General features: G+C 36.2%; 1 protein-coding gene across 1 annotated transcript; it reads left to right on the forward strand.

Moving 5' to 3' along the window:
• Positions 1–22,202: 22,202 nt before the first annotated feature.
• On the forward strand, positions 22,203–51,356 carry LOC131031034 (outer envelope pore protein 16-3, chloroplastic/mitochondrial). The gene is made up of 3 exons (XM_057962044.2): positions 22,203–22,416; positions 22,487–22,831; positions 50,987–51,356. Exons 2-3 carry the CDS (start codon positions 22,501–22,503, stop codon positions 51,139–51,141), a joined length of 486 nt encoding a protein of 161 aa, XP_057818027.1. The 5' UTR covers positions 22,203–22,416; positions 22,487–22,500; the 3' UTR covers positions 51,142–51,356.
• Positions 51,357–72,089: the final 20,733 nt, after the last annotated feature.

Raw genomic sequence — 72,089 nt, forward strand, 5'->3', positions numbered from 1 at the left:
TTTGCCCCTCGGTGATTATTTGGGAAATATGGAAAGAGAGGAACAAACAGATATTTCAGGATAAATCAGAATCTTTGGACAGGGTTTTTAACAAAATTAACATTTCTATTGAGGAAATTGTAGGTGCAGTTGCTTCAAAGTTCTCTTCTGACAAGGTGGTTTTCTCAAAACAAGATACCTGCATTCATAATTATTGGTTAAAGATCAAATTCTGGCTTGTTCATGGGCCTTCTTGGGTTGATCTGAATCCCTCCTCCAATAGCAAAGTAAAATGGGAATTGCCCCAGACAGGGTGATTTAAGGCCAATTTTGATGGAGCCTCCAAAGACAATCCAAGATTCTTAGGGGTAGGGGTTGTTATTAGGGATTGACATGGGAGTATTATGATGTTGGGTGCTCAAAAACTTGAGCAGGGTACTAATAATGAAGTGGAAGTCCAAGTAGCATTATTGGCGGTTAAGTGGGGATTAAAGTTTAGAGTTAAAAATTTGCACTTGGAAGGGGATTCACAAATCATCATTAATGCAATCATTAAAGGAGAAACAAATACATGGTTTTTAAATAAATGTATCTCCAAAATCAGAAATGATTTAAATTTATTCAATAATTACAAGATTACACATGTGAGAAGGACTGGAAATGAGGTGGCAGATGTGTTGTCCAAATGGGAAACGTCATTTGATGAAGTGCACAAAACCCACTTGGAAGATTTTTTAAATCTGCAGGAGGCCGATGTGGCAGGTGATGTACAAGGGCATAATTAATTCTACTCATTTGGTGGTAAGAAAGGAATGTGAGGACGAGACGAGCATTCGTTTGTTTATAGGGCCTTGGGGCCATTTTTGGGTAGTATTGGATGTAGGTTTTTGTGAGGAGGTGACAAGTACAGAGGCCACTTTTACTCTGTACACCTTTCGACAACAGTTGGCATTTGTTGGCGATATCTTGAAAAAGCGGTTGAAATGCATCTTCAAACATGGTGAGGATGCGTTTATTCAAATTATGACTTGTTCGGGGAAAGTTTCCTCAAGACCATGCACAAGTACATGACTAATGTTGATGTGGTGACCATGGTCCTGGTGTGGGGTTTGGAATTGGGAGAGAGGAAAGAAGTTTTAGTTGAAGTCATGAGACAATGCGTGGAGGATGACCAGTTGGGTGTCTTGATGGAACTCTTGGTGATGACAATGTCGGGGGCTAGATTTGATGCTAGAGAAGGGTTGGACATTGACGGTATTCATGATTTGCATGAATTGGTCCCCTACATATGGTGGATCTTTAGGTTGGACAAATATGAGAGGCGAATAGAGGCAACCATTTCCTAGAACTCTCTCAAGTTGTTTCTAAGAGAGAAGGAGATGGAAGCTCGTTGCCCTACGACAAGTAATTCTGCAAGGGGTGGAGATGTGAAACCAAAAGTGAAAGGGAAAGGCAAGAAGAAGGTCTCGGGGAAGCGAAGGACCAAGGTGGTCACGATGGCATATGAGTGTGATGGTACATACATGGGTAGTGGTGGTGGTGGTGGTAGTGCTGGTGAAGGGCAGAGTCGCTTTGCCCTAAATGTGCCCTAGTTTTTTCTGTAGGGTGTGATTGTTGTTGATGGTTTTTTGTGGTCTCCTCTCATATTTTTTACATTTCCATGTATAATTTTGTATATATGTTGTAGTTGTTTTCTTTCTATTAGTTGTAATTAGCGCATGTAATGAAGTCCTCTAAAGGTGTGGTGCTTGCTGGGTTTCGAGGCCTATGGTTTCAGGTCTGTAATGGCGGTTTGGGGTCCCTTTTTGTTCTTCTTTGTTCATATTTTGTAATCTTGGCAATTTTTGTGAGAATGCCAAAAATCTCAGTAGTTTAGTGGCATTGTAATGATAGAAGTGTAGGGGGTGTTGGTTGTTGGTTGTTGGTGTCTGATTTATCAAAAATTTTGGTTATTAACAATGTAAACCTTTATTTCAATATATTAATAAATCAAATACTATTACCAATAAAAAAAAGGTATTAATGATGAACTTAGATCTTACAAGAAGGCACTCTCTTATGAAGAAAGTGAGTCTTGGATGCATGCCATGTAGGAGGAGATGATAACTTTGGATAGTTGTGATACTTGAGATTTTGTTAGTTTTCTCAAATGAATAAAGCTCATTGGATGCAATTGGGTATTTAAGAATAAATTTGGAGTAGATAATTGATTTGAGAGGTACAAGGCCAGATTGGTGGCCAAGGGCTACTCCTAGAGAGAGGGAGTTGATTTCGATGAAATATTCTCTCGTACTGCTAAACTAACTTCTATTAGATTCCTATTATCTATTATTGTAGCCTATGATTTTGTGATAAAGAAAATGTATGTTCAAACTACCTTTTTGCATGAGGATCTTGAAGAAGATATTTATTTGTGACAACCTGATGGTTTTGTTGAGAAAGGAAAAGAAAACTTAGTTTGCAAGTTAAAATGATCATTGTATGGCTTGAAACAATCACCCAAGATGTGGTACCAGAAGTTTGATGCTTTTTCATTAAAGTTAGGTTATATTAGAAGCGAACAAGATCATTGTGTTTATATTAAATTTATTGATGACTAGTTACTAATTATTGTGTTCTATGTTGATGACATGTTGTTTATTGGTAATAGCAAGGTGATGAATAAAGAGCACAAAACTCAAATTTTTGGCACAATTGATATGAAGGATTTGGGGGCTACTAGATATATTCTTGGGATGGAAATCAGCAGGGATCAAGTTCACAAAAATATTTAGTTAAGTTATTGTAAGTATGCTGATACCATTTACAAAGATTTAAAATACAAGATTGTAAGCCAGTAAGTATTTCATTTTTGGTTGGTACTAAGTTGAGTTTAGACGTGTCTTAATTTTGATGATGATATTGAAGAGATGTCTAATGTTTATTATGCTAGTGACATCGATAGTTTAATGTATGCAATGGTTTGTACTAGATTAGATATAGCCCAAGCAGTGGGAGTTCTAAGCAAATTTATGTCTAAGCCTAGGTAAAAAACATTATACTTTTGTTAAAAGGGTATTAAAGTACTTGCGAGGTACTTCTAATTATTGTTTGGTTAATCGTGGTAATGATGATGTGTATAAGTCATTGGACATAAATGGTTTTGTTGATGCAAATTGGACAGCTGACTTGGATAGTCGAAGGTCCACTAGTGATTATGTGTTTACTTTGTTTGGAGGTGCAGTGAGTTGGATGAGTAAAAGACAACCTACAGTTGCATTGTCCACCATTGGAGAAGAGTATATCGTTGCTACACATGCCTCCAAGGAGGCGGTTTAATTATAGAGACTTGGTAATGGTATTATTGGTTTTGATTGCAAGATAGTGGAGATAGGATGTGACAGTCAAAGTGTCATATGTTTGGCCAAAAATCCTATGGATCATGCTCATACTAAACATGTTGATTGTTAGTATCACTTTGTGAAAGAGATGGTTGAGAGTGGACATGTCTTGATTGAAAAAGTTGACACTTTGGATAATGTTGCAGATTCTCTTACGAAGGAAGTAACCATGGATAATTTATCTTGGTGTAACAAGGCCATGGGCCTTGATCATCGCACTTGATTTGTATTATGTATCTCGATGGGGTAATTTACAATGTATGATGTCAAGTGGGAGAATGATAGGATTTAGGTTCCATCAACCTTGTAAATCCTTTAATTTATTATTTTCCTGTTGTTATTTGTAATTTACCCATAAGAGGTTAAATTGTTTAACCAATGGTGGTGAAAGAGATCATGTAAAGGCAAAGTTACTTTTACCATTTGTCCTATAGGAAAATGATAAAATAACTAAATGTCCCCTCTTAAAATATTTTATTTTGGAGGTGCTTGGACACTGTTAGGAATTGTAAGATAATATATGATGGTTATGACAATCATTATTGCTATGAAACATCTATGACAATATTTATAACAAAATCCTTACACAGGTGCACATGCACGAGAGATGCCTTATGGTAGTTGTAAGAGCATCTATAAGAGGCTATTTTGGGAGGTGGGTGAAAGTTTTTATAGTGATTTTGCTACATGTTGTTTTTGATACCATAGTGGTATTCATCCTCACAAACTCCTATAAATCAGTGCCTTGAGCTAGTGTTCTTCTTTTAGTCTTGTTCAGTTTGCAAGGTAACAGTGTGTTGTTGGGTTTTATAGAGGTCTATAGAGAAGTGAACTACTATTGTATTCTTCATTGGATTAGTAATACACTTGCCTCTCTTTTTGTGGAGTTTTTTTGAAAGGGTTTCTCCACATAAATCTGGTGTTTCATGTTCAATGGTTTTCTTGTTCTTATTTTGATTCTATAATCACTGTGTTAATGGTTAATCTTTAATTTCATATTTGCAATAAGTTTGAGTTTAAGTTCATATTGCAAGATTTTTTCACCTTGTTTTACAACAATTAATTTGAGAATAAAAAATGTTTATGTGGTACTAAACAGGTTAACTACACAATATAAAATTATTATGCTAAATAAGAACCTATATATGGAATGAAATTGCTTATGCTAAATAAGAAATATTATCTTTGGAATAAAATTGCTCTTGTTGAGTAACACAAAGTACCTACAAAATAACTAACAATTAATACTTGATGTTTTTATTTATATTTCTGCACACACATAATGACAATAAATGCAAAATTTTTGCAAGAAACATAACTTGAATAATAATGTGTATCTAATCATGCAATAAATAGATAATGCTTATCTCTACTCCTACATGTTATTCCTCTCCAACTGAGCGATCAATTCTCTAGAGACTAGAATTCTACTTCAAACTATTACATCTCACATTATTGATAAAGAAGGAAACAACACAACTCCATTTCTAATTTTAGGCACCCATATATGCAAAGGGGAAATATATGTATATAAAACTAAAATTGTATTTTATGTCTTCAAACTCTTTAAAAGAATAACAATGCTTAATTTTTTTTTGTATGATATTATTGATAAATAAAATAATAACTATTTTTAATATCTAGCAACCTTTAGATCCTAAAATGCAATAGCTTACCAAGGCATGTACATGCTACTTGAGGTTAAGTACACTAATTAGTTAAACAAATAAATTCATCGTCAATCAATTGAAGCATGCACAAGGAGAATACCTTTTAGTCGTGAATCCCATTAGAAATCCATCAAAAAGGAATTTTAGTGTTGTAAATTATATCCTTATACAATTTTCACACTCATGTGAGGCTTACTCTGGTAGTTTTCTCCTCATGCCCTTGATTTGTGATCGGTTGTGCTCATTCCATGGCCAAATTCAAAAGTTCAACATAATTCTATGCTCACTAACCCAATTTTAGGCTAGAATGACAGGAACATGGTGTTAGGCACCATAGACCTACTAGACTATGGTGTTAGGCAGCATAAATCTTCTAGACTATGACACTAGGCGCCATAGTCATGCCATTTTGGGTCCAAATTTGAACCCCTAATGGTCGAAAAGTTGTTGAGCGAGAAAGTGCTCCCAATGTTGACCTTCTTAAAAAATTTCAACACATTTTGTGAAATTGTGTATAAATAAAACTTTCACCCCCTCATTCGAATATCTCTTAATTATTTCTCTACAATTTTTCAATTCACATTTCAATTGAGCAAAGCAATTAAGCATCTTTAAGGCAATGGACGAAAGATTTGAAGTCAAGCATTCAATTTAGTATTTACGATCAAGTTTATGTGTTTCCTCCATTAATGAAGGCATGCATGAACTCCTATTAAGAAACATAAACCTTTCATGAGGCTTCAAGGCAAGAAGATCATGACAAAGGTATCATTTGTCAATTTTGCATTTCCTCAAGGTTTTCAGCTTCTACCCTACCAAGGGTAAGCTCTCTTTTCTAACCAACATTGTTGTATGTGGAGATTAATTCATACCCAAGGTTTGACTTAGACAAACCCCTATATAGCCCAACATTTTCCCCCTCTTTCATGTGTGTAGGTTCCAAATTTGATAATAGAGAGTTGTAGATTCATAGAGTGTAAACAAAGACACACAATTCGAGACTCCAAACAAGCGGAAACCCCTAGTCTATAGAGCTTTGCTTTAGTCATCGACACTTTTTTGCGAAATTTTAGGAGAATGATCTACAAAGTACATTGATCCAAAAACCGAACATTAAAATTGATAAAGACACCTATGGTCTAGGGTGCCTCACTCCATATATCAACACTTTCGGGTCTAGATTTTAGATGTGGCTTCCTTTTTGGATCCCATACCTAGATTTGGTCTTAAATATTACATTACAATTCTATATCTTTCTATTTATGTCAATTCTTGTCAACTTCCTAACACTTTACCTAGTTCTTATATCATTTCTTGTCTTAATCATATTAATAAAAAAGAGACCAATCAATCACAAGTGCCCAACTCTCCTAAGGGACTGAAGTTGGGCCTAATTAATTATTCTCCAATTAAATGTATGATGGGATTGGGACTGATTTCTCGTTTGCATGTTTAGACTAGCGAAACCTCATTTCCTCACCATTTCATTTTGGTGAACTTGACATTACTTGCATAATTTCTTATTTGGTTTACGTCTAAGTTTACTTGCATAATTTCTAATAGTAAAAGTGAATTCTTATTTTGATAAATTGGACAAAAGGTATGGCTAATCGAAAAAAGATAGTAAATGTAAGTTTAAGAATTGAATGATAGATACAAATAGAAAATTGAAAAAAATGCCCTAACACTTTTGTGAAGGGCTTGGAAAGAGACTTTTGACACCTATAAGAACTTGAAAAATTACATCCATGAACAAAAGCTATAGCCTTAAAAATTCACCCCCAACATTGTAGGGTTGTTGGGACATGACACAATTATAGTAGGTAGTGACACCACTCAAATAAGTAGTGATGGTGAGGTGGTCAGTTGATGTAGGAGTGGTGGCTACTAGGCACAAGGCCCATTTTTTGTAGTGCTTGTTAAATGTTAGCCCTAATTGGCTAAAGGGGACTAGGTGCCAACCCCACTTGTGCCAAGAATTGAGATATAACTTTTTTAATAATATTTAAAACATAATTTTTTATAAAAAATTGCACTAGAGGCCCATGATAGTTGCAATGACTATGTACAACAATTGTACAAGCATACAATCTAACAAAATCATATGATGACCATACAATTGTATACAATTCCATATGAATTCCAATGGTACCCCCCCAAAACCTCTATATGTGACAATCTAAACACCTTATCGAGTTTACAAAAAATAAGATTGAATTAACCATTTGCAACACATGATGCTTTTACATTTTTTTTAAAATAGGCTTTTCCAAATGAATTTCTAATAGTAAAAGTGAATTCTTGTGTTTCTTTTACAATTTAAAAAATTGCTTCATTTTGGTATCTTGGACAAAAGTTATAGCTACTTGAAAAAATAAATGGGAGCTTTAGAATGAAAGAACATATACAAACAACGAAATTGGAAAAATGTCCCAACAGTTTTGTGAAGGGCTTGGAAATATCAATTCAACACGTGTAAGAACTTCAAAAATCACATTCATGGGCAAAACTTATAGATGCTTGGAAAACATCTATTTAAAGCCATTGTGGTTGGGTCATTACTCAACTCTAATGGGCAATGACATCACTCAAATAGGTTGCAACTAAGGGGTGGTTAGTGGATGGAGTGGTGACCTCTAGGCGATAGGCTTGTTGTTGTTAGTACCTACTAAGCTTTAGCCCCTTTGGGCTAAAGGGAATTAGGTGCTAACCCCACTTACACCCAGAGGATGAGATGTATATCAACATCACTTGATGCAATGTATATCAACATCACTTGATGCAAGGCTTTGCATAATTAAATAAATAAAAAATTAATAATAATAAAAAACTTATTTTTTTGAAGCAAATCATACCAAAGGCTTGTGCTAGTTGCAATGACTATGTACAATGAATTTATAAATATACATTTTGATAGAAAATATACGATAATCATACGAATCTATGAAATTCCACAAGACTTCAAATGGAACCCCCCAAAAACCTCTATATGTGACAATAATAAAACCTTATGAAGTTTTCTAATAGTCTATATGTTTTTGGACCTTTTGAATTTAACAATAGGGTTGTTTTTGTTTTAGGAAAAATTACATGAAAGCAGTTGATAAAAAATATCAAATAAGATAAGATTCTTGTAGATTCAAACCTTTAATACTATGTTGAAATCATCGAGGGGCTCACAAGCTCACATGACCTTTATAAAACTAAACAATCATTCTACAAAGAGATTGGACAAAAATATCAATACTTATACAAATGTGAAGGATTGTATATAGAAGCTTTTGTATATAAGACAACCATGAGGAAATAAGGTAGTTGAGCTAAATAACTACTCCACGTGTGTACATGACAAGTGTGGAAACATGTGTCATATACAGACACAAGACAAAAATAAAAAGTTTAAATAAGCTTAGGTAGCAAGATGTAAACAAGTCTACTAATTAGGTGGCTAAAAAGTAACTAGATATAAAAAGACTCTTTTCACACAATTAGCAAATCTACATGTCACCCCAAAATTCAATTACTAGTTATATGCCTATATACAAGATAGTGCATATTGTAGTGTCCACCCTTGATTTGGCTTATTTTGACTAGAGTTGACTTTTATATTATGCTTGATAAGACTTATCTAGACTATATTTTGATGATTTGGATGAGGATTACTCATGTGCTTCAGTGACTTATGATTGATGTTAGACACTATTGGACATATGTTATTTTGATTATCTATATGGATGTTGGTACTACCATGATTGATCATGTGATTTGATGATACATGTACTTGATGGATTTTATATGCTCACTATGTGATGGATTATTAATAGATTAGATTTATCATGGTTTTGATGATGATTATGATTATGCTAACCCTACTTCATGATTACATGTGATGAGATGTTTATGAGATGTGTTTGACTATTGTTTGACTATCTTCATGATAGAGACGATTCCACATCACTCATTGCGAGTGGGATGTGTCATCGTGATTCTCTATCACTTACCTGTTCTATATACATGTACATGTACATTTATATGTATATGTGGTATTGTCGTTTTGTGGTTGCAGGATTTTGCAGGTACCAGACATCGACTCCACCTGGCTTCACAGGTCTGAGCGTGTCTTTAGTTCCAATGGCTTATGTGGTTCAGAGATGGCAGGAGTTCCCCTCACATACTCTAGGTCTAAGTTGTTCACCATGAGTAGTCAGTGTCTTGGCATAATTCGCCATGTCAGTTAGTAAGCTTGGTCTTTTGGTTGTGAGTTTAGTTTATGCCGATTGATTTACTTGCTTATGTTAGAGTAATTATGTGGCTCTTGATGTGTAGTTCTATATTTGGTAATGTTCATTTTAGTGTATTTAATTTATAAGTTTTGAATATTTAATTATTTGATATTTATATTTATTTGATAATTAGCGTTTATCGATTTTATGATTATTTATTTGATAAGCCTTATTGTTGTTTAATATTTGTGATTTAATATTTAATGGTATTTGATTATTTAATTATTTATTTGACCTTCTATGGTTTGATATTTAATCGATATCTTATATTTATTTGGTTCTTTAATTTATTTTATTAGCTTTTGGTTTATTTGATTTTAATCCCCATTTGGATTATTTATAAATACAGCTTATATTTATTTAATAGTTTGACTTTTATTCCTAAAGTGGGGTGTATGAACACATTAAATTAAATAAAGAAATAAAACAATCCCACTTGGCTGGATAAGTATATTTTATTTACTTTACCTACCTTTCACTCTCATTGGTTAAATTCAAAATGGGTGAATAAATTATATTATATGGTGGGTTGGTAAAATATACTCCAATATGGAATATTTTGATTGGCTGAAATTGAGGCTAGGGTTTTGGGATTATTGTTGCTTTTTATTTTCTTTCCCGTGAAGTTTTTTGGGTTGGTTGTTACTCTCTCGAAAAAATTTCAGCAAGCTTCTTCCTTAGTTTTGGATTTCTTCTCTTGGATTTGGTTGGAGCTTGGATTAGATTTGGTTTGGCTTGTGGGAGCTCTTCTTTAGCTTCATTTCCTTTACTTCAAGTTACAGGTTGGAGTTCTTCACTTTGTATTTTGTTTTTCAATGGCTTCTCTGTGTATGCATTGTGTCTACATTGTTTTGGGTATTGGGTTGAAATAATATCTTATTCTAAAGTTTATTATTGCTGAAAGGAAATATTTGGGAGGAAACTTTATATTATTTGGGTTTTGTATAGTTGCTGGAATATATGTTTTTGGTTTCTTGTGTATGGCATTTCACGACTCTCTGAGAAATGGTTCTGAAGTTATTTGATGTAAATCTTGGTTTATAGGCTGAGTTATTTTATTGTGTTTATACCCAAGAATTCCTTATTTTTGGGCGTTTCTTTTCATATGTTTTTCGAGCCTTTTCATTAAGTCTGTATTTTATTATTTTACCCGAAAGTTATCTAAGTTTTCCATAAGTTTTGTGCAAAAGCATTGTTTCTGCAAAAGCGTTGTTCTGTATTACATTTGTGTTGTTCTGTATTGCATTTGCGTTGCTCTACACAGCATAAGCATTGTCTTAGGATGCATAAGCGTGAATCTGGAAACATAAGTGTTGTTTCAGAATGCATATGCGTGATTCTGGAATGCAAAAGCATTGTTTTGCGGGGCAAAAGCGCTAACCTGACTGTGTTTTGTATTTTCCTAGTTTTGGTCAGTTTTGAAGTATTTTCCCGAAATGATTTTTGTACCAGAGGCTTTATTTGAGGTCTGTTAGTATTTCCTAGTTTTGGGTTTGACCAATTTTGATGCATTTTGATAGTTTTGAGTATATTTGTTTCTCTATGCATTGTGAGTATTTTAGACTCTCTTCCATGTGGATAGGCCATGGATGATTGAGATGATTTCTATGTTGTTTTGGACCAACAAGTGAGTAGGCCTTGCTGTGATGTTATTCTTTATTTGATGGCAACATTTGATGGCTTGTTATGCCTTTGTTTATTTCTAGCCAAGAGGCTCATTTTGTTATATGTTTCATTAATTGTTATTAGATGTTAATTAAGAAAAGCCTCTTGTGATTTATTATTGGGCCATGTTAGGAGGAGTGGGCTTCCTTGTGATGACCGGGGTCACGAGAGATAGGCTTGCATGAGGTTCCTTGTAAGGATGCATGAAGTCTAGACCACCAGGGCACATTGGAGTTTTCCGTGACTTATAAATAAGTGATGACCTAATAATCGATAGGTTGGGTAGTTAGATTAATTAATAAGATTCTAAATTGATTTGTACCTCATGACTTAGTCCTAGGGAGGATGTTTTAGGATAAGCATGAGAAAGCCCTAAAGACGGTAAGCTAATCTCCCTCAGTCTCTCATAGGTTGAGATGGCTCCACATGTCCATCAGGCTAGTGCCTTGTGTTATTATGTTATTATGTTATGAGGATGGCATGTGATGACACTCCACTCCTACATGTGTTTCACCTTTATGATTTATGATTATGCTTATTGGATGCATTTATGTCTCGATGAGTTTTAGGCCTCTGGGAGTTCATTCTTGTTGTATTGTGTAAGTTCTTGCTTGAGAGTCCTTGCGTGGTTAGTCTCCTTGGTTATAGGTGCCAACTTAGGTTTAGAGTATGTGTTGGGACCTTGTGTCATCTCCTAGCACGGGGGGTGGTTCCTTTGGTTCCACATGGTCAGGAGGTTGGTTCTTTTTAGCCATTGGGATGTTCTCTTGGATTCTTCTCGCGTGGATATGGATTCTTCTTCATGATGTACTATGGATGTACCTTGTAGCATATTTATGTAATGGATAAGATGGAATGTATGTAATGTAATATTTTTGTATATAGTAGATGGAATATTTTCGTAGAAAGAGCTATGCTCATAATGTATTTAATGTACTTGTATTTGTAAATGAATTGTAGTTGGAGATTGGAATTTAGAGACATTGTATTTGTACTATAGTAGAAATTTTATGAATCATGGAAATAAAGAGGATTATAGTTGGAATAGAATGGAATTTCTTTATGGATTAGTTGTATTATTTCATGGAATGTTTAGAGGCTAGTTAGAATGTTAAATAATCTCGAAGGAGGAATATTCGTAGATTAATAAGCAAATATATTAGAAGATGTTAATTGGATCTAGTAAATAGGAATGATTCACATAGATGCATTGGTAGAAAGGAAATTATGCATATCATGAGGGTTAAGTAATGTTGTAGGTTGCATATCTCATGGTTAAAGAATTAAAATATGATGCATTAATGAAGGTGAAATATACCTATCGTGTATGTAGTATGTTATTGTGGAAATGAATTTATTAATGATGTTAAAGTACCCTAGAGAAAGATTATTGATGTTGTGTTATTTCCGCTTGCATTATTTGATGAAATGAGAAATGATGTATGTTCATATTGGTTAATTGGGTAATAAATGTAAATAGATGGAGATGTTATATGTTGCATTAATTGTTATAGAAGTTAATTAAGAAATAAATTATGTCCATTTGTATATTATTGTTTAGTTTATTTAGGGTATTTTGGCGGGCATTACAACTTGGTATCAGAGCCCATGTTCAACACTGGGTACTTTGGTTTCGATTAAGCCCATTGTGCATTTTAGCATTTGGCATGGGGTAGCCTAGCGGTTTTATCCCTGCTATTTATTTTCTTGTAATAGTTCCCTTAGATGTTTAGCTTATAGTTTCCTTTGCATTTGCTTAGATAAGATGCCTGTTAGGGGTAGAGATCATCGTCGTGTTGGTCGCATGGGTACTCGTAGGAACCCTCACCCCGAGGTTTCTAAAAAGTCACACCATGAGGAACAGGAGCAGGAGCAGCCTAGAGATGATCTGATTCCACAGTTGGTGAACGTGCTTCAGGAGCTTCGTGGTCGCCTAGGATTGAGATAGGAGGAGAACCAACATGAGGGATCTCGTCATTCGGAGCATCGGGAGAGAGAGTGTTTGCGTTCTCCTAGGAGGAGAATGGAGGTGGATCAGGAGGTGCTTGCAGCTAGTCACATCAGAGATCTGAATAGGACTTATCCTCCTACTTTTGATGGCTTAGGCAGTGGTGTGGAGGCAGAGACATGGTTATTTGAATTAGGTAGGTGTTTTGCTATGCACCAGTGTAGTAGTAACACCAAGGCGAGATGTGCGATTTTGCATCTTCGTGATTTTGCGATGACATGGTGGCACATGGAGGAACAAAATTTGAATTTGGACATAGCGACGATGTCTTGGGAGTTATTCTTGGAGCGGTTTCATGCTAGATTTCTTTCAGATCATTGGAGGTAGAGGAAGGCCGATGAGTTCCATGCTTTGAGACAACAGAGGATGACTGTGGAGTAGTATGAGTGCAAATTCTTCGAGCTTAGACAATATGTTGGATATGCAGATGATGAGCCGACATTGATTCAACTCTTTGTTAGAGGTCTTAATGATCGTCTTGGTGGAGAGGTTCGGATGCACAAACCTAAGACCTTAGAGGCAGCTATGGAGAAGGCGAGACTAGAAGAGGAGAATCTTTCATTAGCATTAGGAGGAGCGACTAAAGGATAGACAGTTAGTGCACCTTTACAAGATCTATAGTGAGAGGACCACAACAACAGTCTTTAGGATATGCTAGGAGTCATCCTTCTTCTTTCCGTAGTGGTCAGCAATTTAAGAAGAGATTTTCTCAGGGGCAAAGATTTGCTCGAGGTGCCAGATTTTAGGTTGATAGGAGTCACAATCGTCAACGTGACAGGAGACCTACTCCTTCTCAACCAGTACAGAGTTCACAACCAGTTTCTAGTAGAGGCAGTGTTCAACAGTCGAATATAGCACCAGGTAGCAGAGTGTTTGTCAAGAGAGATTGCTTCGCATGTGGACAGCCAGGTCACATTGTCGCTCATTGTCCTCAGCGTACTTCTCATATGTCAGGGCAGTAGAAGCTAGCTACTTCTAAGCCTACAGTTGGAGATGCAGGCAAGTCTCATTGCGTTTTTGCGACGGTTGATAACCGTCAGGATGATCATTAGGCCACCATTGTAGAGACATTAGGTGTGATAGGTGGTATCTCTTGTTTAGTGTTATTTGATTTTGGAGCGTCAAACTCTTTTATTTCTCCTTTTCTAGTAGATCGATGCGGGCTTGCTACAACAAAGCAAGACGACAGGTGGCAGGTAGAGTTAGCTTCGAGGTCCAAAGTGGTAGTGGATTCCCTTGTGCTCAATTGTCCTTTAGTTTTAGGAGATTTCCAGACCTTTGTGGATCTTCGTGTTATGTCTTTGGGATCTTATGATGTGGTTCTTGGTGTGGATTGGCTTGGATCTCACCAAGCACAGATATATTGTAGAGGTAAGAGAGTGCAGTGGAAGGATGATAGTGGGAAGAGTGTGGAGATTGTAGGTATTCAAAGACCTATCTCTCTTCGCATGATTTTTGCTATGCAGATGAAGAGGTGTGCGCGTAAGGGTTGCCAGTTGTTTGCGGTTAGAGTGAAGGATGTGGATGAGGGAGTTAGCTCAGAGGATTTATTGCAACAAAATCCCATTCTTCAGGAGTTTGCAGATGTTTTTCCTAGTGAGATTCCAGGTATGCCCCCTCGACGAGATATAGATTTCAGGATTGATTTGGTGCCAGGAGCTGAGCCTATTTCTAAAGCTCCCTATCAGATGACCACGCAGGAGTTGAATGAGTTGAGGGTTCAGTTGGAGGAGTTGTTGGGGAAGGGATTTATTCATCCCAGTGTGTCCCCTTGGGGTGCACCTGTGTTATTTGTGAAGAATAAGAACGGATCTCTTTGATTATGCATCGATTACAGACAACTTAATAAGGTGACGGTGAAGAACTGATATCCCTTGCCTCAAATAGATGATTTATTTGACCAGATTAAGGATGCTAAAATCTTCTCTAAGATTGACCTTAAGTTCGGGTGTCACCAGTTGAGGATTCAGGAGGCAGACATTCATCGCACAACTTTTCGCACTAGATATGGCCATTATGAGTTCACAGTGGTACCTTTTGGTCTCACGAATGCACCATCGGTTTTCATGAGCTTGATGAATGGTGTATTGAGGTTGTATTTGGATAGATTTGTATTAGTGTTTCTGGATGATATTTTGATTTATTCGAGATCAGTTGAGGAGCATGAGGATCATGTGAGGGAGGTTTTGCAGTGTCTTAGGGAGAATCAACTATACGCCAATTTGGTGAAGTGTGATTTCTTCTAGACAAAGGTGAGATATCTTGGTCATGTGATTTCTAGAGAGGGTACCGCAGTTGATCCCTCGAAGATTTAGGCGATTGTTGATTGGCCAACACCCACTAATGTGGGAGAGGTGCGTAGTTTCATGGGTTTAGAAGGATATTATCGCAGATATGTTCAGTATTTCTCCAGGATAGCTCATCCTATCACTTCTCTTCAGAGAAAAGGAAAAAAGTTTGTTTGGACAAAGCAATGTGAGATAGCATTTCAGATCCTTAAGGAGCGTTTGACCAGTGCACCTATTTTAGCAGTGCCAGACCCTTTGGGGAATTTTGTGGTGTGCACAGATGCTTCTTTGGAGGGTCTAGGAGCAGTGTTGATGCAGGATGGTCGTGTGATTGCATATGAGTCACGTAAACTTAAGAATCATGAGCAGAATTATCCCACCCATGATCTTGAGTTAGCGGTAGTGGTTCATGCTTTGATTAGATGGAGGCACTTCCTTCTTGGACATAGATTCGAGTTGCATAGTGATCATCGCAGTTTGCAGTATATCTTCACGCAGCCGAATTTGAATGCTAGGCAGAGGTGTTGGATGGAGTTCTTATGTGAGTACGATTTTGAGGTGAGATATATTCAGGGTAAGGAGAATGTGGTAGCAGATGCATTGAGTTGCAGGAGGCATGAGATTTCAGCAATGTCTCTTAGGTGGATTTGAGGAGTCGTATTCTTAGTGCCCTTCCTTTAGATGTATGGTATCAAGAGATTATTGTAGAGGTTGCCACAGGTAGAGCTCTCGAAGGCAGATATGCAGGTTACTCAGTAGAATCAGATGGACTTCTTAGACATTTGGGACGTATTTATGTTCCACCATCAGATGGTCTTCAAGATTTGATCATGTCTGAGGCACATCGTGCACCTTACTCGACACATCCAGGTATGAAGAAGATGCATGCGGATTTGAGACAGATATATCATTGGTCAGGTATGAGGAGAGATATTGCAGATTTTGTGGCATGTTGCCTAGAGTGTCAGGGAGTGAAGGCAGAGCATCAACATCCCGCAGGATTATTACAGTCACATTTGGTTCCAGGATGGAAATGGGATATTATATCTATGGATTTTATAGTTGGATTGCCCATGTCTTCATGCTGCCATGATGCTATTATGGTCACTGTAGACAGATTGACTAAAGTAGCACACTTTTCTCCGAACAGGTCTTCGTATACAGTAGTGACAGTAGCTCGAGTTTTCTTGGAGGGAGTTATGAGGTTGCATGGTATTCCTCGGTGGATCATACCAGATCATGATCCAGTGTTCACATCAGCATTTTGGACAACTCTTCAACATGATTTGGGTACGCAGTTGAACTTTAGTTCAGCTTATCACCCCCAAACAAATGGACAGACAGAGAGGGTGAACTAGGTTTTGGAGGATATGTTGAGGATGTACGTGATGGATCAGCAGTCTCGTTGGGAGGATTATCTCTATTTGGTTGAGTTTGCATAAAATAATGGTTACCATAGCTCTATTGGTATGTCTCCTTATCAGGTGTTATATGGTAGACCATGTCGCACACCCTTGAGTTGGGACCGTTTAGAGGATAGAGTGCGTCTCGGATCAAAGATGTTGCATGATATGGAGGAGCAGGTGGCTCGCATTAGAGAGCATTTGTTGGCCGCTCGAGATAGACAGAAGAAATATACAGATGCCCATCGAGTGGACATGCAGTTTTCTATTGGTGACAGGGTATTTCTGAGAGTTCGCCCGCGAAAGAGTCCGATCCATTACGGAAAAGGCTCTAAGTTGGCACCTCGATTTGTTGGACCTTTTGAGATTTTGGATCAGATTGGTCCTGTGGCTTATCGCGTTGCCTTGCCACTTAGCTTGTCCCACATCCATGATGTCTTTCATGTTTCAGTTTTGAGGTTATATCATCCTGATATTTCACACGTGTTGGATTGGAATGCTTCACAGGTCAAGGACAGGCAACTTTCTATGGAACCCATGCGCATTCTTCAGCACAGAGAGATGTCCCTCAGAGGTTGGAGCGTAGAGAAGGTAAGGGTCCAGTGGGATCTGATTGATGATTCTTCAACTACTTGGGAGGACGCAGTACGGATGAGACAGCTATATCCCTATTTGTTCTCAGGCTTCTAGGAGTAAGCCTAGGCAAAGGGGGGGAGGATGTAGTGTCCACCCTTGATTTGGCTTATTTTGACTAGAGTTGACTTTTATATTATGCTTGATAGACTTATCTAGACTATATTTTGATGATTTGGATGAGGATTACTCATGTGCTTCAATGACTTATGATTGATGTTAGACACTATTGGGCATATGCTATTTTGATTATCTATATGGATGTTGGTACTATCATGATTGATCATGTGATTTAATAATACATGTACTTGATGGATTTTATATGCTCACTATGTGATGGATTATTGATAGATTAGATTTATCATGGTTTTGATGATGATTATGATTATGCTAACCCTACTTCATGATTGCATATGATGAGATGTTTATGAGCTATGTTTGACTATTGTTTGACTGTCTTCGTGATAGAGACATTTCCACATCACTCATTGCGAGCGGGATGTGTCGTCGCGATTCTCTATCACTTGCCTGTTCTATATATATGTATATGTATATGTGGTATTGTCGTTTTGTGGCTGCAGGATTTTGCAGGTACCAGACATTGACTCCACCTGGCTTCACAAGTCTGAGCGTGTCTTTAGTTCCAATGACTTATGTGGTTCGAAGATGGCATGAGTTCTCCTCACATACTCTAGGTCTAAGTTGTTCACCGTGAGTAGTCAACGTCTTGACATAATTCGCCATGTCAGTTAGTAAGCTTGGTCTTTTGGTTGTGAGTTCAGTTTATGCTGGTTGATTTACTTGCTTATGTTAGAGTAATTATGTGGCTCTTGCTGTGTAGTTCTATATTTGGTAATGTTCATTTTAGTGTATTTAATTTATAAGTTTTGAATATTTAATTATTTGATATTTATATTTATTTGATAATTAACGTTTATCGATTTTATGATTATTTATTTGATAAGCCTTATTGTTGTTTAATATTTATTTAATATTTGTGATTTAATCTTTAACGGTATTTGATTATTTAATTATTTATTTGACCTTCTATGGTTTGATATCTAATCGATATCTTATATTTATTTGGTTCTTTAATTTATTTTATTAGCTTTTGGTTTATTTGATTTTAATCCCCATTTGGATTATTTATTTACAGCTTATATTTATTTAATAGTTTGACTTTTATTCCTAAAGTGGGGTGTATGAACACATTAAATTAAACAAAGAAATAAAACAATCCCACTTGGCTGGATAAGTATTTTTTATTTACTTTACCTACCCTTCACTCTCATTGGTTAAATTCAAAATGGGTGAATAAATTATATTATATGGTGGGTTGGTAAATATACTCCAATATGAAATATTTTGATTGGCCGAAATTGAGGCTAGGGTTTTGGGATTATTGTTGCTTTTTATTTTCTTTCCCGTGAAGTTTTTCGGGTTGGTTGTTGCTCTTCTTTGGAAAAAAATTCAGCAAGCTTCTTGCTTGGTTTTGGATTTCTTTTCTCTTGGATTTGGCTGGAGCTTGGATTGGATTTGGTTTGGCTTGTGGGAGCTCTTCTTCAACTTCATTTCCTTTACTTCAAGTTGCAGGTTGAAGTTCTTCACTTTGTATTTTGTTTTTTAATGGCTTCTTTGTGTATGCATTGTGTCTGCATTGTTTTGGGTATTGGGTTGAAATAATATCTTATTCTAAAGTTTATTATTGCAAAAAGGAAATATTTGGGAGGAAACTTTATATTATTTGGGTTTTGTATAGTTGCTGGAATTTATGTTTTTGGTTTCCCATGTATGACATTTCACGACTCTGTGAGAAATGGTTCTGAAGTTATTTGATGTAAATCTTGGTTTATAGGCTGAGTTATTTTATTGTGTTTATACCCAAGAATTCCTTGTTTCTGGACGTTTATTTTCATATATTTTTCGAGCCTTTTCGTTAAGTCTGTATTTTATTATTTTTCTCGAAACTTATATGATTTTTTCGTAAGTTTTGTGCAAAAGCGTTATGTCTGCAAAAACATTATTCTGTATTGCATTTGCGTTGTTTTGTATTGTATTTGCACTGCTCTGTGAAACATAAGCGCTGTCTTAGGATGCATAAGCGTGAATCTGGAAACATAAGCGTTGTTTCAGAATGCATATGGACAATTCTGGAATGCAAAAGCGCTGTCTTGTGTTGCATTTGCGTTGTTCTGTGTGGCATAAGCGCTATCCTGCGGGGCAAAAGCGCTAACCTGACTGTGTTTCATATTTTCCCAATTTTAGTCAGTTTTGAAGTATTTTCGCGTAATGATTTTTGTACCAGAGGCTTTATTTGAGGCCTGCTAGTATTTCCTAGTTTTGGGTTTGACCAGTTTTGATGCATTTTGATAGTTTTGAGTATATTTGTTTCTCTATGCATTGTGAGTATTTTAGACTCTCTTCCATGTGGATAGGCCATGGATGATTGAGATGATTTCTATGTTGTTTTGGACCAGCAAGTGAGTAGGCCTTGTTGTGATGTTATTCTTTATTTGATGGCAACATTTGATGGCTTGTTATGCCTTTGTTTATTTCTAGCCAAGAGGCTCATTTTGTTATATATTGCATTAATTGTTATTAGATGTTAATTAAGAAAAGCCTCTTGTGATTTATTGTTGGGCCATGTTAGGAGGAGTGGGCTTCCTTGTGATGACTGGGGTCACAAGAGATAGGATTGCATGAGGTTCCTTGTAAGGATGCATGAAGTCTAGACCACCAGGGCACATTGGAGTTTTCTGTGACTTGTAAATAAGTGATAACCTAATAATTGATGGGTTGGGTAGTTAGATTAATTAATAAGATGATAAATTATTTTGTGCCTCATGACTTAGTCATAGGGAGGATGTTTTAGGATAAGCATGAGAAGGCCGTGAAGATGGTAAGCCACTCTCCTTTAGTCTCTCATAGGTTGAGATGGCTCCACATGTCCATCAGGCTAGTGCCTTGTGTTATTATGTTATTATGTTATGAGGATGGCATGTGATAACACTCCACTCCTACATGTGTTTCCCCTTTATGATTTATGATTATGCTTATTGGATGCATTTATGTCTTGATGAGTTTTACGCCTCTGGGAGTTCATTCTTGTTGTATTGTGTAAGTTCTTGCTTGAGAGTCCTTGTGTGGTTAGTCTCCTTGGTTATAGGTGCCAGCTTAGGTTTAGAGTATGTGTTGGGACCTTGTGTCATCTCCTAGCACGGGGGGTGGTTCCTTTGGTTCCACATGGTCGGGAGGTTGGTGCTTTTTAGCCATTGGGATGTTCTCTTGGATTCTTCTCGCGTGGATATGGATTCTTCTTCATGATGTACTATGGATGTACCTTGTAGCAGATTTATGTAATGGATAAGATGAAATGTATGTAATGTAATATTTTTGTATATTTTAGATGAAATCTTTTAGTAGAAAGAGCTATGCTCATTATGTATTTAATGTACTTGTATTTGTAAATGAATTGTAGTTGGAGATTGGAATTTAGAGACATTGTATTTGTACTATAGTAGAAATGTGATTTTATGAATTATGGAAATAAAGAGGATTATAGTTGGAATAGAATGGAATTGCTTTATGGATTAGTTGTATTATTTCATGGAATGTTTAGAGGCTAGTTAGAATGTTAAATAATCTCGAAGGAGGAATATTCGTAGATTAGTAAGCGAATATATTAGAAGATGTTAATTGGATCTAGTAAATAGGAATGATTCACATAGATGCATTGGTAGAAAGGAAATTATGCATATCATGAGGGTCAAGTAATGTTGTAGGTTGCATATCTCATGGTTAAAGAATTAAAATATGATGCATTAATGAAGGTGAAATATACCTATCGTGCATGTAGTATGTTATTGTGGAAATGAATTTAGTAATGGTGTTAAAGTACCCTAGAGAAAAATTATTGATGTTGTGTTATTTCCGCTTGCGTTATTTGATGAAATGAGCAAAGATGTATGTTCATATTGGTTAATTGGGTAATAAATGTAAATAGATGGAGATGTTATATGTTGCATTAATTGTTATTAGATGTTTATTAAGAAAAAAATTATCTCCATTTGTATATTATTGTTTAGTTTCTTTAGGGTATTTTGGCGGGCATTACACATATGCCTCCCTCATGAGAAAAGTGAGGGCAATTATCTACATGTGATATCAATCTCGAATTACTAAATAATTCAACATAACCAATCCCTTGCAATATAAACTATGCACAGTGGCTTCAAGTACCATATAAACAAATAGTGTATCTATTACAAATATGTCTCAACATGCATATTATATAATAAGTGCAATTGCTAATTTATATTTACCTTCCTAGGGGAAATGTTACTTAGAAATTGAGCATGTTCTAATAATGATTATATCATTTATTGATTTAATGCGCTATATTTTTAATAGTATTGCACCAATAGTTGTGACTTTAAAGTTGTTAGTGTTTATGATGAGTAACCATAGTTGAATGAAATGCATTCGTTAGATCTAAAAAGCAACAAATCATTGGATGCCACATCAATGCACCAATAAAACATGATTTAATGCACTACTATCGATCTAATTTTGTTTTGCAACTTTTTTGGACACCTCAACAAAAACCATGTTGATGTGGCATCATATTTGATGATGTGGCCATAAAACCTTAGTTATAAGAAGGGGACTTGCAAGTAAGTTGCTGAAAAAAATCGTAAGGGATTGGGAATTTCCACATAAGATTTTGAGAAGCACAACATTAAGATATTTAACTACTCAATTGTCTCCCTTATATTTAAAATAGACTATATCTACAAGTTACATGCATCTCATAGAATTATCCTAAGCTTAGGTAAAATAATTTCCCTTACAATTAAATTGTTTAATTAGCCAAGCTAATAATGTGAGGTGGTGTTTTTACAACCTACGCATTTGCATTTGTCAGTTGCAGAGTATGATCGGCAATTGTGTATTACTAGAAAACCCTTGCAGGTATCAAAGCAACTGAAAGCCTGCTTCTTATTATTTTAATAAATCGATTCACTGGTCTGGCGAGATCACGGAGTTGTTCTCCGTGACACAAAAAGCAATTTTTTTGGGCGGAGAAAAGAAAGATAGGGTGTTACAGGTAAATTTACAACAACTTCGTGATTGCATTATTTGATCCGAGAGCAATGGCGATTGAAAATGTTTTGCAGGTGATTGGAAAGAAATGGATCAGAGAGATAGGACGTTCGATGATAAGGAGAAGAGTTTAGAGTTTAAGACGTTCGCAGGCACAATGAGCGGAGGGGTTGCCGGGAGCATCTGGGGTGCGGTGGTGGCGAGCTGGCACGATGTGCCCAAAGTGGAGCGCAACGTGGCCCTGCCCGGTCTCCAGCGCACCCTCCACCTCATGGGCAACTACGGCCTCACCTTCGCTGCCATTGGAGGGATCTTCGCCTTCTCCGACCATGTCGCCCAACGCTTCCGGGGCAAGCAGGATTTCTGGAACGGCGCCATTGGTGGCTTTGTTGCCGGCGCTTCCGTCTTGGGATTGAGAGGTATTCTTCACATTCTATCTAGTGTTTTTGGCAAATCTCCATGTCAATTGTTACACCATAAAAATTTAACTTAATGTTTTCATCAAGATCTTCTCAACCTGAATATTTATGTGCAAACTAATTGTCATAACAATTGAAGACATGGTAAGTTAGTTTTGGCACACCCCAGGTGCTTGCAATTTGTAAATTGTCATATCCCTACGCATTGTTAGATCCTCATTTCTTCAAGCCCCCGATTAAATTCCACTTTAGAATTAAATTGGAAAACACGCATTAGCTGATTTGTTTTAAATAATAGCGCACAGAAGAAATAAAGCAGAAGTTTTGAGGCCTTATAGGGTATTACTCTAACGGGTATTGTGAGAGGTCACTCAAATGCCTCTCCACAGGATAACTGTATAAATCATAAGCATTAACTTGCTGAATTGTGACGCCTGAATCGATTTAGAAAGGATGATCCAAATTACCACATGAATTTGTTAGAAGGTGTAGCCATTTTAACCAAACTGTCATCTGAGTTAGTGACTGTGCTTTTAACTACTCCGTTACATGCTTATACATACCCAATTGACGTTTACGTCAATCTGTATTAGTTATTGGCTTTCAATGATTTACACCGATATGGATCAGATACAACATTCATAGACAAGATGGCAGCTTCCCTGGAATCTCCACGAAACACTCATTAGTTTGTTCTTGCTGTTCAAGATGGTTTCTCCGGGCCTGTTATTTTGTCGTATGCTCATTTGCGCGTGCTTGCGCAGTTTTTTCCCTATTTCACAAATTGTGTTCTATGGCCTTATACGAACTGTAGGGCCCATGAAAAAGGCTCGAAGTTCACAACAATCCAAACTTCAGGCAAGCAGAAATTCTTGAATTATGGAGTAACTTGTTTAAAGCTCGGCTATGGTAGAGGCCCGTAGAAGTGCCAACACATTTATACACCATTAGGCTTAACTACAATGGCAGCAACGGGGTTGTAATGAAGTTGTGGATAACAAGAATCCCTTAACATAAATTTGATGGTCATTTACATGTCAAACATTCACTACACCTAATCTTATATACATCTATATAGAGACCTAATTAACTAGAATAGATATGTTAAATTTGATGGTCATTTATATGTCAAACATTCACTACACCTAATCTTATATACATCTATATAGAGACCTAATTAACTAGAATAGATATTTTAAAAATACGTATATCTAAAAGGTACCAAGAGGTATCAATCTAAAGGCGCCTATTTAATCTATGTTGCGAGTCCAATAGAGGCTCCTTGAGACTGATATCTCTTTGTGTCTTTTAGATATCTATACTAGTAAAAATTAAATGCTAATCTTGGACTAAGATAGTGTAGGGGTTGAGGGTAAATAGGTCAATCAACTTTGGTTTTCAAAGTAATAATTTTATTTATCCCACATATAACTGGTTTTCGCCTATAATGAAAAGTTATTCTTTGTGGTTGCTTAAGACAAGTCACCCAAAAAATTATTATCTCACATAAAAAAGGAACAAGTTTCCAAAGGTAAAGTAACCATGGATAAGTCGTTAAGGCCTTGGAAGTAGATCTAGTATCCAAAACAGCAGATTGAGAATTTCTACCAGTGCAGTAGCCATATTGTTCTTAAAGAAACATTAGCCAGAGTTGGTGGCTACAGGCCATCTGGAAAGTTTCTTCTTATCATATCGATACGAGCCATAGACATGCCATATTAACAATAATAAGTTGTCATGACTCCAACTATGACATAATAATATTCACTATTCTAAATAAATGAATTCAGAAAATTGTCTTAATCCATAAGACTTCACAATTTTCTAATCAACGCCTGTTAAGCATTCACTCCCTTAATCAGCAATCTGGTAACTAAACGTCTTCTAAGGAGAGGATAGGAACAAGTAAAGAACTGCAAGGAGACTTCAAGTTGATACCTTTTCACTTGATCGATCAAATGCTTCTCATGTAATCTGCGATTTGTTAAAAAAGATTGACTAAAGCAAATTAACAAAGGGTCTAAACAGCAATCCTTGGAAGAGGCACAGGACAATTATGAAAGGACACAGCCTTGGGGAAGGTTGTGTACATGGAAGAGGACATGACTCTTCATTGCAATTGAAGGGGTATATAAGGGAGGTCAATGTTGGCATCAAGGGTATCGAAGGAGAACAGGCAAGATCCAATCAGGCAATCAAAGAAGAGCAACCTTATATGTAATCTGTACTCATCTGAAAGGAAACAGTTAGTTCAAATCATCAGCAATCGTATACGACAATCTGGTATCCTAATCATCTTTGTGGTATGCAGCATGATAATGTTTTTATGCATAATTCCTCACATATTGATATATGCAATAATATATATGCAACATGATAATATATTTGTTACATAACCTCTCATATATTAGATATTGGCAATGATGTGTAATATCTAGATTCCTAGCCTATTGCTGCAATCAATCATGATAGGGTTAGTAAGGGAGTGCAAGGAGGGAGAGCAGAGACGAAACCTCCTTCTAAGTAGCCCACCCCATGCTGGATGTCCAAAGAGCCTGCCACTAGGGGCCAAGGGGAGCAAAGGGGAGCAAAGTCATGCTCCTGGGCGTAGATGAGATGTTGTGGGCGCCTTATTGCAGCTTCACCTCCAACCTATGCGATGATTGATTGTGGACACACTTATATGTGGGTTAATGAAGTGGCACAAACAGGAAAGGTAGAAACAGGCTCCCCCACTAAGTAGGCCACCCCATGTTGGGTGTCCAAAGTGCTTGCCACTTGGGGCCAAGGGGTGCAAAGTCATGCCCTTGGGCTTAGATGAGGGATGTTCTGGGTGCTCTATCGTGTTTCCTCAGTCAACCCTCCAATATGGTTGATTGCTATATTTATTTATGTTGCCTATTTATTAAGTTCAATATCTTTTGATGTTATTGTTGTCATGTGGGACCCTCAACCCTCCTCGACAACCTAACCTCTCTAGTGGTGCCTTTTATTAACAGTTCGAACTTTTGGTGTAGTGGTAGCTGGATTGTGTTAACAAAATTGGTGACTCTGCTAGGGAGGGTTCGACTCCCATTGGCAACAACTTACTTGCCTTGTGGTCGACTGTGTCCAGTACGGACCTCTCGGCTCGGGGGGCTGAATTGCTGTTATGTGGGACCCTCAATCCTCCTCAACACCCTAACCTCTCTAGTGGTGCTCTCACTAACAGTTCGAACTTTTGGTGTAGTGGTAGTTGGATTGTGTTAACAGTTATCGCAAATGACCATTAATCCAACTGATTGTGTATGCAAGTTTTTGTTGTTAAACCCTAACCCTAATAAAATAAATTGGTCATATGAGTTACATTTCCAATATCATCTAACATGATTGCAGGACCTAAACTAGGATTTATCTTGCTTAAAGCATTTTAGTTGGTAAAATTATAACTCTAATTATGTTACATTTCTTCTTTTAATGAGTCTTGTGATATTAGGGCAATCCCAAATAGGGGACATTACATAAGTTAACTGTGTTCCATGGGGATGCGTCCTTGGCCCTGAAACTGATGTCGTTGTCCTCCATGGCATTTTTGAGATGGTGGGAGGGCAGGTCCCCTGGCAGTCTCCAACCAAAACTTCAAAATGGCCTCGGGATGTTAGCAAAACCTGTGGAATGTTTGTGGGATGTTTGGCCATCCCTGGGACAGCCGGGAATGTCTGAGATGTCCTTTGACAGTCTTGGGGACTTCCAGACATCTTGAATGTGATTTTAAATCAGTGTTCCACGGGGACATGCTCCCCCCCAAAACAAACAAAAGCAAAAAAAACCCGCTTCCCCTGGAGGGGGATGTCTTTGAGACTTGGGGGAAATGCCCCCCACAGCACCACCACATCTGCCACCTCTACCGGGGACGCCACCGGGTCGCTTGCTATATCGCACACGCACATACTGATTGCAACCTTTAACTTCATGAAAAGTAGTTGGCCTTTCATGGGTCACTCACAGAGATGTTGTATTGCAGATTTTGCCTTGAAGATTTCAATTAACCTCTATTTTTATATCAGCACCACCCCCCATCACCGTTCCACCGGCGTCCCCTCACTGTCTTCAAATTTAGGCCCTTGGTCCCCCGGTCCCTGAAACTTGCCCCCACATCCTCATGCCCTCCGTCAAGAAACTGTGGAATTATGTTTTTTCCTCTTATTTTGAAAACATGTTTCTATTTTATAAATCATGATAAAATACAATGTTTGCTGATAAAATTGCTATTTTATGAATATTTATACCAGCTGCTTTTTTCCCAGTCATTTCGTCTGATTTTTTCCCTGTTATCTGTCTATTTTTGTCAATTTTTCAGAGCAGATTCATGATGCACCCAAACATAATGGTCCTTGTCTCCAACCTTGTGTGCCGTCCACAATACAAGCAAATGTTGTGTGTTTTTAAATTTAATTTTTAGTTGTTTTGTCTTTTATATGTTGCCATGATATTTCAAGCTAAGAGGGGATCCTGGATTTGTGCTTAGCAGGAAGTGTGTGTTGTTTCCTTGTGGATTATCTAGCTAAGCAGGTTTAGCAATTGCTATTTAGTTTTTGGTCACGTGAGCTAAGTTACAGGGTCTTGGTACTGGTTCAGGTTTGGGTTTGAGCAAAATTTTTTTTGGGGTTGGGTTCATTTTGGGTTTGTCCATTCAAAACTAATATAAAAATCAGAAATATATACATATTTGTAGCAGTAATTAACTTCAAAATACCAAACATAGCATCATATATTGTATAATAAAACAATCAGCCATCATTGATCAAGCATCATCATACAAGCCTTCAAAAATATCATCACCATCAATATTAGATGATGTAGGTACAGCTAAATTAGAAGAACCACAGTATCATTGGCACTGGCACTAGTGTTAGCACAAGCACAAGAACCAGCAAATACATAGTTAGATTGACCATATTATCAAAACATAATAATAGGCATTGCATACTAATTACATCATCCCCCCGAATAAAAAATGTCATCTTCTAGACAAGGAGGAAAACAAGTAAGCATCAAGTAACATTAAGGAGGATTGTTCAATTGATGACAATATTGTAGACTGGGACTTTAGGCAAACTTGGAATCATAGTTCACAAACTTGGACTTGGAGAGTACTTGGCAAATCAAATAAATTCTATGGGTGTCTAGGGGTAATGCCCCTAGTAGGGTTGAGGGGCAATGCCCCTTGTAAGGGTCTAGGCGTAGTGCCTCCAACGGGGTCAAACAGCAGCGCCCCTCACAGGGTTTGGGAGCAGCACCCCGAGTGGGGTTGAGGGGCAGCACCCCGAGTGAGGGTGTAGGTTCAGCACCTCTTGTGGGGTCCAAGGGTGGTGCCCTTGGTGCGTTTGTAAGCCCAAATTAATACCTTCAAAACCACACAAACCTTCATTGTGCACATCATTTTGTATTTACTCACAATAAGAGAAATGATTTTTTTTGTCCTTAAAATGCATTGGAATCCACATTTTAGGGTTTGGGGATCAAATTGCACTTTTTTTGGAAAAAATTTAAAAATGATCCAAATTCATCTTGGATTCATTAGGGTTTGCCTGGACGGACCTGCAGGGTTTGAACAGGACCATACCCAAATCCCTAGGCGATCGAATCCAGACCTCGAACTTGAGCCGTACTGGATTTGGACCCAGGCTCTATAGGGGCTGAACTGGTAACATAGCCCTTGAGGTGGCATTTTTTTAAAGTTAAATATAGTTGTCCACTGTCAAGGATTTGATTTTGTTTATAAGGGTGTATCATACATAGGCATGACAAAGTCAAAATAATGCTACAAATATTATATTCATGTATTCCCTAAAGATATATAGTAGTATAATATCACAACTACAACAGTAATGTTGTGTCAAATCTGACATTTAATCGGTGCTTTATATAAACAGTTATATAAATTTTTTATTGTTGCTATACTGCTATCACTGATGGATTAAGCCATGCAATTAATTTTAATATTGAATTTGATACATCACATTAATGTCTAAACTTTATGTCATTTGTAGTTAAAATTAGAAATTTTAGTGTCCTTATATATATATTGAAAGAAAAATTCACATACTGGACGTGAGATGATGGAGAGCACACTGGTCTCATCCCCCCTCCCCCATAGTTCCCTCGAAGAGCATATTCAGATGTAGTTGAAGCTCGAAGAGCTACCACCCACCTGTCCTATTCCCGAAACATGTACCTCGCAGTTCTGCTGTCCCTATCCCTGAAATGCCATGGAACATTGTAAATTAAGCTTTGGAAGTTTTTCTAGCAGTTCTTGTTATTTCTTGTTTTCTCTTTAAAAAAACTAGATTTCAGTTTATACCTTGGGGATTTACTTGTACCAACAATTTTAGAACTGAAACAACAGAATATGTAGTTTAAACTGCCTGTTGATTCAATATGTTTCATTTTTTTTTTGAGGTATATTGATCTAAGATTCAACTTGTATGATTCCCTATTACTAATACAGATTTATCACCATGCTTGGCTTCCGGTTTTGCAAAGTTCTTAACACAATAGTTTTCTAGCTGAACCTTTTTTGGAATAAGCAATCAAGGAAATTTTGATTTAACCAAATATTTTTTCTTCTCATAATACTCTTCAAGTTACAGTTTATGGGCAAGAAAACAGTTTCAACTGATGCCTGGTATATTTGATCATCCAACAAGATCTTTAAAGTTTATAAATTCAGCTTTTGCATTCTTGTTGTCAGAAAGAAATTAGAACAAACAATATGCATTAAGAATAACAATTTGAAATCACAACTACTCTAATCTGTGTAAGTTCCAATTGAGTGCTTAATGGATATGCTCAAGATGTTGTTGATATATTGGTGCACATTTCGTTAGCATCCTTAGCATTCTTTGGATGATGAAACTAACAGCATTACTTTGTATTGATGGTTGGTGATGAAGAGGATGGGCTGAGGATGTATTTATAGATTTTTCAGGATGATGAATGGATGGTCCAGATTTCATCTTGGAGCATGAGTCTGATTCATGATTCGAGTTAATGTGAAGAGGTGGCAAACATGGGGTGAGATTAAAACTATTTTAATTTGTGAATTTTAAGTTAACTCAATAGATTGCCTTTTTAGGAGTAGTTAACTGAGTGCATGAAGAAGTCGAGTGCTTGCATGAGGCAGTTAATTGATTTGATGAAGGAGTTGACTAATCACATAGGTAAGTGAAGTGATTGTATGAAGGAATGAAGGAATTGATTGATTGCATGAGGGAGTGAACTGGACAGATTGATGATGGACTGATTTGACTAATGAGATAACTAATTTTGATTTATTAGTTAATTAAATGAGATGGAATTTGAAGATTTAATCATTCATTTAATGGATAATTGGAGAATATGAGGTGGAATCTAGGAATCAGATCTAAGTTACCGGTTCAGGTTCGGATTCGGCAAAAAAAAAAAATCTTGGGTACGGGTATGGGTTCGTCCGTACACACACACACACACACACACACACATATATACACATATTATATATATGTCCAATATATACAATCCATACAAAAATAAAATATACAATGTGACTTTCCATACATAAATGATAAATGATAAATCCATAATTGCCAATGCCAATAAATATTCATATATCGCAAATGTAATCAATAAACTAATAACTAAAGTCTAATATCATATTCATAATTTGCAAAAATGATAATATTCAAGTTTCAAGTCTTTTTTAAAAAGTCATAAAGGGGCGAATTAGAGTTTTATTATAAAAAAACTATTTTAAAAAGTTTTTTTTATTGTTTTTTTGACCCGTGGGCCTCGTTTTTGGGAACCCACAGGCCTGGGTTCACGCGGGTCCTCCTGGGTTCACCCAGGTCCTCCCGGGTTCCTCCCGGGTCCTTCCCATGTGGCCGGGTTCCCTGTGGGTCCTGCGTCGACCCACAGGGAACCCGGCCACATGGGAAGGACCCGGGAGGAACCCAGGGAGAACCCGAGGAGAACCAGGACCGGGCAAGAACCAGGACCCGAACCCAGGCCAAAAGGGGAAGAACCGGTAACTTAGAATCGTTGCAGGACCCACAGGGAACCCGGCCACATGGGAAGGACCCATGAAGAACCCAGGGAGAACCCGAGGAGAACCAGGACTGGGCAAGAACTAGGACCCGAACCCAGGCCAAAAGGGGAAGAACCGGTAACTTAGAATCAGATACTAGACCAGCTGCTAAACCAACATCAACACCTGAAGCGTCATCCATGCCAACTACCACCACTGAAGAAACATTAACCAGAGTTTTGTCTCCACAATCAGCGAAATTGGAAAACTGAACACCATGAATGACTTCCATCCTTTGCTGCGACTATCCGAGGTGAAGCCTATCCAAGGAGGGTATTGTATGAGAATAGTCACCTCCAACACTACCTTCTTTTGAGCCACAAGCAAGTACTTAATCACCTTCCACAATTTAAGACAAAGTTTGCAGAACCTCCATTTGGTGCTGAGCAGCTAACAAATGTGGACAGGTTGAGGAGACATGCAAAAGCCACATCCACACCTTCGCTTGGGACTGACATTCATTTGTTCTCCACAAAGTCAACCAAATTTTAATATTTATTAAATTCTATATAAATTTCAATATTTTCAATTTAAATCAAATATAACATATTAAACAAAATTTGCATATTTGTGCATTATTTGAAATTAACCACAACATTCTTTTTTTGATTTTATTGTTGGGACTGAACCAGACCTAGTACCACCCACCTCTGCACATCAACTGATGGAATAGCTACTGGTATCTTCTTAAAAAAATCCAGCATTATGGAGTCACGCAACTCATTATCTTTCACACCGTCCAGTCTGAGAGTGCCTTTAACCAAATTTAGGGCAGTGGAAGAATTTACATTGGTTGTAGTCTGACACTTTCCCATGATGGTACGGGTCACGTCCTTACCTGCAACAAGTTTTTACCATTAGAGTGCACTTACACAGACACCATAGAAGAATTGCCCACCAGGCGTCCGCAGAAAGAGCCACTGAGTGCCACCAAATGCCAGCTACAAAACCAAGAAAAAATAGAATGCCACTGATCACCATCTAGAACATGGTAAATTTGTACCACATGTTTAGAAGGGCAACATGTGCAACAAAGGAAGTGGGAGGGCAGTTGGAAAAGCCAATAATGCAAAAACATTGTCATCCTGTATGGCAATAAAAGTGCAGGGTGCTATGATCAAACAAAATAAAAAATCCTAACAACAGTTGCCAGACTAAAAAAGCAACCAGGAGCTTTCCAAGTGTCCCAATGATTGCTTATTAGTGCCAAGAAAAAATTCTGGTTGACACTTTGATTGGTCAAAAAGTCTGTGGCTCCATTGCAATCTTGGGTGCATTGAGTGAACTAATGATTAAAAAATTGGAATAGAGTGTCTTGGTCTCATCTAGCAGATTGTGGAGCTGCCAATTTCAGCACGAGTCTTTAAGAAGTCCTTTGATAATTAACTATGAGTCCCCTTTGACTTGAAGCTTATGGGAATTCAGAGAGGAAGCCATTGCAAGCCCATGAAAAAACTCATTCCATTTTGCCTTATTGTTTGACTTAACCCTGAGGTAAAAAGAGCCCCCCCTTTGATGAATTTGCCATGAGAAAACAAAAATCAGCATCATTTGATATCAGAGTTGGATTTGAGTCCTGTGAGTGAGAGCTGCATAACAAGGTGCATTTTATGCATGTGTTGCATCAAAAGTGGACCAAAGGAGCCATGGTCCTTAGAGAAAGAAGAGGTGTAGGAAACAACCAAGTGGCTAGAAGTCTGCACTTCGCAGATGCTAATGTCTTGTAGTGAGGCTCAATCTCATGGAGATAATGTAGAGAAGAGGAGCAACTGTGAAAAAGAGCATTAGTGAGGGTTAGATGGAAGATGCTATTGTACAATAAGAGTTTGTAGACATTGACTTTGAAGAGGAAGTCACCACAAAAGATAGGTTCAGCAGAGCCATAATGAGTTGGAAACAAAACAAGGTTTAATTTGTCGACTTATTTAGGAAGTTTGAATCTAGAAGAGTTGATAGATTGGATAACATAGCCGGAGAAATATTTTGAGATTGAACTCATCTAGGACCCCCAAAGAGTCAAGTATGTGAGCCCAAAATTGAAGGGTCATGTCGCTATGTGGTGGGATTTTGTGCAAAGAGAGTGTCAAAAGGGATAAATATAAGATCTCAGGATTGAATGGTCACTTAACTTGAGGGAAAGTTTATGCTCTCAAACTACATTTTATACTTGATCAGGAAACTTTAGAATATGCACTAGGAGTCATATGTTGAGGAGTACACTGAAGAGTTCTCTCAACTTAGCATATAAGTGGGTCACATGGAAGATGATTTTGAGGTCTCTAGGTATTTGATGGGTTATCCATCTAATATATTCAGTATGTGATGTTTGCTGCAAGTGCATCTTGTCAGGGGAGTCTATCAATCTGCATTCAAAGTAGAGGAGAAGTTGCCTTGCAGACAACAAAGTGCAAGAAGTAAAAGTAGCAGCAAAATGAGCAAATGAGGTAGAGGGAGACAATGTAAAAGGAGAAGGAGAATGTTGAAATGAGTTTTGTGCAAGGCTTAAAGGGGGAGTAGATTTTGAGTTAGAGGAAGAGGCCTTGAAAGAGGTGGCTTCAAAGAGATATGCTTCAGATGTGGACAAGAAGGTCATGGGGCATTTGAGTGTTCGAGAGTTGAGTGAGGGCATGGTCATTCAAAGAAGTGAGTGCATGTTGCACATGTTGAAGATGAAGAGAGTTAAGTAGAAAACATATCTCTAGAGGTTGGGGAAAATTTGATGATATGCAAAGTGTTGCTTAAGCTAGCCAAATAAGAGAAGGAATTTTGGTGGAGGAAGATTATCTTCTGCACTAGGTGTAAATCAGGTCATAAGTGTTTCAAGTTGATTATTAATGGAGGCATCATTGGCAACTTAGTGTCCACATATATGGTTCAAAAGTTTGGGCTGAAAGTTGTTGCACACGCCGCACCATGCAAAGCATCTTGGTTATAGAGTGATTATATTGAAGGATACATAGATGAAGTAGGGTGCAATTTAATGTTCATGGATCCATGCCATTTGTTGTTGCTAGTTGGGCAGAATTTGGTAATTTGCTAGAAGTGCAATCCATCATGGAAGGGAGAATACTTTCACCATCATGAAGGATTGCAAGAAGTTTGAGTTCTTGCCTATGAAAGAAGAAGAAGATGATGTAGAGGGCAAGTTGATACTACTAAGCAACAAGGAGTTTGTCAAGGAGTTGAGATACATGCAAGAGTGCTATGTGGTGGTACTCAAGCCTACACCAAAAGTGGAGAAGCTAACCAACTTAAAGTGCTACATAGAGTTTGTGGACGTCATAAATAGTGGGATGCTAGAGGGATTGCCATTGATGTGGAGCATCTCACATTTGTGGATCTAATTTCTAGCCTTATCTTACCAAACAAGGCACCACATTGAATGAGCCTAAACATGTTTGTGGAACTCAACAAGTAGGTTGAGAAGTTGTTGAAGAAAGGTTTGATATGGGAAAGTATGAGTCATTGTGTATTTTTTGCAGTATTTGAGCTAAAGAAGGATGGGGATTGGAGAATGTGTACAAACACTCGTGTTATCAACAAGAACACTAACAAATATTGGTTCTTGTTATTGTGGAGGGATGATCTCATGGATTGTTTGGGCAAAATACATTACTTTGCCAAAAGATTAATCTAAAGACTTGTTATATCAAATCAAAATCAAGGAAGGAGATTAATGGAAGATTGCATTTTGGATAAGGGATGACTTGTATGAGTGGATGGTGATGCCATTTGAGTCGCCAAACACTCTAGGTTTTTTTATGAGATCGATGAACAAGGTACTCAAGCTGTTTCTTGGCAAGTTTGTGGTTGTTAATTTGGATGAAATTTTGTTGCTGAACAAGATGGAGTAGGAGCAGCTTGTGCCCCTACATTAGTGATTTGCACAATTGAGGAAAGAAAACTATGGGTGGACTGAAATAAATGCATGTTCATGTGGATTGAACTTGCCTATTTGGGATTTGTGATATCTTAAGATGGGTTGAGGTTGGACCTAAAAAAGTGAGTAGTTGAATAGTCAGTACCATAGTTTGTTGCATAAGTTTGAAGTTTTCGTGGGTTGACAAGTTCTATAGGGGGTTCTTTAGAAAGGTGTTTGTGCACTACCAACACATTGCATGAGGAAGAATTGTTCAACTGGATTATTGTTGACAAGCATTTTGAACTTTTGAAGAAGGTGATTTAGTGGTTGAGGAGCTTGTGTTGGTGCTACTAGATTCAACAAGGTTTTTCAAGTTGATAGTGATGTTTTGACACAATTGGAGTACTTCTTAGATAGGAAGGAAGACCTATTGCTGTCTTCAATAAGTTGAATGATGCTAGGAAGGTGGTTTTATTGTATGATTGGTAGTTCTATGACATCGCTCAAGCTTTATGGAAGTGGTGGCACTACATGTTGCTCAAAGGGTTTGTCTTGTACATTGATCATCAGTTGCTGCAATACATCGACAACTAGATGCATGAGGTGAGTAGAATACTTTTAAGGGTATTCATTTGTGGTGAAACATAGAATTGGCAAGTCCAACAAGGTTGCAGTTCCCTTGAGTAGGAGGTAGGTGTTTACCACTATGATTTTTGAGTTAGTGGGCATGGGAAGAATCGATGATTTGTATGCTACATATCTAGATTTTATAGGGGCATTGAAGACATGCATAAAACCATAGGAGGACTACTTCAAATAAGAGGAGTATGTATTATTGAGACAACCCTTGTGTGTCTCTTAGAGTTCAATCAGGGATAATCTCAAAAGAAAATTGCATGGTGGTAGTTTGGGATTTCATTTGGTGTAGACAAGACACAAGCCTTGTTAGAGGAGAGATATTATTGGCTTGACTTGTTCAAAGATATGTGCAAATTTGATGAGAAATGTAGAACATGTAAAGCAGTGAAGGTCATGGCACAAAATACAGGGTTATTTGAGCCATTGCCAATGCTAGATAAAACTTGGGAAAAATTAACCATGGATTGCTACAAACATTAAGGAAATAATTCAATTTTCATGGTTGTTGATTAGTTTTAAAAATGGTATATTTCATCCTTTGTAAGCAAGCAAATGATTTGTTTGTCAAGAGTGGCAAATTTGTTCTTCAACAAAATAGTGTGATTACATGAACTACCATAAAGCATTCCTTCAAAAAGAGACACCAAGTTGCTTAGTTGATTTTGTTGAACACTTTGGTAGAAATTGGTTACGAGGGTCCATCTTTGTTCCATATTATTCCCACATTGATGGTCAAGCATTAGTTATCAATTAGGGTGTTGGCAACTTAGATTTTTGGTGGGAGGCAAGCTTGCTTAGTGGGACTCCAAGTTGACACAAGCAGAGTTTGTGTGCAACAATTTAGTAAACGAATCATCTAGGAAGACAAACCTTCTTGCTATGGAACTAATTGGCATGGTGTCACATATCTGTTGAGAATTGGAGGGAAGCACTATAATTAGAGGTTGAAGACTTTTCACAATACTTAAAGGAGGTTCATGTTAAAGTGGAAGCAACTAGAAGTGAGCAGTGCCAAGTACATAAGAGGGAGAAGACTTGGAAGGAGAGTTAGTCATGGCGCATGTGAAAAAAGAGTGATTCCCTAGAGGAACATATAATAAATTGAACCTCAAGAAGAGTGCCTTGTGCAAAGTTTTGTACAAATTATCTGAAAATGGATATGAAATTGAGTTGTTGGAAGGATTGGATATTTCACCAATATTTAATGTGTTTGATCTTTATTCTTTTCTTTGACTTGTAGGTCAACATTGATTGGAATAGGATACTTGATGAGCACATCAGCAAGAATATTTGATAGAGTGAGTTTAAGAAATATCTCATTTGTTGCAAGGGTGAAGGGCTAGAAGAAGATTTGTGGATCATTGAAGAAGTAAGCTGCCTTGGGTGGTCAATCCAATCTTTTGTGAAGTTCCTTGTGTGAGTACCAAGATCACAAAATTTTCACATGGGTGTTTAATTTAGGGGCATCCTAGGGGTCAAGCAAACTTGCATCATGTTGGTGGTGGTTTTATGCACGTTCAACACAGAATAAAATACCCAAAGATATCCTATTCTCTCTCAATCAAAATCTTCTATGTGCTAAACAACTGAACTATGTGATCACAAAGATGACTTCAAGGTTCCCAAATTCATACGGATAGTCTTAGTTGGTTCGTTGTGATTTGCTGGTAATCTCAAGGAGGACTTACGTAATTTTTCGAGGAGTTAATCAATCTAAGGATTCTGCTGATTCTCGACACTTGTAACTTTCTATTTTTTAGAATGATTTTTCAATAAGCTCTTTCCAATTCTGAGTAGGTCTAGTGTAGAACTTGTGCTCTTAAAAGAGAGGTCACAAGTTAAAATCCTACAAGGGGGTAAGGTATGTATGCCTCGTTTGTAGCACAGTTAGGTGCCTCATGCAAGGAGTACGAGGTAGTCCCATATTGCTCAAACCCATTTGTGACCCATAAACAGAATGCTAGCATCGTGGACTATAAAAGATCCTTTCCTTCCCTTTCCTTAATCCTATTTTTACTAAGACTTGAAAAAAAAGGAAAAAAGGGTGAGGGTTTAAGAAGATAATTCTAATCCTAAGCTAATCCTATGAACTCTGGAGACAAAAATTGCAACAGTGGAATTCAAACCAATTCTTGTTTCGCCAAATTCAAGAACTACACAAGAACGGTGCTATCTTCTAAGGAATTCAAAAGTTTTTCATATTACTTATATTCACCAACATATTGAACAATGAATATAGTAATAGAAGTTAAATTTTCATTTACTTGTTCAGGCTAACTTTGCAAAATAATTGAAAATCATTCAACTATAATAAGTATGAACACATTAACTCCACATTAAGCAATTTTATCAATCCTTCATTCAATCTATATTAACTTGGAATTGAAATCTATTCTAATGAGAGCCAAGAAACCATGCTATCTTGCAAAAGTGGACAAAGATTCACCAAACTTCAATGAATTTTGTCTATTACTTAAGAAGTATCACTACAACAATTTTTCTGAAATCTCTCCCTAACAAATGAAAAGAGGGGGGTTTATATAGACACCCCAATACAAAGCAACAACCTAGATTAATAGATAAAACCATAAATAGGGTTTGTTACAACTACCTTCTCACAAACAAATGAAAAGAGGGTTTATATAGACAACCCAATACAAAGCAACAACCTAGATTAACAGATAAAACCCTAATTAGGGTTTGTTACAATCACCACCTCACAAACAAATGAGAAAATAGGAATCATTGAAAATCATTTAATATCTTCCATTTGCTGAGTCAGGTTCATTGAATCTAGACGTGTGGACTTGGAATCTCCTGATTGGATGAATGATGACTAGGATGCAACCTTAGCTTGCATTTGGCTTGTGCTTGTGCATCTTGATGCCCTCTTGCAATTTTGAACTCTTGAGGTTGAGATCCTTCTCCTTGTGAGCCACATCTCTGCCCTGGGAATGTAGACCTTGTCTTGAAATTCCTTGTAGTTGTAGTCTCTTCTTGCTTGTTGAGAAATCCTTTGCCTTTACCATCATTGTATCTCTTTAGGAAAATTTGTCTCCTTGCTGGAAAGTTCTCTTTGAAACCTGATTTCTTTGATAAGTATTACCTACAAAAAATCTGATAAAAATCACCTTCTCTCTGCTGTTAAATTCATTCCCCAAGCACTTGCCTCTTTTGCTTAACTTGAAATCTGATTTTACACCTTCTGCTCTTACACGTTTTGTGAGGGTTTAATACTCTAGGTCAATCTAAATTTCATCTCACACAGTTTCCTTTGTATCCACATGCAATCAGACCTTGGTGGAAATTCAATGAGGATAGGAACTCTTTTGATATTCTTTTCATCTTGCCCCTTATTTACATCTTCATCTCCTTGGAGTCTTGGATTCTGACCTTGGTCTTCTTTCTTTCCCTATCCTTTATCTTGATGATAATCTGCCTCCTTGAATGCTGTGAAGTCTTCCTGATTCCTCCTCCCATATTCTTTGGTGCAGACATGGTACCTGTCTGAAGCTTGAAATTAATGACTTTGTAAGGCAACTAAAACACAGGAAAACTAATTAATTCCAGAATTTCTTAAGCTCTGATTTTTTTCTCGTGAATTTCAGACATTTTTAATCTTCTAAAATCAGATTTCAAAACCTTGACAAAATCTGGAAAATGGAATTCTAAAACCTGATTTTTTACTTTTTTAGGAGGTCTGATTACAATTGGAACTTAGAGATATCAATCCACTATATATCTGGAAATTAAATTTCAGTTCCAATATCCAGAGGCAAAGGGAGAAATTCTGCGATTTTGTCCTCTAAGTATGATCACCAAGGCTGAATATGTGTCTGAAACTTCTTTGCCTGTAAAAGATGAGGGATTTGTTTGGTTGATCAGCCCTTCTCCTTCACTAGTCTGCTGTTGCAAAGTCTGCCTAGAGCAAAATTGAACTTGTGAAGTGAATGATTGTTGTTCCCTCCTTTTATAGAATTGTGATGAAGTTTTTTTCCTTTCTTTTTTGCTTTGATTTTGCTTTAAAGCGATTTGCAAAAAAACAATAAAGCTTGCTTTATTCATTTTTTTCTCTCTTAGCTCCTTTATAGGAAATCAACCTCGTGAAGGAATTATTCTTCTACCTCTAAGTGGATTTTCAATTTAACCTCACTTGGGAAATTCGACCTACAAGTGGATTTTCCCTTTTACCTCACAAGGAATTTTCAAGTACTTAGAAACTTTTTGCTCGCCTATACTTGGGAAAATTGGACTTTAAGTGGATTTCTCCTCCTTACCTTGCGGATTTTTGACCTCTTAAACTTTCAACTTGGGAAATTAGAACCTTAAGTGAAATTTTTCTCTCTTTCCAAGTGAACTTGTTCACTTTGGCTTCAATTTTGGAAATTTGAACTCAAGTGAATTTTCTTTTTCCATGTGGATTTTTTTACTTCTCTGAGGAATTTATTTTCAACTGGATTGTCCATTTCTCCTTGGTGGATTTTATGCCTTCAACAAGATTTCTTATTGAGGAGTTTGGACTTTATTTGAAACAGAATTTTCTCATTAACTTGTACACAGAAGTAACCTCAGACATCTCCAAAAATAGAAACTTCTAAATATAGAAAAAGCAAAAAGCAAAAAAACAGCTTCTTGGATTGGCCCCAAAATACCAAAAATGAAAAAGCAAAAAGCAGAAAAAACAACTTTCCTAAAAAATAGGAAGTTGTCAGACGTAATCCCGGGAAATTGCGTTTTTACTCCTTCGACTTGTCTGAGCACATTCATAGCATCAGAATGTTCTTTTGATCATTCTTTCTCCTTATTGATTTGATGACTGCTCCAAATTTGAGAAAACTTGACTCATTTCAGAAGGCAAGAGACCAGAGACAAAACCTAAGATGCCAAAACACAACCCTAAAAAGCGAAAACAAGGGGATCCCCATTTGCAATGGGGCGATGTGTGAAAACGTCACAACACATCAATAAAAAAGATTTGCCTTTCTTTTGTTCCATTTTAATTGTTTGCATAATATTTCAATTGTTGTGTTTGTGTTTGTGAAGTGTATTGATTGTTTTGGTTTGTGGTCATGTGTGTATATTTGGGAGCTTGAGGAATTTATTGTGTTAATATGAAGACTAGTGGTGCAAGCAATGGTGTTGCATGGGCTAATAGGCTAAAGTAGACTATCGTCTTTTGGAATTAGAGTATGAGCTAGCATTGAATTGTGCAAGTAGAGTGTTATTTGGATGTTGTGAAGAATTAGTGATGCCATGTAGGATCTAATTTATGTCTTGGAGAATGGATATGCAAAGCCATTCAGAGGCCAACAAGGGGGAAATGATGAATATTTGCTTTTTGGTTGTCATATTCTGCAGAATGGCAATTATGTGCAAGTGATATACATAGGTATTCTAGGAATAGTTGGGGAGTGAGTAGACACAGATGAAAGTTGGATTGTCATGAGATCTTGGCATCCTCGAGTCTTTGAATTGTCCCCTCTAGGGGACAGCGGTACCAGGGGAGGGGATGCTTCTCCTTTCCCCATGTAGAGATGACAAAGTTTGAGCTTAAGTCCTACAGTCTTTGCTAGAGTTGGAAGTGAAGATGATGCAAAACATAGAGTAGTCATAGGCTATCATGGAATTCATTGCATATTATTGAAAAAATTCAAAGTGTGTTGAATTTCACCCACTAAACTCACCTCTACAAATGCTTAAACTTGTCAAGTGTATTTTGTAAGTAAAAATTGACAATAATCACTTTCAACAATGCATTAGGTTTATGCTTAGGCAATCATGTTGCCCTTTAGAAAGAAAAGACTGTCCTCATAGAGCCATTAAAAGGATGCTTCACTACTTAGTGGAACAACCTCTATGTAAACCGCTTATCACTAACAATAACACCATGCTCACCAACTTCCATGTCTACAACAAGAACACAGATGATTAGCTGGTTACCTCAATGACCTGATCATAAAATTATAAGTAATGCATACATTTACTCTAGTTTAATTTAAATTACATTAAAATCTATTAATCTAACATGTTAGTAGAATTTTTAAATTATCAATATATTTTTAAATAAAATTATGTTGATATAATTAAAACTCTTATGAAAAATTTAACAATTTAAAATTTGAGTAGCAGTATTTTATCATCTTAATTAAGTTAAAGTTATTAATAATTCATAATTTGAAAAGATTTTAATAAAGTTTTTATTAGGCCTTTATTTTAAAATATTAAGTAGTTGGGTGAATCTATAGGGGGGACTCGTCTGAGAGATTTAACATAGATACATGAAACAGCTAAGAAGTTACATAAATAGTTAACTCTGACAAGCATAATATATCAAAACCAACAAAAAGCCTTGTCATGTTGAGGGAAGGGAGCAAAAACAAACATCCTAGTGAACAACATAAATCAGTCAACACTTGCAAGCTTGATAATTGAACAGCAACCACAATATGAGGCTGAACAACTATGAACATGCAGAACCCATACATACATACAGTAGAAATCCTCACAACAGAGCAAAACGAAAATATAATTATATAACAAACCATAAACACTAGATGCTGAGTAGAAGCCCAACATACACCCCAATGACCTAACCTTGACATTGCAGCTCCATTCTAGTCCGCCACTTTCTCTGCTAAGTGGTCATCAGGTCTAGCATTTGGTTCCAATGAAGAAAAAGTGGACATTATGGATATGCCCTTTCTTGGTCCTGTGCACTGTTTTTCCACAAAATATTTAAATTGTGTGGTCATTAGTGACTTCTAAGCAACCCTCACTATGCATGACCGGCAAACCCACCACCACTTTCCTCATGTTTGCGTGGTAAGCTTGGAGCACATTAACTTGTTGCAAGGATCACAACTTCTCCTTTGTAGCTCCAGACACACCTCCACCATGAATAACCAACAACTCCTTAGGTTTAATCCCAATTCCTTGAGTAGTCACAGACGAACCCTGAAAATGGTTTGGCAACAACATTTACAGGAGTGACACCTTAAGAACAACATCTGGAACCCCGCATGCTAGCTTAGTAATGAAATCTTGCTGCACCATGGCTTTAAGTTTATATCCAGGAGAGCCTTGCATATCAAGAGTAGATTTGCCTAGAATGACCTCCACAAAACCTATTGCTGCAAGAGATTTGGAGTAGATTATATATGCCAAATGACTGTCCAAAATCACACCTTTGTGTTGAGTATCTGTACTAGACTGCACATACTTCCTATTAGCCATGGAAAGAGCACAAAGAGAATAAAGAAACCACATCTTGCAGCCACCTCCTGGTTAGCCAACCAACAAAGAGACTTCGTCACAAAAGCCAACCTCGGAACAAATAAAATAAACACCCAAGCTGCATTAATGAAAATCCTTCCTTGTTCACACTAAAGAAAAGTCTAACAAGTAATACACATAAATGCAACTGCTTCTGTAGACTGAGAACTGAGAGCATCTACTAACCAACCTAAGACGATTCTAAGGTGTACAAACAAAATGAAGAAAAAAAGTCACTGCATTTGTATGCAGAACGCAGTTTCTTGCAACATCCTGAATTGCACATCATTCTTGTAATATCTTCACAATGGCTGGGCCGTTGCTCTCAGCTTCATGGCATTTGGCTAAAACATTTCTAACATGCAATTTGTATAAAATGTCTGTATGATTGTAATACCTAGGGAGAAAACATCTAAAGAAAATAATAGACAAACTATAAAGCATGAGCCTATCTTTTTCTGTTAAAATATCAGAAATATCAAAGCAATTTAAGTAAATCCAATGCAAAACCGTTTTCCTACATAAGGTCCAAAAATATCAGAAGCAACTTCATTAAGTCCAAGACAAGCAGCACAGTTAAAAATAGAAAGCCAGAGCTTGCTCTGTCTTAGTTCAGCCAAATAGGGTAAGCAATTTAAGTAAACCCTTCATAAAATCAAAACCTGTGTTATAAGCACACCAGAGAACTCAAAAATATGAACTTGTGCTCTGATTAAACACGACATAAAATTGAAAAACGATTTTCAAAACAATGCTGAGGAAGATTGAAAAGTTGCGCTTGAATTGTAGCTAAGCTATAACATATTTTCAAATCAAACCTGTGAGGAAAGTAGAAAGACTACCTAAATTGTAATTAAGTGAAGAGACTGAATCGCAACATAGACAAAGCTCCCTCGACTATGGCATTCTAGCACAGTTAAAAATAGAAAGCCAGAGCTTGCTCTGTCTTAGTTCAGCCAAATAGGGTAAGCAATTTAAGTAAACCCTTCATAAAATCAAAACCTGTGTTATAAGCACACCAGAGAACTCAAAAATATGAACTTGTGCTCTGATTAAACACGACATAAAATTGAAAAACGATTTTCAAAACAATGCTGAGGAAGATTGAAAAGGTGCGCTTGAATTGTAGCTAAGCTATAACATATTTTCAAATCAAACCTGTGAGGAAAGTAGAAAGACTACCTAAATTGTAATTAATTGAAGAGACTGAATCGCAAGATAGACAAAGCTCCCTCGACTATGGCATTATAGTTTATACACCTTAAGTGCTCAGAGACAAGTATTTAAAGAGTTATTGCTACTAACATGGATGAGGATAATATCATCAAAAAGTCTTTTAACCAAATTAAAAAGGCTAGATCCTAACTAGTAGAAAAAAGATATCCAGTTTAGTACAAGCTTTCTCAGAAACATCTGGGGCAGATATCATTTTTATTTAAAATATTTATGTCCACTTGAATATTAAACATAAGCTTCAGGATTAAAAATAAACAAATTACAAATATCGAATTTAAATTTTAAATGGAATCCCCTTTGTATTTCCCGTCCAAGAGTAACAATTAGCAGTTCAATTATTCCAATTGCAGTGATTGCGTTATTGATTTAAGAGAAACAGGGGCACAGCACTAAATTTAAACCTGCATGCAGCTGCGGATTTTTACAGTAAGGGTTAAATTCTAATGATTAACGAAATTTGCCCTAAAAAATATGTTTTGCTAAAAAAGCCATGCAAGGGAGGAGTTCATGCATTTTACAGTAAGGGTTAAATTCTAATGATTAACGAAATTTGCCCTAAAAAATATGTTTTGCTAAAAAAGCCATGCAAGGGAGGAGTTCATGCATAGGAACCGCAAGACTGTTGGTGTTGGAAATAAGCCACACCTGGACCAACGATGGACTGGTCCAAGAGGGGCCAGTAGCTCAGAGGTAAAGCACTCCAGCAGCGTATGGAAGGTCCTAGGTTCAAGTCCTAGCTGGTCCATGTCTCAACATGGTATCAGAGCCAGGTCCAGGCTAGGAGCCCCAAGCACACGAGAGGTGTGGCTTAAGGGGGGGTGTTGGTGTTGGAAATAAGCCACACCTGGACCGACGATGGACTGGTCCAAGAGGGGCCAGTAGCTCAGTGGTAGAGCACTCCAGCAGCGTATGGAAGGTCCTAGGTTCGAGTCCTAGTTGGTCCATGTCTCAACAAAGATGCTCTAAAACAAACCTTATGATTATTCTCAATAAATGTAGAAAACTACAAAGTCTACACCATGGATTTAACTGTGATAGGACTGAATCCTAATTTTTTGTAAAAAAATAGATAAGACTATAGTATACCATCCATGAGCTTATTAGGTTAAGAACGATCTCATTTTGATCTTTTTGGATTGACTTAAGCTCAATACGGTAAATCAATCGCTAATACCAGAATGAATACTTCCTACAATATCAAACAAATAAGTAGAAAAGTTACAAAAACGCTAAAGCTCATCCAATTTTGACGAATTTTTAGAGATATGCAACCAGATTTTCTCATCAAATTCATCAAGGGGAAAGCAAAGCTGCTGTCTAAAAGTCTAAATTAGAGTCATCAGATTCAATCAGAACATTGGTCAGAGCCAATAATTCCATAAATATTAAACAATGTAGGGCAAATGCGGTAGGAAATTGTCAAGAACTCAACAAATTTGACATCATTTAGACGAAATTGATACTTCCGTCTAAAATGTTTAAGTTAAATTTATCAAAATTTACTCAGATCTAACACTAAACTCAAAACAAGCGCTGTGTTAGAGTGAGAAAATATTGCAATTTATAGCAGCAAAAAAGAAACTACTGCAGTAAACTAATTTTTTTTTTTTTTTTGAAGGTAAGTGCTATCTTTACGGGGATAGCGCCCTATATTAATGTATCAAAATACGGTTACGTACTGTTTGCCTTCAGACATAACATAAAAACTAAGACTATCCACCCGCCACCCTGATTACATAATCCCGATCCAAGATATACTATGAAGGCAGACCCATATATCTCTTGCCACCTACATATCTTGGGTCGGGATGTTAATTCCTTGGATTTTTTAACCGATGCCTTCGTGTGAAAAATCCATCTTGCTCAGCTCAAAGATTCGACTCAGTCATGAGCTTAGCCAAACCTAAACCTCTCACCAATTTGGTGATCTTTATCTCCAAGTTGAATTCCTGAATTCTGTTGATCCATCTGCATCTCTTCCCAGTAACCTCAGATTGAGACAAAATATCCTTAACTGCAGCATGTGGGACATAGGCAATAATATTTGCATTCACTAAATATGGCCTAAAAGCCTTAACAGCTTTAACTAGGGCATAAGCTTGTTTCTCCATGGTCTCATATTTTAATTCTGCCGCCTGCAAAGACTTACTGTAGAAGGCTACATGATAACATGTGTCTTAATACATATTACAATGCATTTGATTCCAAGATGGCCTATATCTCGAGAGATAAAAATCCCCATAACTTGAGAGATGCTTTTAGAATTGCCATAAATGTAGAAAGTAACAGAAAAGCATCTGGGAAATTAGGAAGAAGGACAGATGGTAGATTATGGCAAGAAACCAAACAGCAACCTAGTAAAGTTGCTAAAGAGGATGATAAGATAGAGAAATTGGTTACTGCTATGAAAGATTTGACTGCCAAGGTTAACAAAAATGATAAACCTCATTATAACTGGCAAGAATAAGATAGAGAAATTGGTTACTGCTATGAAAGATTTGACTACCAAGGTTAACAAAAATGATAAACCTCATTATAACTAGCAAGATAGACCCCCTAGATTACATGATATGCCATATAATACCAATTGGAAGGATGGTAAACCCCAAATTGAGAAGCCCAAAATTAATGCTTTCTGTCATTTGAGTATTTGTCAAATGTGACAATTTCATTATTGCATTCAACTCCCAGATTTGCTAGATGGTCTGCCAACCGATTCCCTTCTCTGTATACATGATTGATATCGTAAGATCCAATCGAGCTGAGTAGCTGGTTAATTCGGGGAAGCCATTTTTCCAAATTCCAACTGTGAAAATATGATTTGATTATCCCATTTATAACAATCTGTGAGTCTCCCTCAATGATGATTTTGGAGAGTCCTTTTTGTACACATAGATTCAATCCTGCCTCTAAAGCTTTGATTTCTGCCACATTATTGGTGACATGGCCAAGGTCACCATATGCTCCGTGAAGAATATCTCCCGTGTTATTTCTGATTATGACACCCAGGCCAGCTTCTCCCGGGTTTCCTCTACTCGCACCATCAAAGTTTAGTTTTAGCCAATCCTCTTGCGGAGCTTTCCATCTGACGTTCTTTCTATCCAGTTTCTTATTGGTGGTGAGCGGGATGTATGTCTGTCTTTTCAGAAGCCAATATTTTTCCATCATGCGATCCCATTCATTATATGCATTATTTTTATATTTGCTTACTTTTCCATTGATAGTTTCTTCAATTGCACTTTTGATATTGCAGATGAGTTTGTCTACTGGGAGCTCTTTTTCTTTAAATATCCTCCTGTTCCTTTCATTCCAGATATGCCATGTAATCAATGATGGTCCAACTATCCAGAGGTCACTCCATTTTGAGTTGTGCTTGATAGGCCATGCAGTGAGGAAGTTATATAACTGTTCATTCCTGACACATTTGAAATTTGTATTCTCAAAGAACCAATTCCAGTAAACTAAATTTGTTCTTGCAATAAACTAAAATTGTTCTTCTGCAAATCAGAAAATCAGTCTTCAAATCGACAACAGAACATTGAGTGAAGGCACAAAAAGAGCTATAGTTGCAGAGAGTGGGAGAATTATTTACAGAACAAACCCTTAATCAGGCCAGATGTGAAAAAAAAATACAAAACCTTTCAAGCCTCTCTGTGCAATAATTATTTCTGCAACTCGCAACCCTGCTACAAGTCCTCGGAAGAGAATGTTTTTGCAAATATGAGATTTTCAGAAGGGATTTTTTTGCCTTGTTATCCATGCAACTCTCCTGGAAGGCATGAATACAAAATGTCCAAATGTACCCGAGGCACTTGAATCATTTTGTAGCATGCTATGCGGTCAGCTGCAGGCCCATGTGTTCTCCCAGAAAAAAAACTAAGAACATTAGGAAATATGAATATGAGTTCTATATTCCAAGACATGATTGGTTAGTTATTTTTTTCCTTTATTTTGAAATGGAAAAATAAAAATCCCCCCAGCTTTTAAGCCACGAGCCAATCATAAATTAGAGAATGGGTTTAATGAAATTTGAAACACTACAAATCATTAGAATATGGAAGAAATTTATCTTTTGATGCTGGTTTGTAGGCAAGATTAATTTAGAAAAAGCTACATGAAAATATCAGTCTCTGCCTAAGGCAGGGTCTAATAATATAAAATTTAATAATTGCTTTTAGTTTTTGTAGGTTTCTGATAAATTTTAGTATTTTATTATAAGCTTTATGCTTAACTTGAAATTGTTACTTTTTTAATTTTTGTTACATTTTATGCTTCTAGATTTTTTATTGTTGATCTTTTTGTCAATCTTAGTTTAATTTATAAAATTTATATTATTCGAACTTAATCATAATTTGGTTTTCACAAATTTTATAGTTGACAAGTTCTTCTGTTTTATTTTTTCTCACTGAAGGTAAACATGGGCACAAATCTTGCAACTTAGGTCATAGGCATAGCTGGGCTTAAACAAGGGGATATATTGTAAAGAAGAGAATCTTTGCCAGTAGGCTGAAGCCGCTGAACATTTGCTGGTTGGGTCAAATACGTTGTCAGATTCCACACATTTGGAGTGTTTCATAGGGTGGTTAAATGTTTTCTGCATATGAATGAGCACCATGTGTTTTCCATTTGTCATTGTTCCTTCTTTGTGTACTTCTGTTATGTAACACTGCACATCTGTGAATCGGTTGTTCATTTGACCTGCATACTGTTTGTATGATAGGTCAGCCACATTCTTCACATCTCTTTATAGGATTTGGTCCTTGTTTTCTTGCAGTTACTGAATAAATCTCTCCTCTGAAATTGGTATTGGAGTCCCCGCTCTTCCTTTGTGTCCCCATCTGTAAGATGTGTCTTCTATCTGCAATTCTCTTAATGTGATTGAGTGTAATATATGGGTATTTGTCTATTTGATGTTTACATTGGAGTCTTTGGACCTATTCTCACCCCTTGCAACATGAGGTGATCTTTTGGTTCTGCATCGTCTCCGGTTGTATTCTTGTGTGTTCTGAATGTCTTTGCAGAGTTTTTCATTCTCTATTCTGATGCATTGCCTCATCTACATTTTATGCTTCTTTCTAAATCCTTGCCTCTTTTAACCCCTTTTCCCATGAATTTTAGTACAGGCTAGCATTAAAATAGGTCAGATAGGAACTGACTTTTCTGGAGGTCACTTGGGTGGTGGAGATGACTTGAGCTTCTCATTATGTGGCCTGAGTCCTCTTCAAGCCTCAACAGTATGGAAATTTAATTACACTGATGGGTTTGACATACAACTACACCCAGAAGGTGGGCAGCCAAGGGGAAGTAGTGGTGTGTAATGCCTGTTAGTGGCTAACAATATTCGGTAGTCTAAATTTATAATATGCATTGTAATTTAAAAAATACAAAACTCAAATTCAAAACATAAAATAGATTGTTGTTACAATAACAAAAATTAGATAAAATTAGCATAACCAGTCAACTCTCCACCCAATAAAACTGGAAGAGCCACAAAATTGAAAATTTTGAAGTTCAAACAAATCACGGGAGGAAGAAGCTCTGGCTGGTCTTCCTCTACATTGTAAGCTGCTGCAGTGTTTTTTGTTAAACGCATCAAGTCCTCCAGTGATATAAACGAGTCCTTTATCTGAGTCTATGTAACAGGAGCAAAGGCTTTTGAAGTTAGGAAGGTTGCCGCCTGGCTTTCATCTGCCTGAGAAAACAGAAATGATATTGGAGTTTTAATCTATGTGGGATTTGATTGTGGATTTCCTTTCTTATATTATTTAATTTTTCTTACTTCATTTAAATGGTTATCTTTTAAATCTTATTATCATTGTAGCTGTTTATTTTTTTATATTCTTGAGCTTTTAAATTTCTATTTTCAGCTCTCAGCTACTAAAGGCATGCTTGGAATGACACCCACACAGGCTTAAAAGCGTCGAAAGATATTGTGTTAGTTCTTTTCTAATGGTTTTAACTTTTTACCATATTATCTAACTAGGTGGGGTTTTTATCATAAATCTAACTTCGTAGTTTTTTTAATATTTTTTATTTAGCTTTGCTTTCTTCAAATTTGATGTAAATTAGGATTTAATTATTTTCTTTAAATATTTAAATGAGTTTTAATACATTATCTTCAAACTATATGTACCAGTACATTTTAATCAGTTATATACGGTGACAATCCAGAGCGAAATATTGCATTAATTACAATGTTCTGGTACCAATACCCATCTCCTGAGAACCTAGTTTTCTGTGACTTTTGATTCTTCAGCAATTTATGTTTATGAACTGTTATCCTTAGAATTGTTATGGATGAAGTAATCCTTTTCTCTCTACGTAAATCTTTTTACCATATATATATATATATAAACACGAGTGGGATGAATATATATTTTATAATATCATAATATCATTTAAATATTGTGGAAATGAAGACACAAATGTTTTTATCTTTGCAGACTAAGAATTCCTTCAGAGTAATTGACTCCCGAAGTTCAGTTTAATAATTTATCATACTATGAAGGGAAAGTTGTAATCCTCAAATCCATAGGTGTCACAAATTTTCAATTCGCTCGTCCTTAGCTATTTTTGAGTAAGTACAATGAACAAATTTGTCATGGAAGCTGTGAACAATCATCTTTTATATAGAAATAATTAACTCAAATATCATAAAATAGAAATCTGTTTTTCATCAAGAGATACCAACTTTGAGGTGCCTATATGATACGCAAACACATTATGTAGGAGCCCCACATTTGGTATGTCTCAGCGTTTGACAGTTCTTTGTATTTAAGATATCTAAGCTAGTATAATTTAGCAATATCTGAAATATCTGTACAAATGACATGATTTCTGTTTACTATTTTTGAGCTATCAGAGATCTTCAGGGTATGTGTGTTTACCACGCTAAGTGATCTCTCAATGGTTAAGTGGATATATAACATGCAAATAAGGCTGCACCATTTTACTTACCTACATGCCTTGAATAATTCATTACTTTAGTCTAGGTCTTAGATAGCTAATTATGTTCGATGCTATCAATACTATGAATGGACAGGCCGTAGCATTTCTTCTGCTCTTAAAGCTGGTGCTGCTCTGGCAGCTACTGCTGCTCTTGTGGATGCAAGTGGACAGACCACAAGGATTGATAATGGAACAGAGTACTATCCATATACTACTGGAAAGGCCCCAGAATCAGCAGCTGTCGATTGATTTACAGTTCATTTGGCAAAACTTATTTTAAAGGACAGGATTTTTAATGTTGTTATTTCTCCATGGAGAGTGAAAAATAACTGGGATTTGGAAACCAAACGAATCTTTCTATTATCCAGAGAAAAAATAATATGGTATTCATTTGTTGTTTCCATTAATGTTGAATGATAATGGCCTATGATACCAGAATGCACAGGTCATGCTTTTCATTGTCAGTGGTGTTGAATGCACAGGTCATGCTTTTCATTGTCAGTGGTGTTGGTATTGTCTTGTGTAAATTTCAAGTTGGTTCATATTTCTAGATATTTAGTCCTTTACCTTTTTGTAACAAGAATATGGACAAACTAAAATGTGAATTTCACTGGAGCAACTCATATTAAAAGAAAAATAGCATAATTCTTAAGTAATAATTTTTTTATGTTGCTCATCAGAGAGCTGGCTGCATGTTGGAATTTTCGATCTCAATATTGACAGACGTATCATGGGGATACACGTAGGCTCCAGTCAGTATTTAAAAGGTCATTAAAATATCAATTTTCTTATTTTTCCATTAATGAGCAAAGATTCAAACCTAGGACTTGTCATGTGCCTGCTGGGGTGCTTTACTATCGAGTTACCGGTCCTCTTTCTAACTGGAGTTTTTTTGTTAGACTCACTGTGACTTGGGCGTAGCAGCTCATTTATCTAACTTTATGTAAAAACAGTTTTAATTTTTAATTTTTTGTTTTTGGTTTACTCCAGTGCTAGCAATCAACTGTTCACTAATTCTAATGACTAACATCAAACTGCAGGTTGCAAACGCACTTCTGATAATGAAATGCATTTGTTCAATTATTGCCACAAATTAACGGGTACAAAATATATCTCCTTCAGTAGAACACAGTTGCAACCTTAAGCATAACGAATGAACACCAAAATTTACTATTTTACAGAAAATAAGTGTTTTGTTTCACCTAAATCATTCAGGTTAATTCAATAAATGCAATGAATTAAAATATAAATTAACCTTAATAATAGATCTGGGTGATCATTGTAATAAATATAATAAATGTGAATTTAAATAATTTAATGTAATATTTAGTTTGATAATTAATGATGAGGAAATGATGTGTTAAGATGTCAACAACTTATCCACCTTGTAATAAAGATTTTGAATTTTCAAAATGATTTTTTGTCACTCTGATCCACCTTCGCATTTGCCAATTCAACTTTCGCGAGAATGGACCTTGTCTTCATGTAGACCTGATCTGGTGTGCATGGGTCTGATTTAAGAGAATGTTTCTTGATTTTATTTGCTTCCCTAGATTTTAATATCTGAATTGATGTGAAGGATAGTAGTGTTTTTAAACACCTCCAAGGAAGCTTCCAGATTTCGAATTTTGTGTTTTCCTAAGCCAAATCTCTGGATGGATTAGATTTAGGGCTTTGAGTGAAAAGATTGAGGAAAACATACAGCATGACATGGTAGTAAGAGTGATGTTATGCGTAGATAATACAATAGTGGACTATTCCTTTTAGCTCTCGGGTCTAGATATTCTCGCATTTCACGCATAGCTTCAAATGAGTGAATTTAGTGATTTTAAATATAACCATTGAACAAATAAACAAATGCATTGTGTTTAATTTGGCTAATAATGGCCAGTAGAGTGGTGAGCAATGGATTTGAATTTTAAATTTAAAAAATGAAATGTTTAGATCTTTAAGTGTAGAAGTGACTTGGGTTAAGTCTACACCAATGAATTTGACCTCGGGTGGTAAAAAAATGTTTGAGGGATTAAACATGCAAATTTGGGGATTAGTGTTGAAGGGGAATAAGTAATGGGATGTCGTGAGAAGCACAATTATGTCACTTGTAAAGTAATTAATGCATTTATAATATTGAAATCAAAATGTTATGGGTCTACAATTTTTTATCTTCTATTTTGTCCTCAGGTTAATGTGAATCATGTCAAAGTAAATCAAGGACTTGAATGTGTAAATTAATATTATTGAATCATTAAAAAAATGTATCGATCCATAGGAAATAATCCAGTTTTGGATTTGGATACCTTGGCAACTGCTGCTGGTGCTAGTGACGACCTTCCTGCGGGTGATAATGCTATGCCCAGACCCTTTACTGGGAAGTGTAGCTTTGCACGTATGGCTAAATCTGCTGCCCAACCTTCTAAGGGGGCTCGTCCTCTTCCTTGTGCCAAGACCTCTCTTGTTGTGGTCTGTGGCTGTGAGGTAATGGAGAATGTTGACTTCTATCAACGCAGCGCTCTGGTCTGCAAATTTACTGGGTTTTGGCCTTCCCTCCCGAACCTTCATCGTTGGTGAGTGATTCCTGGAAGCCCTATATTTCTTATGGCATTCAATTTTTCCCTTGTGCTAAAGGGTTTTTTGTTGCTTCCTTTGCCTCTACTCATGATCATGATTTGATTATTTGATTTTGGATAAGATATGGTCTTGGGAGGATCACTCTCTCTCCCTTAAGCCCTGGACTCCTTCCTTCAACCCCCTTACGAAATCCCTCTTTGTTCGTTTGGTTTGGGTCCGCCTTCCCAATCTCCCCCTTCATTTCTGGGAACCTTCTTGTTTTGAGGCCATCGGTAACTCCATTGGCAACTTCTTGAAGGTTGATGATGCCATGTTCTCCATGGGTCATTCTACCTTTGCTCGCCTATTAATTGATGTTGACATATTGTTGGCCCTCCCTAGGGATGTGGCTCTTATGGTTGATGACTGGCCTTGGACTCAACCGCTGGATTATGAGGGCCTCCCGTTTCGCTGTTGAAGGTGTTTCTCAACGGGTCACCTTGCTTCTGACTGTTCTCTCTCTCACCGCAAAGGTGCTGCTACTTGGTGGAAGGATGCTATAGAAGACCACTTGACGATTAATGCTTTAGATTTTGTTTCGGTTGATTCATCTCAAGATGAGGTGCCCCTTACTGGTGATGAAGCCCTGGTTGATGTTATTGTTGTTGCAGTCCCTTCCGCCCCCTTGGTTCTTCCTCCTGTTGCTCCTGCTTCTCACCTTCACTCTGCTCCTGGTGATTCTTCTCTTGTTGCTGCTCCATTGCAACAACTTGTTGCCGCTATGCAACAACAGTCTGGAAGTGACTCTGCAGGGTCTTCCCCACTTGTTTTTTCTTCGAAAGTTCCTGCTGATAGTGTTGCCTGGACGATTGTTTGTCGTAGGCGGAAAGGAAAATCTAAGCACCTTTTCCAAGCCCTCCTTTGTCAAGATTCGGGGTTTTCTCCCCACTCTTGATTTGAGTTGGGTTGCTGATGGTTTGACTGGTTGGTTTGGCCGGTTGGTTTGGCTTTGTAAAGGGTCAGCGCCTTTCTTAACGCTGCTGTTTTTCAAAAACAATTAGCATTAGTTAACACTAAGTGTAGAGGGGTTGAGGTCTCTATGTTAAGGGTCAACACCCAAGTTAACACTGCTTTTTTAATAAAAAACAAACCATTCTTCAATTCTCCTTGCTATGAGCAGCCCATTGAAACTTACAAAACAAAGAACACTATGCAATGAGTAGTGTTAGTCACAATTTTAAACGATTTATAATTACAACCTGCTTGACGAGTTATTGCGAAAAATAGGAAAAGTAGAGAGAAGGGTAAGAGGTTGCACCTTTAATTACAAAAGGCGAAAAATAGGAAAAGTAGAGAGAAGGGTAAGAGGTTGCACCTTTAATTACAAAAGGTTTGAGGAGCTACTGCCAAAAATAGGCAAAAAGCCCAATAGGAAGAGAAGGGTAAGAGATTCCGCCTTTCATAAAAGTGAAATGAAAGCTCTAACCATTCAAAAAAGATTCTGATTAAGCAAATAAGATGCTAAAGGCCAAATGGGACTCACAAATAGTTTGATAAATGCTCCCTTTAGGTGGGAATGATTATAAGCCTTTTATTGCATATTACAACTCACAATGCAATGCTAGTGACATATGCAACCCTTTCAATTTGTAGGATACAAAGGATGCGAGGACTTGAAGGAGAGAATAAACAATGATAAAACATGTAACATTGTTCAAGGCACATGTAATACGGTTGTCCCCAATATAGGGGAATGATGAGATACATGTCATAAAACATATGAAAGATATCATTATATGATAAAGATATGAATGGGAGATAATCATAAAGGCACATGCAATAAGGTTACCATCAATATAGAAAAAAGATAAAATAAGCATGGTAAATACTATATCTAATTTAAGGGCGTCATGACATGATAATTACGTAAACACATGGGTAGAATATGAACATTTACTTTAATATAGGCAAATGATAGGATGGTGATAAGGACCATGAAAATAGTAATAAGGTGTAAAAAATGTAATCATGGCAAGGGTTTAAGATAAAAAGACATGGGCATGATAGAATATATGGAATCATATGATTTAACACAATAAGGAGATTGGAAATTAAAAGATGTAATCATGATAAACATATAAATTAGATGATGTAAACATGATAAGGTGTATGAAATTGCAATATTGAGAAATAAAAGCATAATAAATGTAGAATGGAAGTAAAAATATGTGCATGGCACATGAGAAACATTAAAATTATAAACATTGTATAACATAATAAAGTGACAAGGAGTACGTAAGAAGCCAATAATGTATAAAGGAAACACGAGAAAACATAGATGACAAACATAGAGCTTATCAAGACTTGTGGGAAATCATAAAAAGTAGATAAAGAAGCATAAGTAAGTAGAAGAGCTCATTATGATGATGTTTATCAAATTTACACTAATGTGCAAACCTATGATTACTTGAAAAGTTTGCAAATTGTGGATCGCAACTTGTAGAATGACCTTTAAGATTTTAGAAGTTTACTCTTCTTGAGGTTTTCAATATCTTTAAGTCAAAAAGTAGAGAAAAGGAGAGTGAACTAAAGAAAATTACTCTAATGCTAACTTAAAATGAATAATAAGAAACTATACATTGCATAAAGATTTTAACAATTACATTCCACAAACTTTGCACAACAATAGTTATAAGAAATTGCTTTGTATTCACGAAACACTAAAAAAGATTATTAAATAAACAAAAGAAGAGAGATAAAATGTTCACAAAAGAAAAAAAATATTGAGTCTAGAGAATTCTTATGACGTGGACATTTCTTAATTTTTTCAATATTTATGAATGAGTACATAACTCTTATTTATATCCTACAGACCCAAAAAAAAACTACAAGTCTGAAAAAACCTTAAAATTACTTAAAAATAATAAAAATAATTACAATTACCTTTTATATAGATTGCACCAAGATTTTAAATTTCAAAAGAATACTATTCTACAAAATGGACTTGTTCTACAATCTTTTAAAAGTGGCACTCTTCATTACTTCAAATAGGAAATATGAAACAATGGTGTGAGATCACCTCTACTTAATTTATTTTTTCTTGGGGTTGATTTAGTCATTAGATTTGACATTCCCTTTAAAAATTAGTTGTTTCAAAAAGAGTTTAGTTATTATGTGCTTTCATCTTTTTGCAAATTGCACAATATAATAGAGTTGTCAAATTGACAATTACAAAATCAAGTACCAAATTACTAATGTGATACTATGGCCTTTTCTTTATATGGTATTTAAGGTGGGTCTATTGAAAATTTTATGTGTTTTCCTTGAGCCAGTTAGATATATATTTTAAAAATAATGCGCATACCATTTGATCTCTCAAATGATTGAATGGTTTTGAAGTGGTTTCAATAACTTGTTTTTCACTGTTTTTGAAAGCAACTCCTAAATGGATGAACTTGAGCATCCAAGATCAAAAGATCTCGAAAGGGGATTGTTTAGCCACTAAGATGATCAAAATAAATTGAAGCTTTGTTGAAGTCATAATGTGATGATACAAAAAATCATTTAAAGAAGTTGATGGGCCAAGATGGGCATAAAGAACAAAGATTTTGGGTATTTTGGGCATAGAGAAATAAAGGAGAACAAAATTTTAAAATCGCAGTACACTACAAAAGAGGGAAATTGTAGCTTTTAAGAGTAAATTGGAGTGAAGCTCACCCTAATTTTGTTGGAATTTTCTTTCTTTAAAAAGCCTTGAAGGCCTTGTCTAATTGAATGACATCTTTTGTGAGATATTCTTTGAACTTTCCAATTGTAGTTTTGACATGGACTTCCAACTACGTCTTAAGGGAAAAAACTGTCTCAATTTCTACAATGCTTGGTGTTTTTGTCTAACCCCCCCAAAAGATGTTTGGTCTAATTTTCTTTTCTGTGAGCAATGCCTTTAATTCTACTCCATCTATCACTCTATCGTCACTTGCAAATAAGGATGTGAGCCTCTACTATAGGAGGGAAACAATGTGTCTCCTAATTCCTTGTATAACCAACTCTAGAGTAGCCAATCAGGACTTACATTTTTGGGTAGCTCTATTCTTGTTGATGTAGGAGCACCCAAGTCCACAAGCAAATCCCACATCACCAAAATATTTGTAAGTTTTAATGCCCCAGTTTCTTCAGTTTTGATGTGTTTGTTAATCCATAGTTATCTTGTCAACTTGATTTTCAATAGGTGCTTTAGAAAAAATGGAGAATTATTTATGAGTTTCAAATTGGTAGTCATGCTATAATTCTTCAGCGGTTTCTTTAGGAAAAACACATTTTTTTGGATGAATATTTTATGTTAATAAAAGCTAATTTTATATGACTCCTATGCAAATTACATTAAAAGGATTGTGTATCTTTTGTTTTAGGGACGTTTTGTTTTAGCTTCAAGCACTTTATTTTCTTCTTCAACAATACTCGTGTATTGATTTTTGACATGTATTTATTTCTCTTATCTCTACTAATGTTGAGAAATAATTTCAAGAGTTGTTTGAGACTCAAATCAAGATGGCAAAAATATATTTATTATATCAAACGGAATTGCTAAAAAACATTGATGAGAGGATTGTGTGTTTGTAGCTGCAAGATTTTTTTTTCTTGCTATACAACCTACACTTTAAACTATTGTTACACAAGTGTTTATGCCTAGAGATCAAGCTACTACAATTCTATATTTGGTAAGATGGAGGGCTGCTTTGTATTAATATTAACTCAAATATTAGCTAAGTGGATAGTACAAAGATTACTATGCAAATGTCATTTATTAAAACAACTAGTTGTAGCTTTCAATTTCAAACTTAGGTGTTTGTGGATCTAATTCAACACTAGGATGGTGGAAAATATATGCTTTTATTCTATTTTTGTAGAAATAGATTTTTTTTATCATTTTCTAGCAACATATATGGATAAAGTATATGTTTAAGGCAACTGATTGATTATCAAAAGTTTTTTAGACATTTGTATTAGTCTTTAAACTTTGACAATGAATAAGGTTTTGATTTTTATTGTGGTGACTCGTCTTCCTATTCATGGTTGTGATCTTTCATCTTGTAAAGATTATGGCAAGTATTTTGTGGGGTTTTCACTATTTTAATGGTAATGGAGAGTTTTTTTTTTTGTTGTTTCTTGACCATTGCTATAGCTATTCCACTTCTAAAGAAGTTGCATGCCAATGTTTCATTAGGTGACATGTAACTAAATCAAGTGTTGAGTAGAATGATTGGAGGGATTCAAAGAGAATAAAAAGCTTTAGAAAAAAGATAACTAGAAGGAAGCTAAAAAAATAAAATAAGTAATAGTAACTAGAATCTCCATGTTGGGACAAAACTGTGATTATAATTGAGGCTAGACTTTGAGTAATATTCAACTTGTTCCTATTTCGATCCATGGGTGTAGGACTTATGAAAGGTGTTGGGGATGTATGCCTAAGGGCTGACAGTAGTAATTTAAGCAAGCATGAAATGCATTTGATGGAAATGAATCTTCCTAAAACACTCTCAAATCCATTACAAACTAAAACAAATCTTCTTACAAACACTCTCAAATCAGTTATAAATATATGACAAAGTGAATAACTTCTTCCACTCTAGTAATTATATTGATAGAATCCTAACAACATGAACTGTTATGTCTAGGTGACATGAGCTCTTGTATTCAGGTGACACAAATTCTGTAACTCATCTCACTTTTCAAAAAACAAAACAATTAATTCTAAACACACAAATTAGAATCTTACATTTCTAGATTTATCCCACATTTAACAAACCATCAAAATTGGTCAAATATAAATAACATAAAATAAAATGAAAGTGAACTTAATCAGTGGCTGAGGAGTGGGCCCTACCTCCCAATCGACCGATTGAAGAGAATCAACTCAGAACATTAATAACATTGATATTATATCATTTTAAGAAAATTGAATTGTCTGTAACACAAGATAGCTTATATAGTTTTTCATACAAAACAAAACATCTAAATATATGTCCACAATTTGAAGTTTTTTGGCTAAAAATACCTTAATCAGTTTGAGAAAGAGTAAAATGGCTTGTTGTCACTCTTTCTAAAGATAATCAACCAATTTAATAACAATATACAAACTAGCCCTTGCATCAAAATGAGGTGCAATGGTTACCCCAATAGTAAGATATAATTAAGTAATATATTGGAAGGCACAAATCAAACAATTTTATATGTAAGGAATGTAATACCCTAAAAATGGTCATCTAAACCATAGGCCCCTAATCTCTACAACATCACCAAGGTCCTAACCAAATTCAATTAAATCAATCTTGAGCACACAATTTATTAATTCTTTAATCATCAAATGTCACATGGCAAATCAATTACTCAATATTAATTAAATATTTATTTAATTAATTGAATCACTCCAAGAAAATCTTTTTGATCAATTATCCTGTTTAATTTATTAAATATCTTAGCATATTTAATTAATTAATAAATTTGCCATTTAATCATAAAAAATAAATTAATTTATCACAAAAGAGGAATTAATCACAAAGAAAGAGTTAAATTGAAAATAAAATAAAAGAATTGAATTGAAAGAGAAATCAAACTTGAGATATTATTTCTTTCTTCTAAATTGAGAACTTGAAATCAGAAAAACAATTAAAATGAATTTAATCATTATCTAAAATTGACTCAAAGCTTTTGAGAAAAAGAAGTTCAGTTGCATTAAAAAGACTCTTTTCTTGAATAAATCAAAGAATTACCTATTTTTATCTCAAGTGCATAGAATTAATTGATTAATTCTATCACCAATGCAAACTCAAACTTCTTTTTTGAATGCATTTCAATTAAACTATAATTGGAATCTATCTCAAGGTTAACTAAATATGATTTCTCAATTATTTCAATTAATCCTAAATTGTACTTTTTCTTGGTCTCTCTTGTGAATTTTTATAAATTCAGCCTTCAGCTCTCATTCAAAACACCCTGGAGATTTGTTATTATACACTTTTTGCTTTGGAGTCGTTGAATATATTGTGCTTGCTTTTTGAGATTATTGCATCTTAGTTTAATTTTTTTTTGCATATTTCATGATTGCTTGAATTCATATAACTTACTATTCATCTATCTGGCATAATCTTGCATCCATTTAGCTTAATATCATGCTCATATAGATTAAATCCTTTGTCTTGGTGTAGTCTAGTCACTGGTATTGCTTATACAAATCTGAGAGCAATCTTATACTCGCATCTTTTAGAAGGCAATTGGTCGATTTGTTATGGTTTTATTATTCATGCTTATATCTGTCTAACCATACATGTAATGACTTAATTGTAGTGTTGTGTCTTGCAGCTTACATACTTATTTCACTTTTTCACACACACATTTCTGGTGCCCACCGTGGGGCAGAAAACTACATTTTTCTGCCTCGGAGACAAACTTTTTTTATTTTTTTATTTCAAATTTTCGTCCGTACAGTTTCTGCGAATTGTCGTATGAGTTTTCCCACAGTGCCGGACGACAATCTGCAATTATCGTACGAGTCGGTGAGAATTGTTGTACGAATCTGTATTTCTGGGTTAAAAAGCAGATTTCTTTTGTCAAGTTTTCTCATTCAATTTTTATCATATTGATGCTGACCTTGGCGTGTTCTTTGTCTGTCTGAGAAATTTTCACAGCCCTAATCAGTTTTTTTGCAGAACGCTTGTCGAAGACTATGCTTGTCGCACAAAGACAATATGACTACTGATTCATTGTCTTTGCAGGTTGCCTGAGGAGAATCGACCAAATATCGTGTATTCATTAAATTCTTTTTTTCAGGCACCTAACTTGCTATCTGGTTAAAAAACAAATCTGTATTTCGTGTTTTAAGAAAATTCTGAGAGGTAGGAGAGTATGATCTTGTCTTTATAGACAATCAGAAATCCAGACCCTTGAGGCGTTTTCTTTAAGTTTGAGATTTGTATATCTTTAGCGGACCTGCCTTCCCGAGGAGCTAATAACTCTATAGCCATTATGGCCGGTGAGAGGGGAATGACCCAAGTGGGAACAACTAAACGCCAAGTACTCCAACCCACTATAAAACAAACGTGATTTGATGAAAATCAAGTCAATGACAGTGCTCGGGAATAGCTCTCCTCTGTACCTTCTGGTATATTAAACCTTGGTTTTCAAGGCTGGGAGACCTCTTAATTGAGTTTATACCTTGACGCGCCAAACATATCCCTTACTAGTTCCAGTTAAAATTTGAAGCTACCCGGTTCACCTCCGAAAGGGGGGATAATCTTTGTGCAAGAGAGATAGTAACTCTCCCAAGATACTTGTCATTTCGTGCCTCCATTAGCGTTTGGAGTTGGCTAATACGGTGTTGAGAATTCATTACGTGAGACTCAACGGTCGTATTCTAATTAGCTATTGGGTGTGTATCTGAATCTACAAGCAAAAGTTTTCTTCTCTCACCAATTTTCGTAGGGTTTGCATGCTATGATTGAAGATGTAATTCATATTACGTGTTTTCTGTGTTTTCATCCCTAAAACTAAAACTGGAATACCAAAACTGGAGAAAACAAGAACAACTCAGTGATCAAAACTTTGTCCGTGTCAAAACTAGTCTATCTTAGTTGGAACTCTATCCGTGTCAAAAACTAGTCTATCCTAGTCGAAACTTTGTCCATGTCAAAAATTAGTCTATCCTAGTCAAAACTCTGTCCGTGTCAAAAACTAGTCTATCCTAGTCGAAACTCAGTCCACCTCAAAACTGGTCATCGTCAGTCAGTGAAAACTCAGACCATCTCAAAACTGATCATACTCAGTCATTGAAAACTCATAATTTTGCCTCTGTCCAGTAAACAGTAGTACGAGTCTTCTGATTTATCGTCTTGCTTCATATCTGTGTCGTACGAAATTCCATCAATCCTAACAGTCTGTCGTTTGAGCCTGCATTATGTGTCGTATGAGACCTGATTATCTGTCGTTTTGTTTAGGGAACTGTCATTTGAACCTACATCATGTGTCGTACGATAAAATATTGCATTGATCAGTTTGTCATTTCAGACATACCCATCTGTCGTACGGTCTTAGGAAGCAACTCATACGAAACACTATTGTCATCGTCCTGAAGCTATTAAACTGTCGTCTGGTCCTGTAAAACTTGTCGTACAAATCTCTGATTTTGTCAATCCAGAACAATGAAACTTGCCTAAAACAATGTACAACGAGCATAAAACTGGTTATCATCATCATGAGCATAAACATATCAAAACAGTGTACCTCTGCCATTTGTGTTGCACGATTTTGTCGATCATCTTTCAGCTAGTTCAATCAACTACTTATCAAACTTAAGTCACTTAGATAACGTCTTATACATGATAGATCATTCCTGAAACCAGACCGATTCTTAGTCACTTCTCTCGAATCAACTTAGATAAACGTCTTACACATGATGGATCTTTCCTGAAACCAGACTAAATCTTAGTTGCTTCTCTCAATCAATACATTAACCGAACAACTAGCTTTGAATTTGATCTTGACTTTTGCACCACAAACAACTTTAGGTCACATCAGTCAATAAAAATGCCTATTCAAACCAGAAGTTCTTGTAAGAAAGATGCCAAAGGCAAAGGGCAATCCTTTTTATATCAAGATAACCCGTTTTACGTAAAGGACCCACTCACTGATAAACCTTCATCATCATATGTGCCAGTTTTTTATCAACCTTTATCTCCCACTATACCTAGAACAGAACAAAATACCAAAGACAACCTCAGTATTCATGATATCGACAATGATTCCTCATCAAGTGAATTTGAAGACTTTGAACCTCCAGAAACTGATATTCATAGATGTTAAAATGATAAAGATTTCCAAAAAATGATGTAGGTTATCATGGCTAGAGGAAAAGAAGACTATTTTCTAGAACTAGCAAAATAAGACGCTAAACTTCCTACTGGTTATGACGTTCAAACTCTCGTCACTAAAAAGGAAGAATCACCTATAATAATGGTACACAAACAATTACAAGCCTTACGGACTGAGATCACATAACTGAAAAACAAGGATAAATCCCCAAAACAATATTCTCTAGAGATAATATGCCCATTTCCATTTGACAAAAACCTATACATGCCTCCATTTCCTTCACGAGTTGACATCCCAAAATTTGACAAATATGATGGTAACTCAGATCCCCAAGACCATATCAGAGAATTTTGTGCTTTATGTATGGAGTTCATGCACGACCAAACGTATCTCATGCACCTTTTCCCAAGAAGTTTGTAAGGGCAAGCTATGGAATGGTTCTCAAGTCTACCTAAGGGAATAATTTTTTTTGAAGAATTAATCCAACCGTTTCTACAACAATACTCCTATAACATTCAACACCCCGTTACTATGATCGAGCTTTGCAATACCAAACAGAAAACAGGGGAGCCTTTTCTCGCTTTCCTCCAACGTTGGAGAAAGATGTTCTCTAGATATTCACAACCTATTCCAGATTTTGAGAAAATGGATATATTCGTCAACAATCTAATCCCTGAATTGAAATATAGTATCCAAATGCAAGTACACCCATCATTTAACAAAATGGTAGATAATGCTATCCGAATGGAAGATGCGCTTATAAAGAAAGGAGATATCTCACCTTGGAAAGAAACACAACTAGGATCTAGCTCCAAAGAAAAGAACAAATATTGGGAATATGGCAAAGACAACAATAAAAACATTGTTAATGATGGAGTGGTAGACACTGTTAAAGCAAAAGCAAAATCCATGATATTTAACTTGGCTAGTGGCACGCAAGCACTCAAAGTAGCTGAAACCGCAACGGAAAATCCTCCGAAGAAAGTAAAAGAGTGGTTTAAAGAGAAACCTTGGCTTTCAAAACCTAAACGTGAATTCACTCCTCTGGAAGAATCATACAAATCCGCTTTCAAAACTTTATTGGCAAACGATCTGATAACCTTACCAGACAATTCTAGGCCATATGATCCAGAAGTTAAACCGAAATGGTGGAGAGAAAAGGAATACTGTGAATACCATCGAAACAAAGGTCATAACACAAACAATTGCATGAAGCTTAAGCATGAGATTCAAGATCTCATTGACGCTGGCAAAATTGTTGTTGGAAATCACACAACTAATGTTGATCACAAAGCTTTTAAAGATCCTTTACTTGTTTATGAACAAGGTGATTCCTCAAAGTTAAAAGGAGGTGCCAAAGTTAATTACACCTATACCAGCAATGACAACGTCATCAACATGATTGAGTCTTCCCAACCTGAATATTTCAATGTGATTATAATCAAAGACAAACAAAATGAATCACAACATGCAAATGCTATGACCCGTTCTCAAAAGAAAGTCACTCTCCAAGGAGCTAGTTCTTCAACTTCGGCTCAAACACCATCAAACCTACCAACCTCGTCAAACAAACAAAAAGAGTCAACATTTGATAAATTTAAACAACCAACTTCATCATCATCCTCTGGATATAGCGTTGTTGAATAGTTGAAAAGGACAAATGCTCAAATATCCATCTTTGAATTACTAAAAATCTCTTCTGCTCACAAAGAGATCTTGGACAAGGCGTTGCTCACCACTAATGTTCCAAAAGATTTAGATATTGATCGGTTTCAATCTATGGTGGGTCATCTGACTTCACCTCATTATATGACCTTCTCTGAAGAAGATGACAACTCACTAAATCATCCACATAACCAGTCATTGCATATTGAAGTTATGATCCATAAACACAGAGTTAAACGTGTTTTGATAGATGGAGGCGCGGGGTTGAATATCTGTACTTATAGTCTGCTTACACAGCTAGGATTTTATGGAAATGTCATTGATCCGGCCAAGAAAATAACAATTAAAGCCTATGATGAAGAAGAAAGGACCTTAGGTCTAGTATTATTACCAATCAGGGTGGGACTTGTAGAAAGAGATGTCATTTTCCAGGTACTTGATCTTCCTCTGTCATACAATATCTTACAGGGTAGGCCGTGGATTCATGAAGGCAGTTCCATCTACATACCATCAATGCTTAAAATTTCCTTATAACGGAGTTGAAGTCAGTATCCCTTCTGATACAAATCTCCCCTGTAATGCATTGACAAAAGGTGTTGATACCTTTGTGCCTCATAATAGAGCAACCTCTACAAATGAAAGTCTAGAAGCTCTAATGAAGGACTTAGAAAAGAATTTGAAGATTACAAATACTGGCATGAATGGATACAAGATAGAACCAATACTTTCATTAGTCTCTCTCCCTCCATCACTGAAACAGTTGGGCAAATCATCAGAGGCTATGAGAATGTAGACTTTAACTCCGAATATCATATATGATTGTCTTTTTGTACAATCTTCTACTTCCCTGGTAGATGAAATAGAAGAGGATGTTGTTCTTAAGTGGCTTTTCAAGGAAGATAGTCAAAACGAGGAAGTACGACATTGTGAGATTTCCCCAACCCAATATGGCCATGGCTACAAAATGATCCAATGCATGGGATATTCAAGTACTGGTCCCCTAGGCAAACATCAAGAGGGTATTATTGAACCGATTCAGCTGCAAACAAAATCTACAAATGATAAGGCTGGACTGGGATACAATCCAAAAAAGACATCAGACCAAAAACATGCTTCTAAGTCTAAGTGGAAGAAAAGGATATCGCTTTCAACATCATAGGAAGTCAACACTCAACAAACTCAAGCAAAGTGTGGAAAAGAAAAAGAGGAACTAGCAATCAAGAGAGAATAAATAGTTAGTACTCAAGTCCCGATGGTGTCAGCTACAACAATACAAGGAGTTGAAGTTCTAGAAGATATGAGAGACGAAGTAGAAAGAATTAGAGAATTGTTTGCACCACTGAAAGTTCCAGTCACATACACTGGTAGGCAACAAGTAGACGATTCAGAAACTAACTCAAACAAGTATGAATGGGGTCCAGACCACCTCTCAAATACATCCAGTACAAAAACTTCAGAAGAGTCCAATGATATCACAGATGACACTTAAGAGCTGATGCGCTTAAAGCTAGAAAAGGAGATACAGGAAATCAGACTAAAAAGACAAGAAGATTATGAACAAGGGTTGAAAGAAGGAAGAATATAAGATTTTTTTTCATCTATTATATACCCCTCTAAAAAGACAGAACAAATCAGGTATGGGACTACACAAGAAGAATTGGAAGCTACAGAAGTAGAACTGATCATTAGTCTAGAGGAAGTTGAATGGAGTAGATGACAGGGACTCACACAACCATCAAGGTTATGTCAACAGGTATGTCAGATACAAATGATAAATGAGCCAAATCTTGAAGGAACTTATAGCATTAAAGATGTAGGTGTTGATACCATACATACATTCACTCAATCACTTGAAGAAGACTTGGAAACTTCATCCGATGACTCTGACAACAGTCCTATTTATGACAATTTCTACTCAGCATCAAACTCTAAATCATCTAATGTAAATGATGAGAATCTGTCTACTGATCTTGTTACTATCGAACCATGATATGAAGTCCAGTCTGGCGTAGAAAACGATGCTACAAGTAGATCTATTGGATTAGGTCTGTAGACACCTAAAATTGTCATGTCTAATTAAATAAATATTTTATTTATTTAATTATCTAAGCCTAATTCTTCTATTAATTAAATAAATCCTTATTTATTTAATTAATTCATTTATCCTCTTCTAGCCTTATTTCTCATTTAAATAAATACATTTATTTATTTAAATTATCCTTTTCCTAAATTAAATAAATGTCTTATTTATTTAATTGATCCCACTTTTTCTATTAATTAAATAAATCTTTATTTATTTAATTAATTCATTAACCTTTTCTACCCATGACACATGTCATTCATCTCTTAATTCATACACTACCTACCCCTTTCATTATTTTATTATTTCTTTTACCTACCCTCTAATCATAGCCGACCTCCTTTTACACCTCTCAATCTTATCCCTCCATTTCTTATAGTGTCTTCTATATAAGGAGATGCTTCCTTCATTATCAAACCCTAATCATTCTAATCATTCTATGCATGCTAATCACTGATCTTAAGGACTTGACTATACTACGATCCTACTTGCAACCACATTCTGTTCTTTGTTGAGCTCTTGTGCACATAAAATCTGAGAGCAAATATATCAAGCAAGATCAATGGAGATAGGAAGAATGGAGATAAAAACCCTATTGGACATGTAATGGTATAATATTTGTGATTTCATTTGATTTGCATTGTCTTAGGTAATCTTCATATGTTATGGTGGATCTTTGTTGTTGTTAGGCTAGGGTTTTGTGGTTGAATTCATTTAGCCTTTCAATATTGTTATTATTGTTATCCATTTTCACCATATACATTTTGGCACGCCCAGTGGGACATGGATTTTTCTTAGATCTGTATTTTTTGCAGATTTTTCTAACCCTATATTGCTATTTTGTAAAACAATTTGGAGAATAACCTTGTGCAGCTAGGGTTTTGGACACAAAATCAAGATCTTGGAGAGATTCGATCATATCTCACAAACGGCTAGGAAATTTTGCACCAAATTTTTTTTGCAGGTTGAAGAAAGTATCAGGAGCTCTCAAGCCAAAATTCAGAATATTTGGAGCACATTTTCATTTTCTATCAATTCTTTATGATTTTTCATAAAAAATTAATTTTGAGAGAAAATGAGAGAATTTTTTGGATTTTCTTACATTTTTGGAAATCTCTCATAATTATACATTGGATCTGTTCTTTGTGATTTTAATTTTGATGCAAAATATTTCCCTAAAAATCGGATCTTTAAAAATTAGGGTTTTTCTTTATTTTGATCAGATCTCACAAACCGATTCGAATTTTGACATCAAATGTTTTGTGCAGGTCAGGAAAAGTATCAGAAAGATTCAGTAAAAGTTTCAGATTTTTTGGATCTATTTTTCATTTTGTATGAATTTTTTATGATTTTTCATAAAAAATTAATTTTGAGAGAAAATTAGCGATTTTTTTGGATTTTCTTACATTTTTGGAAATCTCTTAGAATTATACATAGGATCTGTTCTTTGTGATTTTAAATTTGATGCAAAATCATTCCTCAAAAATCAGATCTTTGAAAATTAGGGTTTTGCATTATTTTACTCATATCTCACAAACTGCTTGGATTTGTTGCAGAAAATTTTTTGTGCAAGTTTGGAAGCCCATCAAAACTCTCCAGTAAAAATTTTAGTTTTTTTGGATCGATTTTGCATTTTATATGAATTTTTTATGATTTTTCATAAAAAATTAATTTTTGGAGCAAATTGGTAATTTTTTTGGATTTTCTTACATTTCTGGAAATCTCTTAAAATTTTACAGGTGGCCTTTTTTTATGATGAATCAGATCTTTGAATTGGTCAACAAAACGCATTATTGAAGGCCCCTATTTCACAAAGTCTTTTGGATCTAAAATTTACCTAACTTGTGTGCTTGCAAGAAGGGGTGATTATTTCAAACAATCCAAACTACTAATAAATCTTTGTTGCAGATCCTTGGCAAGGGTTTTTGGATTTTTATTGTGTGCCTTGTTTTCATAGACTAGCAAACACTTCAATTGGTGCACTAAAATTGAATCATTGTCTTTTGTGTCTTGAGCAATAGGCTCTTTTTGTTTAATCTTTAGAGGGTCTGTCTTCCCGTATGGTCATTAGGACTACTAGTGAGAAGAGAACGACCCAAGTGGTAGCGAGGAAAACCCACCTCATCCGAACCACTATAATCAAATGTATTCATGGTGAAAACTATGAATAACGTGTGCTGATTAGTTCATACCGACACTATGTCTCCCCATAAACCTGTTTGATCAAATTTATTTGATCATTTGTAGGGCGTAACCCCTACTGGCTGGGAGCCTTCTGTATTTACAGAGCTGAAAGTGCCGCATGTATGGCCACACGAGCGGATGCCCTTACTAGCACCATTTTGTTTTAGAGGCCCAAATCCTTCTAGTTGTTGGGGCAGGAGGTCGGACCTCTGGTAGCGACCCACACACATACGGTTCTTAGTAGAGATACAAAGTTCGCCACGGGGAGTTTTCGTGGGGACTGATGCTTGGCTGATCCGAGAAGTGAGTGCCGAGGGTGGAGCCACTGAGGTCAAACATCTAAGTATCCGCTCTGAATAGCGTAGCCTCGGGGGTAAAACCCCATGTGGGATCAACAACTATTGTCTTGGCCAGCCATAAGAATTGTGCTTGACTTATTTTAAACATTCAAAACATTCAAGACCAAACAACAAAACATTGTGTCTTTTGTGTCTTCAAGTGTATGCAAAACATTTTTACATCAAACAACACACTTTCTTGGAGTCATTTTGGAGTCTAGACACTTGCAAACATTGAGTCCTCATCAACATTGTGTCCTCTTGTCACAAAAAACAGTCAAACAGTCAGATTTGGTCACAACAAAACGACTTCACAGATTGGAAAAAATTGCACAAATTTTACAGAAACGCGTCTGTGTCTGTTTCAACCGCGTCTGAGTCATATAAACGCGTCTGTGAAGGGCAGAATAGCGTCTGTGTTTATAACGGCGTCTGTGTTGAATAGAAACTCGTCTGTGTCGGATAACCGCGTCTGTGCAGTATACAGTTGCGTACGTGTCCAGAATTGTAAAAAAAAAAAACTGTTACAGTCCAGCAAACATAAACAAGAAAATCTCAGAAGCGCGTCTGTGTTAAACAGAGTAGCGTCTGTGTCAGGGAACCGCGTCTGTGAAGTATACAGTCGCGTCTGTGTCCAGAATTGAAAAAACTGTTACAGTCCAGCAAACAAAAAGAAATCAGTTTCGGAATACTTGAGCTTCCTAGGTTGTTTCTTCAGGTTTCATCTAGCATTCAACCTGTCTTTGGGTCTCACAAAATCCATCATTGCTTTACACCTTACATTACATTCACATTTGTCTAAACTTGAGTCAAAAGGTCACTTGCTTGTCCTCATCATACTCTGTCAACACACTACATACAACAACACTTTGCTAAGTGGTCCCTCATCAAGGTTTCTTACCTTTGGGTCTCATTTGGTTTTACTTAGAGTCAAGGTCAACTTACCTCATCAAGAGAAACTATCCTCTCTTTGGAAGTCACACCTACTCTACTACATACATACTTGGTCTTACACTTTGGACAATTGCAAGTACACCTCAGATTCATTTACACTCCATACAACTCTTGGTCTTCCATACTTTTTACATTTTCATCCAGTCTCACACATCTTGGTCAATACCTAGTTTATGGTTGAAACCCGTCTTCAAAAATCTAGGAGAGAAACTAAAGAGGCTCAAGAGTCCGCAAACATGAGTTCTTATGAGTATGAGAATGATTTATTTTTCAATACTGATCACACTACATTGCCGGACATGGATGTCTATAGAAACATTCCAAATGTGGAGAACACAGGACTACAAACAACAATGCTACACAAAATGACAATGTGGACAACTTTTCAGTACATTCAACAGATGTGGAAGAATCCATTATGAATCCCCATTTCAATCGATTGGTTGAGGAAATAATAAGGAGAGATAGACAATACTTCTTACAGATGATGGCACAAAGTGGAGCCAAGATACCTCATGATTTTGACATGTCTCAAATAATGGAACATAGACCTTTGCAACAACCTCACTCCAATATGGATCAAAGGAGACCTAATAGTGGAGGAAATAGAGGACCACATATGGTACCTGAATCACTATCAGCTTTGCTTCAAAAACTAGAGGTCCCACATACACATGGTCAAACATATGATACTCACCTTCGCAGACCATTATGGAAGTCTTATGGAGAAAAATATGCTCAATCACATATCAATGCTAAGGATCAACCACCAAAGCAATGGGATATTCCAAGGCATGCTCAAAATTTGGACACAAGGAAACCTCATGTCAAATTTGGGGGCAATACAATAGAACATGACATGCCTGTAGAGTATGGTATACATGCACAAAATAGATATGGTGTTCCTCAACATGAATCTATACCAAGTGGTCCATATATGCAACATCATTACAGACCTCCTCCATATGAACATGTGTATGATCAATATCATCCATATATGCAACATGCTCCTCCTCCAATTGGTGCCTCAAGCATGGGGTATGGTCCAAGAAGTCGATCTCCACCTAAGAGCAGTTTGGAACAACAAATCAGGGACTTACAAAAGAAAATGGAGCGCATAAATACACCGAAACCAACATACACAATGAGAGACATATGTCCTTATCCATTTGACAAGAGCATTCCAATGCCTCCATTTCCTACACATTTTGTGATGCCTAAATTTGACAAGTATAGAGGAAAAGGGGATCCTAAGGCGCACATAAGACAGTTTTTCACAGCTTGCATTGAGGTAGCAACAGAAGAGACATATTTGATGAGATTATTCCCACAAAGCTTAGGTGATCAAGCTATGGAATGGTTCTCCCAACTTCCACCTGGAATTAAGTCATGGGGTGACCTAGCAGAAGCATTTATTCAACATTTCTCCTACAACATAGAGACAAACATATCAGTCACTACTTTGTGCAATACTAAGCAAAAAGAGGGAGAATCTTTTGCATCATTTTTACAAAGATGGAGAAATCTAGCCAGCAGATGCTCTTGTGAAATTTCACAAAAACAAA

This window comes from Cryptomeria japonica, chromosome 4 (assembly GCF_030272615.1).
Source record: "Cryptomeria japonica chromosome 4, Sugi_1.0, whole genome shotgun sequence".
NCBI classification, from domain to species: domain Eukaryota; kingdom Viridiplantae; phylum Streptophyta; class Pinopsida; order Cupressales; family Cupressaceae; genus Cryptomeria; species Cryptomeria japonica.

What these genes read in the sequence shown, in the direction of transcription:
- LOC131031034 (XM_057962044.2), top strand. Translation starts at nt 22,501, where the DNA reads ATGGATCAGAGAGATAGGACGTTCGATGATAAGGAGAAGAGTTTAGAG. An exon ending in TTCCGTCTTGGGATTGAGAG is followed by an intron (nt 22,832 to 50,986) that starts GTATTCTTCACA and finishes ATGAATGGACAG; the next exon opens with GCCGTAGCATTTCTTCTGCT.